The following is a 72,089-nucleotide window of genomic DNA, read 5'->3' on the forward strand; positions in this document are numbered from 1 at the left end:
TTACATACAGACACTGAGACACTTACATACAGACGCTTACATACAGACACTTACATACAGACACTGAGACACTTACATACAGACACTTACATACAGACACTTACATACAGACACTTACATACACTTACATACAGACACTGAGACACTTACATACAGACACTTACATACAGACACTGAGACACTTACATACAGATACTTATATAAAGACACTGAGACACTTACATAGACACTTACATACAGACGCTTACATACAGACACTTACATACAGACACTGAGATACTTACATACAGACACTTACATACAGACATTTACATACAGACACTGAGACACTTACATACAGACGCTTACATACAGACACTTACATACAGACACTGAGACACTTACATACAGACACTTACATACAGACACTTACATACAGACACTTACATACACTTACATACAGACACTGAGACATTTACATACAGACACTTACATACAGACACTTAAATACAGACACTTACATACAGACACTGAGACACTTACATACAGACACTTACATACAGACACTGAGACACTTACATACAGACACTTACATACAGACACTTACATATAGACACTTACATACAGACACTGAGACACTTACATACAGACACTTACATACAGACACTGAGACACTTACATACAGACACTTACATAAAGACACTGAGACACTTATATAGACACTTACATACAGACGCTTACATACAGACACTTACATACAGACACTGAGACACTTACATACAGACACTTCCTTACAGACATTTACATACAGACACTGAGACACTTACATACAGACACTTCCTTACAGACATTTACATACAGACACTGAGACACTTACATACAGACGCTTACATACAGACACTTACATACAGACATTTACATACAGACACTGAGACACTTACATACAGACGCTTACATACAGACACTTACATACAGACACTGAGACACTTACATACAGACACTTACATACAGACACTTACATACAGACAATTACATACAGACACTTACATACAGACACTTACATACAGACACTTACATACTGACACTGTGACACTGACATACAGACACTTACATACAGATACTTACATAGAGACAATTACATACAGAAACTTACATACAGACACTTACATACAAACACTTACATACAGACACTTACATACAGACACTTACATACAGACACTTACATACAGACCCTTACATACACACACTTAGACGCTTACATACAGACACTTACATACAGACTCTTACATAAAGACACTTACATACAGACACTTACATACAGACACTGAGACACTTACATAGACACTTACATACAGACGCTTACATACACTTACATACAGACACTGAGACACTTACATACAGACACTTACATACAGACGCTTACATACAGACACTTACATACAGACACTGAGACACTTACATACAGACACTTACATACAGACACTTACATACAGACAATTACATACAGACACTTACATACAGACACTTACATACAGACACTTACATACTGACACTGTGACACTGACATACAGACACTTACATACAGATACTTACATAGAGACAATTACATACAGAAACTTACATACAGACACTTACATACAAACACTTACATACAGACACTTACATACAGACACTTACATACAGACACTTACATACAGACCCTTACATACACACACTTAGACGCTTACATACAGACACTTACATACAGACTCTTACATAAAGACACTTACATACAGACACTTACATACAGACACTGAGACACTTACATAGACACTTACATACAGACGCTTACATACACTTACATACAGACACTGAGACACTTACATACAGACACTTACATACAGACACTTACATACAGACACTTACATACAGACACTGAGACACTTACATACAGACACTTACATACAGACACTGAGACACTTACATACAGATACTTATATAAAGACACTGAGACACTTACATAGACACTTACATACAGACGCTTACATACAGACACTTACATACAGACACTGAGATACTTACATACAGACACTTACATACAGACATTTACATACAGACACTGAGACACTTACATACAGACGCTTACATACAGACACTTACATACAGACACTGAGACACTTACATACAGACACTTACATACAGACACTGAGACACTTACATACAGACACTTACATACAGACACTGAGACACTTACATACAGATACTTATATAAAGACACTGAGACACTTACATAGACACTTACATACAGACGCTTACATACAGACACTTACATACAGACACTGAGATACTTACATACAGACACTTACATACAGACACTGAGACACTTACATAGACACTTACATACAGACGCTTACATACACTTACATACAGACACTGAGACACTTACATACAGACACTTACATACAGACACTTACATACAGACACTTACATACAGACACTGAGACACTTACATACAGACACTTACATACAGACACTGAGACACTTACATACAGATACTTATATAAAGACACTGAGACACTTACATAGACACTTACATACAGACGCTTACATACAGACACTTACATACAGACACTGAGATACTTACATACAGACACTTACATACAGACACTGAGATACTTACATACAGACACTTACATACAGACATTTACATACAGACACTGAGACACTTACATACAGACGCTTACATACAGACACTTACATACAGACACTGAGACACTTACATACAGACACTTACATACAGACACTTACATACAGACACTTACATACTGACACTGTGACACTGACATACAGACACTTACATACAGATACTTACATAGAGACAATTACATACAGAAACTTACATACAGACACTTACATACAAACACTTACATACAGACACTTACATACAGACACTGAGACACTTACATACAGACACTTACATACAGACACTGAGACACTTACATACAGATACTTATATAAAGACACTGAGACACTTACATAGACACTTACATACAGACACTGAGATACTTACATACAGACAATTACATACAGACACTGAGATACTTACATACAGACACTTACATACAGACATTTACATACAGACACTGAGACACTTACATACAGACGCTTACATACAGACACTTACATACAGACACTGAGACACTTACATACAGACACTTACATACAGACACTTACATACAGACACTTACATACTGACACTGTGACACTGACATACAGACACTTACATACAGATACCTACATAGAGACAATTACATACAGAAACTTACATACAGACACTTACATACAAACACTTACATACAGACACTTACATACAGACACTTACATACAGACACTTACATACAGACCCTTACATACACACACTTAGACGCTTACATACAGACACTTACATACAGACTCTTACATAAAGACACTTACATACAGACACTTACATACAGACACTGAGACACTTACATAGACACTTACATACAGACGCTTACATACACTTACATACAGACACTGAGACACTTACATACAGACACTTACATACAGACACTTACATACAGACACTTACATACAGACACTGAGACACTTACATACAGACACTTACATACAGACACTGAGACACTTACATACAGATACTTATATAAAGACACTGAGACACTTACATAGACACTTACATACAGACGCTTACATACAGACACTTACATACAGACACTGAGATACTTACATACAGACACTTACATACAGACATTTACATACAGACACTGAGACACTTACATACAGACGCTTACATACAGACACTTACATACAGACACTGAGACACTTACATACAGACACTTACATACAGACACTGAGACACTTACATACAGACACTTACATACAGACACTGAGACACTTACATACAGATACTTATATAAAGACACTGAGACACTTACATAGACACTTACATACAGACGCTTACATACAGACACTTACATACAGACACTGAGATACTTACATACAGACACTTACATACAGACACTTACATACAGACACTGAGACACTTACATAGACACTTACATACAGACGCTTACATACACTTACATACAGACACTGAGACACTTACATACAGACACTTACATACAGACAGTTACATACAGACACTTACATACAGACACTGAGACACTTACATACAGACACTTACATACAGACACTGAGACACTTACATACAGATACTTATATAAAGACACTGAGACACTTACATAGACACTTACATACAGACGCTTACATACAGACACTTACATACAGACACTGAGATACTTACATACAGACACTTACATACAGACATTTACATACAGACACTGAGACACTTACATACAGACGCTTACATACAGACACTTACATACAGACACTGAGACACTTACATACAGACACTTACATACACTTACATACAGACACTGAGAAACTTACATACAGACACTTACATACAGACACTTAAATACAGACACTTACATACAGACACTGAGACACTTACATACAGACACTTACATACAGACACTGAGACACTTACATACAGACACTTACATACAGACACTTACATACAGACACTTACATACAGACACTGAGACACTTACATACAGACACTTACATACAGACACTGAGACACTTACATACAGACACTTACATAAAGACACTGAGACACTTATATAGACACTTACATACAGACGCTTACATACAGACACTTACATACAGACACTGAGACACTTACATACAGACACTTCCTTACAGACATTTACATACAGACACTGAGACACTTACATACAGACGCTTACATACAGACACTTACATACAGACATTTACATACAGACACTGAGACACTTACATACAGACGCTTACATACAGACACTTACATACAGACACTGAGACACTTACATAGAGACACTTACATACAGACACTTACATACAGACAATTACATACAGACACTTACATACAGACACTTACATACAGACACTTACATACTGACACTGTGACACTGACATACAGACACTTACATACAGATACTTACATAGAGACAATTACATACAGAAACTTACATACAGACACTTACATACAAACACTTACATACAGACACTTACATACAGACACTTACATACAGACACTTACATACAGACCCTTACATACACACACTTAGATGCTTACATACAGACACTTACATACAGACTCTTACATAAAGACACTTACATACAGACACTTAGACACTTACATACAGACACTTACATACAGACACTGAGACACTTACATACAGACACTTACATACAGACACTGAGACACTTACATACAGATACTTATATAAAGACACTGAGACACTTACATAGACACTTACATACAGACGCTTACATACAGACACTTACATACAGACACTGAGATACTTACATACAGACACTTACATACAGACACTTACATACAGACACTGAGACACTTACATAGACACTTACATACAGACGCTTACATACACTTACATACAGACACTGAGACACTTACATACAGACACTTACATACAGACACTTACATACAGACACTTACATACAGACACTGAGACACTTACATACAGACACTTACATACAGACACTGAGACACTTACATACAGACGCTTACATACAGACACTTACATACAGACACTGAGACACTTACATACAGACACTTACATACAGACACTGAGACACTTACATACAGACACTTACATACAGATACTGAGACACTTACATACAGATACTTATATAAAGACACTGAGACACTTACATAGACACTTACATACAGACGCTTACATACAGACACTTACATACAGACACTGAGATACTTACATACAGACACTTACATACAGACACTTACATACAGACACTGAGACACTTACATAGACACTTACATACAGACGCTTACATACACTTACATACAGACACTGAGACACTTACATACAGACACTTACATACAGACACTTACATACAGACACTTACATACAGACACTGAGACACTTACATACAGACACTTACATACAGACACTGAGACACTTACATACAGATACTTATATAAAGACACTGAGACACTTACATAGACACTTACATACAGATGCTTACATACAGACACTTACATACAGACACTGAGATACTTACATACAGACACTTACATACAGACATTTACATACAGACACTGAGACACTTACATACAGACGCTTACATACAGACACTTACATACAGACACTGAGACACTTACATACAGACACTTACATACACTTACATACAGACACTGAGAAACTTACATACAGACACTTACATACAGACACTTAAATACAGACACTTACATACAGACACTGAGACACTTACATACAGACACTTACATACAGACACTGAGACACTTACATACAGACACTTACATACAGACACTTACATACAGACACTTACATACAGACACTGAGACACTTACATACAGACACTTACATACAGACACTGAGACACTTACATACAGACACTTACATAAAGACACTGAGACACTTATATAGACACTTACATACAGACGCTTACATACAGACACTTACATACAGACACTGAGACACTTACATACAGACACTTCCTTACAGACATTTACATACAGACACTGAGACACTTACATACAGACGCTTACATACAGACACTTACATACAGACATTTACATACAGACACTGAGACACTTACATACAGACGCTTACATACAGACACTTACATACAGACACTGAGACACTTACATAGAGACACTTACATACAGACACTTACATACAGACAATTACATACAGACACTTACATACAGACACTTACATACAGACACTTACATACTGACACTGTGACACTGACATACAGACACTTACATACAGATACTTACATAGAGACAATTACATACAGAAACTTACATACAGACACTTACATACAAACACTTACATACAGACACTTACATACAGACACTTACATACAGACACTTACATACAGACCCTTACATACACACACTTAGATGCTTACATACAGACACTTACATACAGACTCTTACATAAAGACACTTACATACAGACACTTAGACACTTACATACAGACACTTACATACAGACACTTACATACAGACCCTTACATACACACACTTAGACGCTTACATACAGACACTTACATACAGACTCTTACATAAAGACACTTACATACAGACACTTACATACAGACACTGAGACACTTACATAGACACTTACATACAGACGCTTACATACACTTACATACAGACACTGAGACACTTACATACAGACACTTACATACAGACACTTACATACAGACACTTACATACAGACACTGAGACACTTACATACAGACACTTACATACAGACACTGAGACACTTACATACAGATACTTATATAAAGACACTGAGACACTTACATAGACACTTACATACAGACGCTTACATACAGACACTTACATACAGACACTGAGATACTTACATACAGACACTTACATACAGACATTTACATACAGACACTGAGACACTTACATACAGACGCTTACATACAGACACTTACATACAGACACTGAGACACTTACATACAGACACTTACATACAGACACTGAGACACTTACATACAGACACTTACATACAGACACTGAGACACTTACATACAGATACTTATATAAAGACACTGAGACACTTACATAGACACTTACATACAGACGCTTACATACAGACACTTACATACAGACACTGAGATACTTACATACAGACACTTACATACAGACACTTACATACAGACACTGAGACACTTACATAGACACTTACATACAGACGCTTACATACACTTACATACAGACACTGAGACACTTACATACAGACACTTACATACAGACACTGAGACACTTACATACAGACACTTACATACAGACACTGAGACACTTACATACAGATACTTATATAAAGACACTGAGACACTTACATAGACACTTACATACAGACGCTTACATACAGACACTTACATACAGACACTGAGATACTTACATACAGACACTTACATACAGACACTTACATACAGACACTGAGACACTTACATAGACACTTACATACAGACGCTTACATACACTTACATACAGACACTGAGACACTTACATACAGACACTTACATACAGACACTTACATACAGACACTTACATACAGACACTGAGACACTTACATACAGACACTTACATACAGACACTGAGACACTTACATACAGATACTTATATAAAGACACTGAGACACTTACATAGACACTTACATACAGACGCTTACATACAGACACTTACATACAGACACTGAGATACTTACATACAGACACTTACATACAGACATTTACATACAGACACTGAGACACTTACATACAGACGCTTACATACAGACACTTACATACAGACACTGAGACACTTACATACAGACACTTACATACACTTACATACAGACACTGAGAAACTTACATACAGACACTTACATACAGACACTTAAATACAGACACTTACATACAGACACTGAGACACTTACATACAGACACTTACATACAGACACTGAGACACTTACATACAGACACTTACATACAGACACTTACATACAGACACTTACATACAGACACTGAGACACTTACATACAGACACTTACATACAGACACTGAGACACTTACATACAGACACTTACATAAAGACACTGAGACACTTATATAGACACTTACATACAGACGCTTACATACAGACACTTACATACAGACACTGAGACACTTACATACAGACACTTCCTTACAGACATTTACATACAGACACTGAGACACTTACATACAGACGCTTACATACAGACACTTACATACAGACATTTACATACAGACACTGAGACACTTACATACAGACGCTTACATACAGACACTTACATACAGACACTGAGACACTTACATAGAGACACTTACATACAGACACTTACATACAGACAATTACATACAGACACTTACATACAGACACTTACATACAGACACTTACATACTGACACTGTGACACTGACATACAGACACTTACATACAGATACTTACATAGAGACAATTACATACAGAAACTTACATACAGACACTTACATACAAACACTTACATACAGACACTTACATACAGACACTTACATACAGACACTTACATACAGACCCTTACATACACACACTTAGATGCTTACATACAGACACTTACATACAGACTCTTACATAAAGACACTTACATACAGACACTTAGACACTTACATACAGACACTTACATACAGACACTGAGACACTTACATACAGACACTTACATACAGACACTGAGACACTTACATACAGATACTTATATAAAGACACTGAGACACTTACATAGACACTTACATACAGACGCTTACATACAGACACTTACATACAGACACTGAGATACTTACATACAGACACTTACATACAGACACTTACATACAGACACTGAGACACTTACATAGACACTTACATACAGACGCTTACATACACTTACATACAGACACTGAGACACTTACATACAGACACTTACATACAGACACTTACATACAGACACTTACATACAGACACTGAGACACTTACATACAGACACTTACATACAGACACTGAGACACTTACATACAGACGCTTACATACAGACACTTACATACAGACACTGAGACACTTACATACAGACACTTACATACAGACACTGAGACACTTACATACAGACACTTACATACAGACACTGAGACACTTACATACAGATACTTATATAAAGACACTGAGACACTTACATAGACACTTACATACAGACGCTTACATACAGACACTTACATACAGACACTGAGATACTTACATACAGACACTTACATACAGACACTTACATACAGACACTGAGACACTTACATAGACACTTACATACAGACGCTTACATACACTTACATACAGACACTGAGACACTTACATACAGACACTTACATACAGACACTTACATACAGACACTTACATACAGACACTGAGACACTTACATACAGACACTTACATACAGACACTGAGACACTTACATACAGATACTTATATAAAGACACTGAGACACTTACATAGACACTTACATACAGACGCTTACATACAGACACTTACATACAGACACTGAGATACTTACATACAGACACTTACATACAGACATTTACATACAGACACTGAGACACTTACATACAGACGCTTACATACAGACACTTACATACAGACACTGAGACACTTACATACAGACACTTACATACACTTACATACAGACACTGAGAAACTTACATACAGACACTTACATACAGACACTTAAATACAGACACTTACATACAGACACTGAGACACTTACATACAGACACTTACATACAGACACTGAGACACTTACATACAGACACTTACATACAGACACTTACATACAGACACTTACATACAGACACTGAGACACTTACATACAGACACTTACATACAGACACTGAGACACTTACATACAGACACTTACATAAAGACACTGAGACACTTATATAGACACTTACATACAGACGCTTACATACAGACACTTACATACAGACACTGAGACACTTACATACAGACACTTCCTTACAGACATTTACATACAGACACTGAGACACTTACATACAGACGCTTACATACAGACACTTACATACAGACATTTACATACAGACACTGAGACACTTACATACAGACGCTTACATACAGACACTTACATACAGACACTGAGACACTTACATAGAGACACTTACATACAGACACTTACATACAGACAATTACATACAGACACTTACATACAGACACTTACATACAGACACTTACATACTGACACTGTGACACTGACATACAGACACTTACATACAGATACTTACATAGAGACAATTACATACAGAAACTTACATACAGACACTTACATACAAACACTTACATACAGACACTTACATACAGACACTTACATACAGACACTTACATACAGACCCTTACATACACACACTTAGATGCTTACATACAGACACTTACATACAGACTCTTACATAAAGACACTTACATACAGACACTTAGACACTTACATACAGACACTTACATACAGACACTTACATACAGACCCTTACATACACACACTTAGACGCTTACATACAGACACTTACATACAGACTCTTACATAAAGACACTTACATACAGACACTTACATACAGACACTGAGACACTTACATAGACACTTACATACAGACGCTTACATACACTTACATACAGACACTGAGACACTTACATACAGACACTTACATACAGACACTTACATACAGACACTTACATACAGACACTGAGACACTTACATACAGACACTTACATACAGACACTGAGACACTTACATACAGATACTTATATAAAGACACTGAGACACTTACATAGACACTTACATACAGACGCTTACATACAGACACTTACATACAGACACTGAGATACTTACATACAGACACTTACATACAGACATTTACATACAGACACTGAGACACTTACATACAGACGCTTACATACAGACACTTACATACAGACACTGAGACACTTACATACAGACACTTACATACAGACACTGAGACACTTACATACAGACACTTACATACAGACACTGAGACACTTACATACAGATACTTATATAAAGACACTGAGACACTTACATAGACACTTACATACAGACGCTTACATACAGACACTTACATACAGACACTGAGATACTTACATACAGACACTTACATACAGACACTTACATACAGACACTGAGACACTTACATAGACACTTACATACAGACGCTTACATACACTTACATACAGACACTGAGACACTTACATACAGACACTTACATACAGACACTTACATACAGACACTTACATACAGACACTGAGACACTTACATACAGACACTTACATACAGACACTGAGACACTTACATACAGATACTTATATAAAGACACTGAGACACTTACATAGACACTTACATACAGACGCTTACATACAGACACTTACATACAGACACTGAGATACTTACATACAGACACTTACATACAGACATTTACATACAGACACTGAGACACTTACATACAGACGCTTACATACAGACACTTACATACAGACACTGAGACACTTACATACAGACACTTACATACACTTACATACAGACACTGAGAAACTTACATACAGACACTTACATACAGACACTTAAATACAGACACTTACATACAGACACTGAGACACTTACATACAGACACTTACATACAGACACTGAGACACTTACATACAGACACTTACATAAAGACACTGAGACACTTATATAGACACTTACATACAGACGCTTACATACAGACACTTACATACAGACACTGAGACACTTACATACAGACACTTCCTTACAGACATTTACATACAGACACTGAGACACTTACATACAGACGCTTACATACAGACACTTACATACAGACATTTACATACAGACACTTACATACAGACGCTTACATACAGACACTTACATACAGACACTGAGACACTTACATAGAGACACTTACATACAGACACTTACATACAGACAATTACATACAGACACTTACATACAGACACTTACATACAGACACTTACATACTGACACTGTGACACTGACATACAGACACTTACATACAGATACTTACATAGAGACAATTACATACAGAAACTTACATACAGACACTTACATACAAACACTTACATACAGACACTTACATACAGACACTTACATACAGACACTTACATACAGACCCTTACATACACACACTTAGATGCTTACATACAGACACTTACATACAGACTCTTACATAAAGACACTTACATACAGACACTTAGACACTTACATACAGACACTTACATACAGACACTGAGACACTTACATACAGACACTTACATACAGACACTGAGACACTTACATACAGATACTTATATAAAGACACTGAGACACTTACATAGACACTTACATACAGACGCTTACATACAGACACTTACATACAGACACTGAGATACTTACATACAGACACTTACATACAGACACTTACATACAGACACTGAGACACTTACATAGACACTTACATACAGACGCTTACATACACTTACATACAGACACTGAGACACTTACATACAGACACTTACATACAGACACTTACATACAGACACTTACATACAGACACTGAGACACTTACATACAGACACTTACATACAGACACTGAGACACTTACATACAGACGCTTACATACAGACACTTACATACAGACACTGAGACACTTACATACAGACACTTACATACAGACACTGAGACACTTACATACAGACACTTACATACAGATACTGAGACACTTACATACAGATACTTATATAAAGACACTGAGACACTTACATAGACACTTACATACAGACGCTTACATACAGACACTTACATACAGACACTGAGATACTTACATACAGACACTTACATACAGACACTTACATACAGACACTGAGACACTTACATAGACACTTACATACAGACGCTTACATACACTTACATACAGACACTGAGACACTTACATACAGACACTTACATACAGACACTTACATACAGACACTTACATACAGACACTGAGACACTTACATACAGACACTTACATACAGACACTGAGACACTTACATACAGATACTTATATAAAGACACTGAGACACTTACATAGACACTTACATACAGACGCTTACATACAGACACTTACATACAGACACTGAGATACTTACATACAGACACTTACATACAGACATTTACATACAGACACTGAGACACTTACATACAGACGCTTACATACAGACACTTACATACAGACACTGAGACACTTACATACAGACACTTACATACACTTACATACAGACACTGAGAAACTTACATACAGACACTTACATACAGACACTTAAATACAGACACTTACATACAGACACTGAGACACTTACATACAGACACTTACATACAGACACTGAGACACTTACATACAGACACTTACATACAGACACTTACATACAGACACTTACATACAGACACTGAGACACTTACATACAGACACTTACATACAGACACTGAGACACTTACATACAGACACTTACATAAAGACACTGAGACACTTATATAGACACTTACATACAGACGCTTACATACAGACACTTACATACAGACACTGAGACACTTACATACAGACACTTCCTTACAGACATTTACATACAGACACTGAGACACTTACATACAGACGCTTACATACAGACACTTACATACAGACATTTACATACAGACACTGAGACACTTACATACAGACGCTTACATACAGACACTTACATACAGACACTGAGACACTTACATAGAGACACTTACATACAGACACTTACATACAGACAATTACATACAGACACTTACATACAGACACTTACATACAGACACTTACATACTGACACTGTGACACTGACATACAGACACTTACATACAGATACTTACATAGAGACAATTACATACAGAAACTTACATACAGACACTTACATACAAACACTTACATACAGACACTTACATACAGACACTTACATACAGACACTTACATACAGACCCTTACATACACACACTTAGATGCTTACATACAGACACTTACATACAGACTCTTACATAAAGACACTTACATACAGACACTTAGACACTTACATACAGACACTTACATACAGACACTTACATACAGACCCTTACATACACACACTTAGACGCTTACATACAGACACTTACATACAGACTCTTACATAAAGACACTTACATACAGACACTTACATACAGACACTGAGACACTTACATAGACACTTACATACAGACGCTTACATACACTTACATACAGACACTGAGACACTTACATACAGACACTTACATACAGACACTTACATACAGACACTTACATACAGACACTGAGACACTTACATACAGACACTTACATACAGACACTGAGACACTTACATACAGATACTTATATAAAGACACTGAGACACTTACATAGACACTTACATACAGACGCTTACATACAGACACTTACATACAGACACTGAGATACTTACATACAGACACTTACATACAGACATTTACATACAGACACTGAGACACTTACATACAGACGCTTACATACAGACACTTACATACAGACACTGAGACACTTACATACAGACACTTACATACAGACACTGAGACACTTACATACAGACACTTACATACAGACACTGAGACACTTACATACAGATACTTATATAAAGACACTGAGACACTTACATAGACACTTACATACAGACGCTTACATACAGACACTTACATACAGACACTGAGATACTTACATACAGACACTTACATACAGACACTTACATACAGACACTGAGACACTTACATAGACACTTACATACAGACGCTTACATACACTTACATACAGACACTGAGACACTTACATACAGACACTTACATACAGACACTGAGACACTTACATACAGACACTTACATACAGACACTGAGACACTTACATACAGATACTTATATAAAGACACTGAGACACTTACATAGACACTTACATACAGACGCTTACATACAGACACTTACATACAGACACTGAGATACTTACATACAGACACTTACATACAGACACTTACATACAGACACTGAGACACTTACATAGACACTTACATACAGACGCTTACATACACTTACATACAGACACTGAGACACTTACATACAGACACTTACATACAGACACTTACATACAGACACTTACATACAGACACTGAGACACTTACATACAGACACTTACATACAGACACTGAGACACTTACATACAGATACTTATATAAAGACACTGAGACACTTACATAGACACTTACATACAGACGCTTACATACAGACACTTACATACAGACACTGAGATACTTACATACAGACACTTACATACAGACATTTACATACAGACACTGAGACACTTACATACAGACGCTTACATACAGACACTTACATACAGACACTGAGACACTTACATACAGACACTTACATACACTTACATACAGACACTGAGAAACTTACATACAGACACTTACATACAGACACTTAAATACAGACACTTACATACAGACACTGAGACACTTACATACAGACACTTACATACAGACACTGAGACACTTACATACAGACACTTACATACAGACACTTACATACAGACACTTACATACAGACACTGAGACACTTACATACAGACACTTACATACAGACACTGAGACACTTACATACAGACACTTACATAAAGACACTGAGACACTTATATAGACACTTACATACAGACGCTTACATACAGACACTTACATACAGACACTGAGACACTTACATACAGACACTTCCTTACAGACATTTACATACAGACACTGAGACACTTACATACAGACGCTTACATACAGACACTTACATACAGACATTTACATACAGACACTGAGACACTTACATACAGACGCTTACATACAGACACTTACATACAGACACTGAGACACTTACATAGAGACACTTACATACAGACACTTACATACAGACAATTACATACAGACACTTACATACAGACACTTACATACAGACACTTACATACTGACACTGTGACACTGACATACAGACACTTACATACAGATACTTACATAGAGACAATTACATACAGAAACTTACATACAGACACTTACATACAAACACTTACATACAGACACTTACATACAGACACTTACATACAGACACTTACATACAGACCCTTACATACACACACTTAGATGCTTACATACAGACACTTACATACAGACTCTTACATAAAGACACTTACATACAGACACTTAGACACTTACATACAGACACTTACATACAGACACTGAGACACTTACATACAGACACTTACATACAGACACTGAGACACTTACATACAGATACTTATATAAAGACACTGAGACACTTACATAGACACTTACATACAGACGCTTACATACAGACACTTACATACAGACACTGAGATACTTACATACAGACACTTACATACAGACACTTACATACAGACACTGAGACACTTACATAGACACTTACATACAGACGCTTACATACACTTACATACAGACACTGAGACACTTACATACAGACACTTACATACAGACACTTACATACAGACACTTACATACAGACACTGAGACACTTACATACAGACACTTACATACAGACACTGAGACACTTACATACAGACGCTTACATACAGACACTTACATACAGACACTGAGACACTTACATACAGACACTTACATACAGACACTGAGACACTTACATACAGACACTTACATACAGACACTGAGACACTTACATACAGATACTTATATAAAGACACTGAGACACTTACATAGACACTTACATACAGACGCTTACATACAGACACTTACATACAGACACTGAGATACTTACATACAGACACTTACATACAGACACTTACATACAGACACTGAGACACTTACATAGACACTTACATACAGACGCTTACATACACTTACATACAGACACTGAGACACTTACATACAGACACTTACATACAGACACTTACATACAGACACTTACATACAGACACTGAGACACTTACATACAGACACTTACATACAGACACTGAGACACTTACATACAGATACTTATATAAAGACACTGAGACACTTACATAGACACTTACATACAGACGCTTACATACAGACACTTACATACAGACACTGAGATACTTACATACAGACACTTACATACAGACATTTACATACAGACACTGAGACACTTACATACAGACGCTTACATACAGACACTTACATACAGACACTGAGACACTTACATACAGACACTTACATACACTTACATACAGACACTGAGAAACTTACATACAGACACTTACATACAGACACTTAAATACAGACACTTACATACAGACACTGAGACACTTACATACAGACACTTACATACAGACACTGAGACACTTACATACAGACACTTACATACAGACACTTACATACAGACACTTACATACAGACACTGAGACACTTACATACAGACACTTACATACAGACACTGAGACACTTACATACAGACACTTACATAAAGACACTGAGACACTTATATAGACACTTACATACAGACGCTTACATACAGACACTTACATACAGACACTGAGACACTTACATACAGACACTTCCTTACAGACATTTACATACAGACACTGAGACACTTACATACAGACGCTTACATACAGACACTTACATACAGACATTTACATACAGACACTGAGACACTTACATACAGACGCTTACATACAGACACTTACATACAGACACTGAGACACTTACATAGAGACACTTACATACAGACACTTACATACAGACAATTACATACAGACACTTACATACAGACACTTACATACAGACACTTACATACTGACACTGTGACACTGACATACAGACACTTACATACAGATACTTACATAGAGACAATTACATACAGAAACTTACATACAGACACTTACATACAAACACTTACATACAGACACTTACATACAGACACTTACATACAGACACTTACATACAGACCCTTACATACACACACTTAGATGCTTACATACAGACACTTACATACAGACTCTTACATAAAGACACTTACATACAGACACTTAGACACTTACATACAGACACTTACATACAGACACTTACATACAGACCCTTACATACACACACTTAGACGCTTACATACAGACACTTACATACAGACTCTTACATAAAGACACTTACATACAGACACTTACATACAGACACTGAGACACTTACATAGACACTTACATACAGACGCTTACATACACTTACATACAGACACTGAGACACTTACATACAGACACTTACATACAGACACTTACATACAGACACTTACATACAGACACTGAGACACTTACATACAGACACTTACATACAGACACTGAGACACTTACATACAGATACTTATATAAAGACACTGAGACACTTACATAGACACTTACATACAGACGCTTACATACAGACACTTACATACAGACACTGAGATACTTACATACAGACACTTACATACAGACATTTACATACAGACACTGAGACACTTACATACAGACGCTTACATACAGACACTTACATACAGACACTGAGACACTTACATACAGACACTTACATACAGACACTGAGACACTTACATACAGACACTTACATACAGACACTGAGACACTTACATACAGATACTTATATAAAGACACTGAGACACTTACATAGACACTTACATACAGACGCTTACATACAGACACTTACATACAGACACTGAGATACTTACATACAGACACTTACATACAGACACTTACATACAGACACTGAGACACTTACATAGACACTTACATACAGACGCTTACATACACTTACATACAGACACTGAGACACTTACATACAGACACTTACATACAGACACTTACATACAGACACTTACATACAGACACTGAGACACTTACATACAGACACTTACATACAGACACTGAGACACTTACATACAGATACTTATATAAAGACACTGAGACACTTACATAGACACTTACATACAGACGCTTACATACAGACACTTACATACAGACACTGAGATACTTACATACAGACACTTACATACAGACATTTACATACAGACACTGAGACACTTACATACAGACGCTTACATACAGACACTTACATACAGACACTGAGACACTTACATACAGACACTTACATACAGACACTTACATACAGACACTTACATACACTTACATACAGACACTGAGAAACTTACATACAGACACTTACATACAGACACTTAAATACAGACACTTACATACAGACACTGAGACACTTACATACAGACACTTACATACAGACACTGAGACACTTACATACAGACACTTACATACAGACACTTACATACAGACACTTACATACAGACACTGAGACACTTACATACAGACACTTACATACAGACACTGAGACACTTACATACAGACACTTACATAAAGACACTGAGACACTTATATAGACACTTACATACAGACGCTTACATACAGACACTTACATACAGACACTGAGACACTTACATACAGACACTGAGACACTTACATACAGACACTTACATACAGACACTTACATACAGACAATTACATACAGACACTTACATACAGACACTTACATACAGACACTTACATACTGACACTGTGACACTGACATACAGACACTTACATACAGATACTTACATAGAGACAATTACATACAGAAACTTACATACAGACACTTACATACAAACACTTACATACAGACACTTACATACAGACACTTACATACAGACACTTACATACAGACACTTACATACACACACTTAGATGCTTACATACAGACACTTACATACAGACTCTTACATAAAGACACTTACATACAGACACTTAGACACTTACATACAGACACTTACATACAGACACTGAGACACTTACATACAGATACTTATATAAAGACACTGAGACACTTACATAGACACTTACATACAGATGCTTACATACAGACACTTACATACAGACACTGAGATACTTACATACAGACACTTACATACAGACATTTACATACAGACACTGAGACACTTACATACAGACGCTTACATACAGACACTTACATACAGACACTGAGACACTTACATACAGACACTTACATACAGACACTTACATACAGACACTTACATACAGACACTTACAAAGACAAAGATCCCCCATATAGCCTTAACAGACTGTAGGGGCAAGTGCTGTTAGCGAGCACCTATGAAGGCCGAAACGGTACTCGAGGGGGTGGGTGGCCAGCACCACGCCCTACCGCCTTTGTCTCCCCAGTGGCGATGTTTACTACACACCGCACCAGGTACTCATTTGAGGCTGAGTCGACCTAGGGGAGGCCCGGGACCGGTTCAGATAATCGTCACTGGTGTTGGCCGTGAGCGGGAATCGAACCCGGGTCGCCAGGTTCACAGCGCAGCGCGCTAACCGCTACACTACCGCTCCCCACATACAGACACTTACATACACTTACATACAGACACTGAGACACTTACATACAGACACTTACATACAGATGGGGATGGTGTTCTTGGGGTCATAGGCAGCATTCCTCCTCCTCCAAACACGGCGAGTTGAGTTGATGCCAAAGAGCTCCATTTTGGTCTCATCTGACCACAACACTTTCACCCAGTTGTCCTCTGAATGATTCAGATGTTCATTGGCAAACTTTCTTGAGCAGGGGGACCTTGCGGGTGCTGCAGGATTTCAGTCCTTCACGACATAGTGTGTTACCAATTGTTTTCTTAGTGACTATGGTCCCAGCTGCCTTGAGATCATTGACAATATCCTCCTGTGTAGTTCTGGGATGATTCCTCACCGTTCTCATGATCATTGCAACTCCACGAGGTGAGATCTTGCATGGAGCCCCAGGCCGAGGGAGATTGACAGATCTTTTGTGTTTCTTCAATTTGCGAATAATCACACCAACTGTTGTCACCTTCTCACCAAGCTGCTTGGCAATGGTCTTGTAGCCCATTCCAGCCTTGTGTAGGTCTGCAATCGTGTCCCTGACATCCTTGGAGAGCTCTTTGGTCTTGGCCATGGTGGAGAGTTTGGAATCTGATTGATTGATTGCTTCTGTGGACAGGTGTGCTCCAAATCTCAGCTCGTTACCTGTATAAAAGACACCTGGGAGCCAGAAATCTTTCTGCTTGAGAGGGGGTCAAATACTTATTTCCCTCATTAAAATGCAAATCAATTTCTAACATTTTTGACATGCGTTTTTCTGCATTTTGTTGTTGTTATTCTGTCTCTCACTGTTCAAATAAACCTAGCATTAAAATTATAGACTGATCATTTCTTTGTCAGTGGGCAAACGTACAAAATCAGCAGGGGATCAAATACTTTTTTTCCCTCGCTGTAGATGCCACCACCACCATCTGTTGCGCGCCGGTTGAACTTACGACTCTCGGTACGAGCAGCTGCAAGTGGACATACAGACCAGGTTTGTTCGCATCTCTGAAAGTTCGTAAGTCGAATGTTCATAAGTAAGGAAGTCCCTGTAGTAATGTTCGTACATAGAGTACATGCTGTGATGTCCGTAGGTAGGGGAATCCATGTCGTAGCGCTCTTAAGTATGGGAATCTCTGAAGTAATGTTCGTAAGTAGGGGCATCTCTATAGTAATGCTTGTAAACAGGGGCGTCTTGCGGTAATGTAAGGGAATCCCTGCAGCAGTGATAGTAAATAGAAGAATCCCTCTGGCGATGCTCATAAGAGAGTATCTGCGGTAATGATTGTAAGTAGGGGAGTCCTCGCAGTAACGTTCATAAGTAGGGGATTATCTGAAGTGATGTTTGTAAGTAGAGGAGTTCCCTGCCTTGGTGATTGGCTTCACTTCTCCTCCATCTTGCACCGCGAGTCAAACGGAAACCGCCAAAACAACCGATGCCGTCGCTGCGGCCGCTACCGTCACCGTGTACACATACGCCGAGTGAAGATGCTCCTGGCTCGCTGTTTCCTCTCCTTGGGCGGCTCCGCGGCCTCGGCTGCAACCTCCCCAGAGCCTCGGCGGGGACTGTCATCCGCAGGCCGCCTTCCGGCGTGCGTCCCCGGCTGGCTCGGGGGCGCGGGGGGGAGACCGGCCGGCACCGGCGGCGGCGGGCCCCGCGCCGCCCGGCACGACTCCTCCCAAAGCCGCCGGCGCTGCCGGCCGGCATCGGGCGAGCGCCACGAGCGGGAGGCGGCGGCGGCCTCCGCGTCGTCGAATTGTGAGAGAGCGCACCCCGCCGGGCCGACGGGAAGAAACGCGCCCCACGGGTTCCGCACGATTTGACGGACGCCGCCGACGAGAGGCCGCGCCGGCTCCGAGCTCGCGCCAGGGTGGACCGGCGGAGCTCCGCCTCGGCTCGCGAGCTCCGCGGTGGAGGCCCGGCCGGCGTCCCGTCGCGGCCCCCCAAGGTTCCGCCGAGGGGGAGGTCGGCCCGCCGCTCGCGTCCCCGCGCCCGAGGCGGCGGCCGCGAGACGACAAGCGCCGCCGACCCCGGCCCCGACCCCGGCCTCCTCCTCGGCGTGGGCCTCCCCCCCGCGGAAAGAGGTGCCCCGCCGAGCGTCCTCAAACGGCTCGCCCGGAGCGCCGGGGCCGCAGGGAGACGCGGCAGCGACCTCCCCGGGGCTATCGTCGTCGTCCCCGCCGCCGCCACGCCAGGCGTTTTCTATCAGCTTGAAAATAATGAGATCCGACTCTGTCCAGGAGGAGCCCCCTCGGGTCGCGTCGTCGATGGCCTCCGAGTGGAGACCTCCGAGTGTCGACGACGTCGAAGTGGAGGCGGTGGAGGAGGTCACGGCGGAGGCGACGTCAAAGATCCGTTCCCAGGGGTCCCCTCCGTCGGAACACGGCAAAGCCTCGTCTCCAATCGACTCCATGGGAGAGCACTTGTAGCCTACGTCCTCCACCTCGTCTAACTCATCACACGGGACACGCTCCCCCACCTCGTCTAACTCATCACACGGGACACGCTCCCCCACCTCGTCTAACTCATCACACGGGACACGCTCCCCCACCTTGTCAAACTCATCCCACAGGATACGCTGCACTTCATCTTCCACCTCGTCTAACTCATCCCACGGGACACGCTCCCCCACCTCGTCTAATTCATCACATGGGACACGCTCCCCCACCTCGTCTAACTCATCACACGGGACACGCTCCCCCACCTTGTCTAACTCATCACACAGGACACGCTCCTCCACCGTGTCAAACTCATCCCACGGGACACGCTCCCCCACCTTGTCAAACTCATCCCACAAGATACGCTGCACTTCATCTTCCACCTCGTCTAACTCATCCCACGGGACACGCTCCCCCACCTCGTCTAACTCATCACATGGGACAGGCTCCCCCACCTTGTCAAACGCATCCCACAGGACACGTTCCCCCACCTCGTCTAACTCATCACACAGGACACGCTGCACCTCATCGTCCAGCTTGTCGAACTCATCCCACGAGGCACACTCCAGCTTGTCTAACTCATCCCACGGGTCACGTTCCACCTGCTGTCCCTCCTCCTTTTCCTCCGCCTCTTCCTCCTCCACCTCCTCCTCTTTCTCCTCCACCACCACACAAAGCCCTTCCAAGGTAACGCTCCGCTGGGCTAAGTGGAGCTGGGTGTGAGCGCCGCCGCCGACGTGGTGAGTCTCCACGTCGTCTGGGAGATCCATTGCTTCAACATTCACGGCATTCTCTTTCCTGGGGGGGGGGGGTTTGTTTAAAATAAAATATAAGAGTTATTATCATACTCTTGGTAAAGTCATGTAGGTAAAAAATAAAACAACAAAAATCACGACGTTTCGGCCACAACACAAGCAGCCTTCATCAGGTGAAGGGACCAGACTTTCTCGAGGACAGCGCTGGAGTGAAACACAGCCACGCTCAGACCGTGACCTTTAAGCTGCGTGAGAGTAATTAAGGTGCCTTGTCATTATCTGTATCGTTATATCTTTATCACGATTATCCGTATTATCAGTATCTGTATCATTGTCATTATCTGTATCGTTATAATATCTTTATCACAATTATCCGTATTATCAGTATCCGTATCATTGTCATTATCTGTATCGTTATAATATTTTTATCACGATTGTCTGTATTATCAGTATCCGTATCATTGTCATTATCTATATCGTTATATCTTTATCACGATTGTCCGTATTATCAGTATCCGTATCAATGTCATTATCTGTATCGTTATAATATCTTTATCACGATTATCCGTATTATCAGTATCCATATCATTGTCATTATCTGTTTCGTTATAATATATTTATCACGATCATCCGTATTATCAGTATCCGTATCATTGCTATCATCATTACGATTATCATAAATTGTTAAAATTATCCTTGTTATCCTTATTGTTCATTATTGTTAATGTTATCATTGTTACCATTATTGTTCTTAATCTGTCATGATAATTATCATTATTAAACGAGGTCATTGCATATTCTTGGGTCTTTCGGTAAAGTCACTTAGATAGGTTCAAAGAAAATAACAAAAAACATTTTGTGTTAAAAAAAGATTTTTGTTATTTCAAAATCAGTGAAGTTGTTAACAACACCTTAGGTGGGTAAACAAATTAAAGATTCAAGATGAATCTTGGAAAACATAAACCAAATAATGATTATTAGAGTTAAGCCAAGGGTCACCCAGAGGAGATGGAGCGAGATGGGTTGATCACGGGACTGAGAGAAAATGATTCCATAGAGGAAGCCTATCGGCCGCCTTTTCTCCCAGCCACATGCGGTAGCAATAAAACGACAAAGGGAGAGAACACGACTCCCACCGAGATAGACAAAGGCGACACCCGACCGCGAAGGAAGGAGCCAGGCCTTGATGAGACATCTCATCACCACAATAAAATATAACAAACACACATACATCAGACGAAATAGGACAAAACTCAGCAACAAGAATAAGTCTTCTTTGGTTCTTTCGGTAAAGTCATGTAGAATGAGAATAAAATAATAAATAAATAAAATAACACAATAAAATTCTCACGACGTTTCGGCCACAACACAAGTGGCCTTCATCAGGTGAAGGGACGAGACTGTCTCGAGGACAGCGCTGGAGCGAACACAGCCAAGCTCAGACCGCGACCTTTAAGCTGTGTGAGAAGAAACAGAGCGCCTTGACAAAGGAATTAGCATTTGGTATTACCTTAGAGTCGCGGCATCTCTTCAGAAAGGTGAGAGACTCGATTAGTTGAGCCTTCTTATCCCGGAGTCTGTTGAATGATCTTAAGGTTATGTGGAATCCCTCCCCGTAGAGGCGGTTAAATTTCGATTTAAAGCCGCGACTCTAAGGTAATACCAAATGCTAATTCCTTTGTCAAGGCGCTCTGTTTCTTCTCACACAGCTTAAAGGTCGCGGTCTGAGCTTGGCTGTGTTCGCTCCAGCGCTGTCCTCCAGACAGTCTCGTCCCTTCACCTGATGAAGGCCACTTGTGTTGTGGCCGAAACGTCGTGAGAATTTTATTGTGTTATTTTATGTTATTAATTTATTATTTTATTCTCATTCTACGTGACTTTACCGAAAGAACCAAAGAAGATGAATCCTTGCAGTCACGAAAGCTTTAAAGAATAAGTTGACATTATAGGAATCTACACACTTGCTACGATAAAAAAACAGACTACAATCTACATAGTGGGTATTACTTCTCGTACATAATACTGATACTAACGTTATTCACCTTAAATTACACTACATCTTGCCATTCACGTGACTTTACAAAAACCAAAGAAATTAATTCCAGCAGTCAAGAAGCTTAACCGAAACTAAGTTATACCTCTAAAACTGAGGACACCAAAAAATTACTCTAGTATAACAGCACGGGTCCGCGGATACAGACGGGGGGACGAAATAAAAAAAAACCCTAAGAAATATGTGGTGATTACAATGTTAAATCACAAATCTTGGGAAACATTAACCAAATAATAATTATGCAGTATTAAACCGAGGGTTATCCAGAAAATATGAGGCGAAATAGGTCACACACTGTATCCCATAGGAAAAGACCCTCCCAACCGTCTTTGTCTTCCCACAGCACGGCATAGCAAAGAATGTAACGCCCAGAGCGAGGGAAATTACTCTTGTATTGCAGGGGGGCATCTGTGTTCCACAGATGAAAAGATGGCTTGGGGAGAGACACAGATGGCTTAATAAATGACACACACACGGACACACATACAACTCCCCCCCCCCCACAACACAGAGCGAGATCATAGGAAGTTCCGGTCCTTTGTGAGAAGGCGAGTAGAGAAAAATTTTGGCATAAAAAGAGAGACACGGGCCATACATTGCAACACAGCTACCAGCGGCAGAAGACGGCGATCATCAGCTACCGAAGATGACCAGCTACCGAAGATAACAGCCAGCCATCGACGCAGGAGATCACCGCCGACGCAGAAGAAGACTCCGCAACTCATCCAGGATGGTGAGGCTCGCCGAGTAGCGACATGCTACGCCGTGCGAATTCAGCGCCGTCCGAAGAAGTATCGCTCGAAAATCATTCTGCTCTGGGCGTCGACTCACAAGAGCCACTGCAGTTCGAGCTAAGCTGACGAGAATTCCAGCGTCATCCATCGACGAACAAAAGCATCGTTCGTCGCCAGAGAGCCGGAGCCGGCGCGCAGCAAGCAAGGGTGTCAGCTGCCAGCGGATGAGCTGTGGGTGCTACCTGACGACGGGATCATCGCGTCGTGCCGACTCTTCCGACTGGCTGCGGACCGAACTCCGGCCGCCCGTGTGAGAGAAGGAGAACCCAGCTATCCGTACGACACGCACGCCGCCACGCATTGCAACGCATCACCTGGCATCTGCTTGACGCAAATAATTGATCAACAACACATCCCCACTCAACCCATACCATGCTCACTCAACACATATACACGAATCATTACTAAGAAGACTCATGATAAGTGCGTCAAGTATCAACTGATAACGAAGAACACGGTTGCCATTGGGTTACGGGGAAACGGTCGTGTAGAAGTATTTTTAGTAGTTATGTTTCTTTTTGATTTGCATAAATATTATCAACGAATTCATTGATGAAAACTAAACGTTTAAAAACATAAGTTACGAATTCACACACTCACAGGGAGAACACTGCGTTGAAATCTTCCTTTGATCACAGAATCTGGCCCGTGAATGTATTGAAACCTCAGCCAATTAATGAGTATTTGCTGAAGCAGGCCTACTGCTGCACACCATGGTTTCAACATTTCGTTAACTTACGTAATCTTGCACATGGATTCATTGCCGTATACGTTTTGCCTTCGGGATAAGTTTCTTTATTGCCTTCGTGTGAATGTCGTTGCATGAATTTTTTAAGGACTTTTATTCCTTTTGATTTAAAGCTTTCGTGACTGCAGTAATTCATATTCTTAGCTCTTTCGGTAAAGTCACGTTGAAGGGAAACAATAAAATAATAAAATATATATAAAACAATAAAAATTCTCACGACGTTTGTGTTATGGTCGAAACGTCGTGAGAATTTTTATTGTTTTATATATTTTTTATTATTTTATTGTTGCCCTTCAACGTGACTTTACCGAAAGAGCTAAGAAGGACTTTTATTCCTATTTGCCGTATATGCTCGTGTTACTCTGATGAAGCAATCGTTTGTTCCGGTACCTAGTAAACAAACGTGATCATTGAGGGTTAAATGTATGAATCCATGAAGCCTTAGCCAATTGATGAGTATTTGCTGAAGCAGGCGTACTGCCACACACCCTTGTTCCAAGACATTTCGCAATTACGTAATCTTGCTCATGAATTAATTACCGTGTACTTTGCCTTCAGGACATGTTTCTTTATTGCCTTCGTATGAATATCGTTGCACGAATTTTTAAGGAGTTTTGTTCCCTATCGCCGTATATGGTCGTGTTACTCTGAGGAAGTAATCAATTGTTCTGGTACCCAGTTAACAAACGTGATTATTGAGGGTTAAATGTATGGATCAATGAGGGGAACATCTCGTGGAGTACTGTATTGACAATTTCAAGCATAAGAATTCGCATATTAGAGTGTTAAAGTTTTGTTTAGAAATTAAAATTGCTTAACACAGCAGTGTTTGAGTGTTTCTTTCCTAAGTTAATTCTTAATTATAAGAACTGTATCCTGCGGTGAGATTTGAATTTGGAGACCTGAGATAGCACACTAATACATAATCAGTAAATGTTAAAGCGAGAATAATTGTATCATAGTGATCGATAATACGAACCTAGACAACAAAGCCGAGCTCAATCTGGCATACTTACAGCACACCTGCATAACTTCATACAATTAATTGTATGCCGATTGATGATACGACCCTGGGCAACGAAGCTAAAAATCAGAAATCAGAAATCAGAATCAGAAAGGGTTTTATTCGCCATGTAAGTTCACACCGACACGGAATTTACTTTGGCAGGATGGTGCATACATTCAACATATAGGAATCTAAAATCTTAAATAAGTTTTAAACAAGTCTTACTATAATAAGGGTTAAAAGTCTAACATTAAGGGGCTGAAGTATATAAAATTAAATAAATATCGAATATAAAATAGCTTTAAGATATAATTTAAAAATACAAATAGGGAAACATAGTTAATATCAGCAACGTGTCGTTATGTAGATCAAATGTTAAAAACAGTGTTAGCCCTTGGCCTTGTTTAACAGGCCATCAGCAGATGGGAAGAAACTGTTTTTATGGCGTGAGGTTTTGGTCCTGATGGACCGAAGCCTTCTGCCGGAGGGGAGTAGCTGAAACAGAGAGTGTCCAGGGTGGGAGAAATCGGCCATAATCTTCCTCGCTCGCCTCATAGACCTTGTCGTGTGCAGGTCCTCGAGGGTCGGTAGATTGCAGGCAATTACCTTCTCAGCAGTGTGGATGATACGCTGCAGTCTGCTCTTGTCCTTGGCAGTGGCAGCAGCGTACCAGACGGTTATGGAGGAGGTGAGGATGGATTCAATGATCGCTGTATAGAATTGCACCATCATTGTCTTTGGCAGGTTGAATTTCTTCAGCTGCCGTAGAAAGTACATCCTCTGTTGAGCTTTCTTGGTGAGGGAGCTGATGTTCAATTCCCACTTGAGGTCCCGGGAGAGAATAGTGCCCAGGAAGCGGAAGGACTCTACAATTTTGACTGGGGAGTCTAACAGGGTGATGGGGGTGAGTGGTGCTGTATTCTTCCTGAAGTCCACAACCATCTCAACTGTCTTTAGAGCATTTAGCTCTAAGTTGTTCTGGCTACACCAGGTCACCAGATTGTCAGCTTCCCACCTATAGTCAGACTCATCCCCACCAGAGATCAGCCCAATGAGGGTGGTGTCATCCGCAAACTTCAATAGTTTGACGGACAGATGATTGGAGGTGCAGCTGTTGGTATACAGGGAGAAGAGCAGAGGGGAAAGGACGCAGCCCTGAGGAGTTCCGGTGCTGATGGACCTGGAGCCAGAGACTTGTGTTCCCAGCTTAACGCACTGCTTCCTGTCAGACAGGAAGTCTGTGATCCATTTACAGGTGGTGTATGGCACGTTCAGCTGGAAGAGCTTGTCCTGAAGCAGGGCAGGGATGATGGTGTTGAAGGCAGAGCTGAAGTCCACAAACAGGATCCTGGCGTAGGATGCTGGGGCGTCCAGATGCTGTAGGGTGAAGTGGAGGGCCATGTTAACTGCATCGTCCACAGACCTGTTGGCTCTGTAGGCAAACTGAAGGGGGTCCAGGAGAGGGTCTGTGATGGCTTTGAGGTGTGCCAGGACCAGGCGCTCAAAAGACTTCATTACCACAGATGTAAGGGCGACCGGTCTGTAATCATTTAGTCCTGTTGGCCTTAGCTTTTTGGGCACAGGGATGATGGTGGAGGACTTGAGACAGGCTGGTACATGGCATGTCTCCAGGGAGGTGTTAAAGATGTTGGTGAACACCGGAGACAGCTGGTCAGCGCAGTGCCTGAGGGTGGCTGGAGAGACAGAGTCCGGCCCGGCTGCTTTGCGTGGATTCTGCCTCTTGAAAAGTCTATTAACTTCTCCCTCCTGAAAGGAGATAGTCGTCTCTGTAGTATTGGTGGGGGATGGGGCCTCTTGGGTTGGAAGGGGTGGTTCAGGACAGTCCAATTGTCTTTCAAATCTACAGTAGAACTCGTTCAGGTCGTTGGCTAGGCGGGAGTCGTTAGTGGTGTGGGGGGCTCTGGGTTTGTAGTTGGTGATCTGCCTGAGCCCTCTCCAGACAGAAGCAGCGTCGTTTGTAGAGAACTGGTGTTTTAGTCTCTCTGAGTACAGTCGTTTAGCCTCTCTCACCGCTTTGCTAAACCTGTTCTTCGACTCCTTGAATCTGTCTCTATCTCCACTCCTAAACGCTTCCTCCTTCTCCAACCTCAACCTTCTGAGCTTTGCTGAGAACCAGGGCTTATTGTTGTTAAAGTTCACCCTGGTACGTGTTGGGATACAGCAGTCCTCACAGAAGCTGATGTAGGACGTCACAGCCTCTGTGAGTTCATCCAGACTATTGGTAGCAGTCGTGAACATATCCCAGCCAGTACAGTCTAAGCACGCCCGCAAATCTTCCACAGCCTCACTGGTCCACTGTTTAGATGTCCTCACAGCAGGTTTACAGAGTTTTAGTTTCTGCCTGTATGCAGGAATCAGGTGGACCATGGCATGGTCAGAGTGTCCTAGTGCTGCTCGGGGGACGGCGTGGTAGGCTCTACTGACTGTAGTGTAGCAGTGATCCAGAGTGTTCCCTTCTCTGGTTGGGCATTTAATTATCATAACTGTATACATTAGCATAATAGCATGCGTTCGCATAAATTAATACGGCACATCTCCACTTAGCATAATTTATGCACATAATTGAAACATTAACATAACTTTGGATAATTACGCATAAAATTAAATTAAATTTTATTTACATCAACATTTTCATACAATAATCCTCAAATTAGTAAAAAATGCACTTACAGTTTAAGGGTTGACTGAAGATTTGCCATCTAACGATCTCTGTATAATTAAATTATTAAACACCTTAGGTGGGTAAGTAAATTAAAGATTAAACCTTTAGGCCTAAGGCTTGAGGCCTACTAACCTGTTACTAGGCGAAGCCTTCGGCGTGAGAATCCTCTAATTAGTTAAAAATGCACTTACAGATTAAGGGGTGACTGAAGATTTGCCATCTCACGATCTCTGTAAAATTTAATTATTAAACACCTTAGGTGGGTAAGCAAATTAAAGATTTAACCTTTAGGCCTAAGGCTTGAGGCCTACTAACCTGTTACTAGGCGAAGCCTGAATCTTCAATTACGTTTAACTTATAGGTTAAGGATGTTTCATGAGAACATTTATTACCGGAGGAAATCCGATAATCTATGAAGCTCTTCACCCCCAGCACATACACAAAGACACATTTAAACGATTCTTACTTTTTTGGGTGACGATATTCCCCCACGTGCTAAGAGACTCTCTCGCTCCTCCCAAGGCTCTCAGCTCAACGTCGCCGTTCCCAAGACGCCGATTCTGCCGAGTCGAGCAGAGAACTTTAAACTCCTTCACCACGTCCGAGGGGATCAATAACCAACAACCCCCTCAACGTAAAACTTGTTTACAAAACATCGGGCGGTCACCCGTTGGTCAACCCATGTTGAATGGAGGTGGTGGGGGAGTGGGGGTGTAACCCCGTTACAATCATCCTTGTCAGTAATATTATGATTGTCATTGCTATTTTCATTGTTGTTACAATTATTATAACTATTTTTTATTGCACTTAAAGGTGACTGCCAACCTACCATGGAAGATATCTGAACGTGTCTGTCTCTCTCTCTCTCACGCAGATGACAGACACAACGCAGATGATCGCCACTGAACGCTGCCACCGACGTGAGCCGCAGCCACCGCCCGATGTCGACCACCACCCCCGGGTTGAAGTCTTCAAGTGGTTGTGCCCGTGGCCATGGCAACGGGGGCTGCTGGAGGCTCCACGAGGCTTGGAGGTCGTCGTCATGGAGATTTACAAACTCGTCATCATCATCGTCGTCGTCATGGAGATTAACACTCGTCATCATCATCATGGAGATTTACAAACTCGTCATCATCATCGTCGTCGTGGAGATTAACAAACTCATCATCATCGTCGTCATGGAGATTTACAAACTCGTCATCATCATCATCATCGTCGTCATGGAGATTAACAAACTCGTCATCATCATCGTCGTCATGGAGATTAACAAACTCATCATCATCATCATCGTCGTCATGGAGATTGACAAACTCATGATCGCCGTCGTCATGGAGATTAACAAACTCGTCATCATCATCATCGTCGTCATGGAGATTGACAAACTCATCATCGTCGTCGTCATGGAGATTAACAAACTCGTCATCATCATCATCGTCATGGAGATTAACAAACTCGTCATCATTATCATGGAGATTGACAAACTCATCGTCGTCATGGAGATTTACAAACTCATCATCATCATTATCGTCGTCATGGAGATTAACAAACTCATCGTCATGGAGATTGACAAACTCATCATCATCATCGTCTTTATGGAGATTTACAAACTCGTCATCATCATCATCGTCGTCATGGAGATTAACAAACTCGTCATCATCATCGTCGTCATGGAGATTGACAAACTCATCATCATCGTCATCATGGAGATTTACAAACTCATCATCATCATCGTCGTCATGGAGATTAACAAACTCATCATCATCATCATCGTCGTCATGGAGATTGACAAACTCATGATCGCCGTCGTCATGGAGATTAACAAACTCGTCATCATCATCATCATCGTCGTCATGGAGATTGACAAACTCATCATCGTCGTCGTCATGGAGATTAACAAACTCGTCATCATCATCATCGTCATGGAGATTAACAAACTCGTCATCATTATCATGGAGATTGACAAACTCATCGTCGTCATGGAGATTTACAAACTCGTCATCATCATTATCGTCGTCATGGAGATTAACAAACTCATCGTCATCGTCATGGAGATTGACAAACTCATCATCATCATCGTCTTTATGGAGATTTACAAACTCGTCATCATCATCGTCGTCATGGAGATTGACAAACTCATCGTCATCATCATCATCATGGAGATTTACAAACTCATCATCGTCATGGAGATTTACAAACTCAGCATCATTATCATGGAGATTTACAAACTCATCGTCATGGAGATTTACAAACTCATCATCATCGTCGTCTTTATGGAGATTTACAAACTCATCGTCATCGTCATGGAGATTTACAAACTCATCATCATCATCGTCTTTATGGAGATTTACAAACTCGTCATCATCATCGTCATCATGGAGATTGACAAACTCATCGTCATCATCATCATCATGGAGATTTACAAACTCATCATCGTCATGGAGATTTACAAACTCATCATCATCGTCGTCATGGAGATTTACAAACTCATCATCATCGTCGTCATGGAGATTTACAAACTCATCATCATCGTCGTCATGGAGATTGACAAACTCGTCATCATCATCGTCATGGAGATTTACAAACTCGTCATCATCATCATCGTCATGGAGATTAACAAACTCGTCATCATTATCATGGAGATTTACAAACTCATCGTCATCATGGAGATTTACAAACTCGTCATCATCATCGTCGTCATGGAGATTTACAAACTCAACATCATCATCGTCATGGAGATTTACAAACTCGTCATCATCATCGTCGTTATGGAGATTTACAAACTCATCATCATCGTCGTTATGGAGATTGACAAACTCGTCATCATCATCGTCGTTATGGAGATTGACAAACTCGTCATCATCATTGTCGTCATGGAGATTGACAAACTCGTCATCATCATCGTCGTCATGGAGATTGACAACCTCATCATCATCATCGTCGTCGTCATGGAGATTGATAAACTCATATTCTTAGCTCTTTCGGTAAAGTCACGTTGAAGGGAAACAAAAAAATAATAAAGTATATATTATATATATTTTATTATTGAAGGGAAACAATAAAATAATAATATATATAAAACAATAAAAATTATCACGTTTCGACCATAACACAAACGGTCGTCATCAGGTGTGTCGGTTTGCATTAATTTATTTATTTTAAACGGTGCATTTATTTATATTAAAAAAACGTCAGCGCCACGCGCAGCGATTTGGCAGTTTATTTAGAAGGACTAGTCCATCTATGTTCTGAAAAGAGGAGGGGGGAGACGAAAAATTAATGTATGCTGTCTGAAAGCCACTGTAAGCGTGAACAATCAATTAAGACCTGAAATGGTTTATCAAATCTTTCCAATGATTGCTAAGCCAGAATCTATCTTCTCGGTTGAAATTGTCTCTGTGCTTGTATATGTGGATAGCCTCATGAACGAATCTCTCATGGTAGCCAGATGGCTTACAAAGAACCTGTCTTGGAAAAGTCAATGTCATGTGAGCCTACTGAATTATAACAATGATCTGCCACGGCCGAGGTGTTGGTCCAACCGTGTTTAAGGTCTGCTTTGTGTTCACGAATGCGGTCCGAGACATGGCGTTTGGTTTCTCCAATGTAACTACTACCACAGAGGCAACTTGGTTTGTAGACACCAGGGTACTGTATGTCCGGAATCACATCTTTTACAGATGGAACCAGATCACGGATTTTATGTAATGTGTTGAAACGGACCTGGATCTTGTGTTTATTCAAGATTTTGGAGATCTTTTTTGTGATCCCCGCAATGTAGGGTAAAGTGATGGTTTTGAAAGGCTCCTCAAGAAGGTCCTTCTTCATGGTTTGAGTGATAGCTTTGCGGATTGTATAGTCGGGGTAACCATTAGCCTTAAGAGCTTGGTGTACGTGCTTGAGTTCACTGCCTATGTGTTCCTGGTCGGATATGCATTGGGCTCTATGATACTCTTGATGAGAGAATTCTTCTGTGATGGATGGTGGTGGGAATCCGGTTTCAGATAAGCATCCGTATGGGTAGCTTTCCTGTAGACAGAGTGGCTCATTGAACCATCAGGTCTCTTTTTAATTAGGACATCCAAAAAAGGTAGCTTGCCATCTTTTTCGACTTCCATGGTAAATCTGATGGCTGGGTGTATGGAATTGATGTGGTCGAAGAATTGGTCTAGAGCAGGCCGGCCATGTGGCCAGATGACAAAGGTGTCATCCACGTACCTCTTCCATAAGGTTGGGTGCAGAGTGACAGTCTGGATGGCGTCAGTCTCAAATTTCTCCATGAAAATGTTAGCTATAACCGGAGATAGGGGGGAGCCCATTGGGGTGCCCTCAGTTTGTTTGTAGAAAGTTCCATTCCAAGTGAAGTATGTATTGGTTAAACAGTGTCTCACCAGGGTGGGTACCTCAGTGTTTAGTCCTTGATGAACCAAGTCTTCAATGATTGCGATGGTGTCAGGTACAGGAACCTTGGTGAATAAGGAAACTACATCAAAACTGACAAGCAGGTCGTCTGGGGACAGGGAAATACCCTTGATTGTCGATACCAGGTGAGTAGAATTTTGTACCGCAGAGGTCGTTTTTCCAGTGAAAGGACGCAGGATTTCAGACATCGTGATAATTTTTTATTGTTTTATATATTTTTTATTATTTTATTGTTTCCCTTAAATGTGACTTTACCGAAAGAGCTAAGAATATAAACATGTAGCTGTGATAACCAAACACATCTCCTGCAAAGAACTTAAAATTATGCTCGTGACAGATTCTATTAATCTTAATCATGGCATCCTGACGGCACCCGGTCAGGCATATCTGCACGGTCAGAAACAAAAACCAAGACAAATGTTCAATTACAGTACATCTAGCATATGATACAAGAACCATCTTGGTTGGGTAAGTCATACCAAATGTAATTTCTATATTCTTTGGGTCTTTCGGTAAAGCCACGTAGATAGAAAAAATAATGAAAATAAAAACAATATCACGTTTCCATCGCAACACAAGCGATCGTCTTGTGTTGCGAGTAAATTCCTTTTATTATACATGTAACATTTAGGAATTAGTTGTATAATAAAAAATGTCAAAAAAGAGATGTTAAAAACATATTATACGCACGTTTACTATAACATTATCTTCAAGTCTGCTTATAAAACAGCTTTTGTTATAAAAGTGGAAGGTTTTAATCAACAGTGTATACATGCTGCTGCCATCCTGTGGCTTACATTAACATGGATGCATGTTCTATACTAAACACACTTCTTATTCCTCCTATTCTTACCTGATATTATATTTGGTAAATGAAATTGGCCTCCGAGGCATTTACAGCGCTAATTATCTGAATATTTCTCAATTTATTGATGCAATGCACACGTAACAAGAGGATTACAGCTGTAAAACATTAAGATAGCATGGCTAGCGATAAAGCATCTCCCCAGCAATATTCCCCATCAATAAAACAAATTACGAGTTTGGTTGTTTAAACATTGCTTTTCAAGTTTATTAGGCTAATGGGGATTTAATCTTACCTTTTTGGGGAGCAAATCAGACCGTTGTCTTATATTTGTACATCACTTTATTAATTCACCACTGGATGAGGGCTTTCCACCATGTAAGTTGTGAGGATTATGGTGAGAGCAGGAGCATTAAGATGATAGAGCTGCCCACCATGAAGCATAACAGCAGCCTGCACTAAGCCGGTTTGTATGGTGGTCACCGATCGACGCACGATCCAGACTCAACCGTGCTGAGCTTCCGAGATCGCGTGAGATCGGACACATTCCTGGTGACTTGGTTAATTAACATTTAACCCAGTTGCACTCGATTTTTTGGGGGGATTTTTTCATGCTTTGTTTTACGTAACCCCCCACCCCCCCTTCTCTACTTTTCTAGAAGAATTTTTTTTTCAATTTTTTTGTTTTTTCTTCACGGCGCGCTCGTCAGTAAGGCCCCCCCCGTGCCTTGAGGCCCCCCCGTGCCTTGAGCCCCCCCCCCGTGCCGCGAGGCCCCCCCGTGCCTCGAGGCCCCCTCGTGCCTCAGGGCCCCCCCGTGCCTCGAGGCCCCCCCGTGCCTCGAGGCCCCCCCGTGCCTTGAACCGCAGCGCCTCCATCAGCTCGGAGCCGCGGAGCGTCCTGGCCGAGCGGGGATCGCACCGCAGCGTGGCGCGCAGCGCCAGCCACGCCGGGGCCTGGACGAGGCGGTGCGGACGCGGCCGGCGGCTTGAGTGGAGGAGGCTCATGGCGATGGGGGAGCGGTGCCGCCCCTGCTTGCCGCTGCTGCTTGCTGCCGCCGTGATCGCCGTGAGGGTAAGAACGGCGAAGCATAGTTCATAGTTCATAGTTTTATTTATGTTGGTATTGTCCTGTGAGCCATTCGGCTCTTGAATCGGGTGCAACCGCAACAAACAAAAAACATGAACAAGAAAACATCTTAAAGTGACTTTGTGACTGTGCAAACAGAAAAATCCAGGAAAAAAAACATCAAAATATTCCTGAAATTGCACCGTACACCAACGCTGTGTGCAAAAATCCCAGTGGGATGCAAGTCAAATAACAACAACAACAACCACAAGACAACTAAGATTAAGGCCATCAGTCTAACTCCGTACTACAATAAACAAAAACATGGCCAAAACAAAAAAAACGTTTTCGAAATCACCAAAATAAAAGCCATGAATGCAATGTGGCTCCCTCCACTTGCCGGATTTCAGCCCCCTCACGCCTCGCTCCTCGCCTCACCTCCTCTCTCTCCTTGCCTCACCTCCTCTCTCTCGCCTCACCTCCTCTCTCTCGCCTCACCTCCTCTCTCGCTTCACCTCCTCTCTATCGCCTCACCTCCTCTTTCTCGCCTCACCTCCTCTTCCTCGCCTCACCTCCTCTCCCTCGCCTCACCTCCTCTCGCTCGCCTCACCTCCTCTCTCTCGCCTCAACTCCGCACCTCAAATCACCTTCTTCTCGTCACCTCACATCACCAAACTCCCCACCCCCACACAAGTAGGCACGTGACTGCCCCTCCCCCCCATCACGAGACCCGCCCACCCCCACCCGTAGGCACGTGACTGCCCCTCCCCCCATCACGAGACCCGCCGTCCCTTGGTGTGGACCAATCAGTTTCAAGGACAATGCATATATTATCATAGTATGTTTTTTGTTTGCATTTTGACTGCAGGTATTGTGGTTAATGCAGACATGAATCCTTGTAAAAAGGTTTCAGTTTTGTTGCCAGAAAAAAGGGGAAAAACCCTATTATTATATTTTGGTACTGGCAAAGGAGGTCTAAGGATGTAGATGCTCTACACACATGTTGAGCGCTCGGTTTACCGAACTGTTTAATCTCATCCACGCTCTGCATGCGCTAACCACAACAACTCCCTCTTTGCTTCTTTCTTCTTCCCTCGCTTGGAGAAGTCTCGTGGTATCAACGGCTGCCGCCACGATGACATCTTGTGTTTTGACACGATTGTGATTGGAGGGCGATGTTTAAGTGCTTACTCTTTTTTTTACATCTCAGGTGGCATGCGGTGAGAAATCCTACGGTGATTCCAAAAGTCGCATGTTTTTTTCTCCAAGCTCCACTAGGTGAGACAAATCGGTGCTTTAAACAACGGGCCCCAAACATCAGTGCAGTATTATCGTATTTAACGTTCTTATACAGTACCTGCCCCAGCGGTAGTGGGTTTTTTCCCCCGCTTGTTGTAAAGGTCCCGGGGTTAGAATCTAGCGGACTGCCCTGGATATTACTGCCGGGCAATGAACTGCTAAGTACGACACGCCGTCTGCTTCGAAGAGGATGCTAAAAGAGCCCGTGGCATTGTTTTAAGATGAGTTGGCCATTGCTTGCCGGAGTCAAATTTGCAAATGACAGTCCTGCACTATTGTACGCCGTATATTGAAAGGTTGAATTTCCTACGGGGGTAAGAAGTGAAACACTTTGTGACGGTGCTGTCGTACGAGTGCGTAACAGGGAGTTCATTGAGTCTTCAAACAGTGATTGTACTCGGTTGTCAAGAAATTGCCATCCGCCACAGTCGGTTCGTGACCTTGTGCAATGTGTGTCAATAGTGAGGAAGGGAATCAAGGCATAGTTTATACATTCCAAATGTTAGGATTTATCGTATTCTAGATCGGGTTATTGTCCTTCTTTCTATCGTCGTGAAGCATGTTTAAAGAATCCGTCCGCGTTGGTGTCCTATAAAAAAAATATTTAGGAAATTGCACGTGAGAGAAAATGGATCAGAACAACCCGCCCTCCCATATTAAACATGAGCAACCCTCACAAGTCCAGTCATGAAGCTGGGTGTAATTACCAGCGAAGCATCACAGTATGCAATTTGTAAATGTTGAGCATTTATCAATGGTATGGGTTTCTTGGGTTAGATCGCAAAAATGTAAATGTGTCGTTAAACCCGCCACCACCCGACACAGCCAACTAGTAAGGTTTGTCACGTAAACAGAACGTGCCAATTCGTTACTAGTACAGCACGCCGGTGTGTTGCAGAGCAAATCCACAACATTAACAATCTGAGTACGACGTTTCGCCAGTGTTCGCGACCAGCATCATCAGGCGACAGCCAGATTTGTTCTGTCCTCCTGTCTCCACAAATCTGGCTATCGCCTGATGATGCTGGTTGTAATTACTGGCGAAACGTCGTACTCAGTTTGTAAATGTTATGGGTTTACTCCACAACACACCCGGTGTGCTGTGCAGGTAACGAGTTGGCATGTTCTGTTCAGATGTCATAGTTTTCATAGTTTCATAATTTCATTATTTGGTATAGCCCTGTGAGCCATTCGGCTCTTGAATCGGGTGCAACCGCAACAAACAAAAAACATGAACAAGAAAACATCTTGAAGTGACTTTGTGCATGTGCAAACAGAAAATCCAGGAAAAAACATCAAAATATTCCTGAAATAGCACTGCACACCAACGCTGTGTGCAAAAATCCCAGTGGGATGCAAGTCAAACAAAAACAAGAAAACTTAGATTAGGGCATCAGTCTAACTCCGTACTACAATAAACAAAAACATTACCAAACCCAAAAACTTTTAGAAATCACCAAAATAAAGCCATAAATGCAATGTAACAGTGATCATAGGAACTGTGACCGAATTTTTAACAATAAACTACATAAATAACATGTAACACCAAACCCTAGAGCCACAGCTATGTCGGGTGGTGGCGGGTTTAACCACACATTTATATTTGCGCGATATAACCCCCCCTCCAAAAAAACCTTACTAGTACAGCACGTTGATGTAACGGAGAGCAAATCCACAACATTTTTAATCTGAGCACGACGTTTCGCCAGTGATTACAACCAGCATCATCAGGCGGACGGCCAGATCTGTGCATTTACTCTGCAACACACCGGTGGGCTTAAGTATGAACTAATTGGCACGTCTTATTTACGTGACAAACCTTACTAATTGGCTGTGTTGGGTGGTGGTGGGATAACGACACATTTATGCGATCTAACCCAAACAAAAACCTTTCTACTGTATTCATAGCAATTGGCGCCCCCTATTGGAGTGATGTATTTTTTGACCGATGTTTTCCTGGGTTAATAAGTATAGTGACTATAGTCTATATGGTGAATAATATGGCCTACTGTGAGGGTTTTTTTAAAATTGACGCACTAATTGTAATGCTGGTCGTTGTTGTTCGACATTTTAGCGTACAACAAACGGAGAACGCTGAGGATGCTATGAAGAACTTTCTGAAAATATTTAGAGGGATTTTCTGAGTTGGTAAATTGATTTTGAAACGTCTGACCGAGGTGTTCTAGCAAAATTGCGTCACTTATATTCTTTACGGATGGTCTTCATCATAACAGCAATTTCCTTGCCTGCAACACAACTTGTATAAGTTAATGTTTTTTTTTTATAATGTAGTTTATCTAATAAAAACATTTCACGGTTGGTGTTGCATATCTAATCCTCTGATCGTATTACCAGTTTCAGTAAATGGTCAAGAGATGTAATGTTCCACAGTTGTGAAAATAAAGTCAAAGTTTCAAAATACTTTTGAGCGCCGAACGACGCCTCTGAAAGGTTTTTAGCCAGCGGAAGGACAAAGAAAATCCTTCTGTGATAGCGGAGGCGGCGGGGAGGGGGGACTGTGGACACAGCTCCTGTATGGGATGGAGAGTTTCTCCAGCGACCTAGGGCAGGGGTCGGGAACCTTTTTGGCTGAGAGAGCCATGAAAGCCACATATTTTAAAATAAATTTCCGTGAGAGCCATATAATATTTTTTTAACACTGAATACAACTAAAGAAATGTCAGCTAAGATTTATTTGCGAGCCAGATGCAGTCATCAAAAGAGCCACATCTGGCTCGCGAGCCATAGGTTGCCGACCCCTGACCTAGGGGAAGAGGAGACGAGGCCACATGGTGGGAGACTGTGACGCAGATCTGAGAGAGGTCGCTGTTGTGCAGCAGCAGCGGTAGCAGCTGCGGGGATTGACGGGAGGGTAGAACGCGTTGGAACCTGTGCCAGGCTAGGTGCAGGAGGTCACGGGACAGACCCAGCAGGTGACATTAGTTGACTCACCGAGATGACTGGCAGATGCACCACTGTGCCAGGCTAGGTGCAGGAGGTCGTGGGACAGGGCCAGCAAGTCACATTAGTTGACTCACCGAGATGACTGGCAGATGCACCACTGTGCCAGGCTAGGTGCAGGAGGTCACAGGACAGGCCCAGCAGGTGGCATTAGTTGACTGACCGAGATGACTGGCAGATGCACCACTGTGCCAGGCTAGGTGCAGGAGGTCACGGGATAGACCCAGCAGGTGACATTAGTTGACTCACCGAGATGACTGGCAGATGCACCACTGTGCCAGACTAGGTGCAGGAGGTCACGGGACAGACCCAGCAGGTGACATTAGTTGATTCTTTAGCACCCATGCAGAACTGCCATAAAGTGGCGGTGACGTGACCACAGCGCTTGTGCCAGGTTAGGTGCACTTAAAGTGCACACTTTGAGGCCACGTGAAGTATCGAAGGCTCTCTGCGAGCCGGTCACGGGACAGACTGACCGAGATGACTGGCTGTTTCACCACCTGTGCTCCCCATTGTGCCAACTCGCTGTATTTTATCCGCCCAGTGCAACGCTCGTTGTTGTGAGCGTCGCTTCTCCAACCACTGCTGTTGTTGGGAGGGCGACTGCCTCTACTGCCCAGTAGCGTTCTTCAGGAAACTCCTCCACAGAGGCCAAGCTTGACACCGCTGGTCGGCAAGTCCACTCAGCTCCAAATACTCCTGTGCCGCATCAGTCCATCCCTTCTCATAGTTTCATAGTTTCATTTATATGGTATAGCCCTGTGAGCCATTCGGCTCTTGAATCGGGTGCAACGCAAACAAACAAAAAAACATGAACAAGAAAACATCTTAAAGTGACTTTGTGCATGTGCAAACAGAAAATCCAGGAAAAAAACATCAAAATATTCCTGAAATAGCACCGTACACCAACGCTGTGTGCAAAAATCCCATTGGGATGCAAGTCAAACAACAACAAGAAAACTAAGATTAAGGCCATCAATTCTAGATTTAAAGCTTTCGTGACTGCAAGGATCCATACTCTTTGGTTCTATTCGGTAAAGTCACGTAGGTAAATTGTTGTTTTATTATTTACCTACGTGACTTTACCGAATAGAACCAAAGAGTATTAAGGCCATCAGTCTAACTCCCTACTACAATAAACAAAAACATGGTCAAACCAAAAAACTTTTAGAAATCACCAAAATAAAGCCATAAATGCAATGTAACAGTGATCATAGGAACTGTGACCGAATTTTTTACAATAAACTACATAAACAACCATGTAACACCAAACCCTAGAGCCACAGCTGGCTGCATGAGTTACTCCACAAACAACAGGAGCATCGGTCGGAGTATCAAATTTTTCAATGCACCTTTAAGATCAGCATGCTAAATCACAAAACAGATAATACTTTGCAGCGGTCATCCGGAGCGAAACATTTTATTTTATTTTAGGCCACTGAATAGCAGTGGCAAGCTAGGGGTGTACAACTCCTCTAGAGCAGTTTTGAGTGAATATCTCATAGGTAGCGATTCAAGTTGCAGTTTATTGGCAATAGCATTCCAGACCCTGGGGGCATCAATAGCAAAGGCCCTTCCTCCGGGTTTTTGTACGGGCAATAGGGAATGTGAAGCCGGTAGATGAGCAAAGACCCGAGGTCAACATTTGTTCAAATGTGTTCTTTGAAACAGAGAGGAGATCCAGCAGCAGGCAGTCTGCGGGTTGTTTGGTTCTCCAGCTCATGGTGCGAACCCCTCGCCCACAACAGGGGGGGAAGGGAGGGGAATGAGAAGGGAGGAACCGGAAGTGAGGGGGGGCGGGGTCTGAAGTGAGGGGCGAGGGGGGGGCGGAGGTGAGGGAGGTGACGGGGGAGAGGAGGGCCGGAAGCGAGGGGGGGAGGGTGGGAAGGGCGGAAGCGAGGGGGGAGGGGCATAAGTGAGGGGAGGGCCCGGGGGGAGGGTCCAAAGAGAGGACGAAAGAGGGGCCGGATGTGGAGGGGGGCCGGATGTGGGGGAGGGGCGGATGTGGAGGGGGGCCGGATGTGGGGGAGGGGCGGATGTGGAGGGGGTGAAGTGAGGGGGAAGGGCTGGAAGTGAGGGGGAGGGGCTGGAAGGTGGCGTCCTAGCCAGGTGCTGTCCCTGTCTCTCATCTCTCTGTGTCATCTCCCAGCTGCTCGGGACGTCTCCTGGGCTCCCGGGCGCTCCAACAGAGGTCTGACTCCACCACTCCACCACCCTCCTCCTCCTTCCCTCTCTCTCTGCGCTGTCTCCCACGCAGCCGCTGCCGTCTTTGTCTCCCCTTGCTGCTGTGGCCACGGCCCCGAGATCTGTGTGTGTCTGTGTGTGTGTCTGTGTGTGTGTGTCTGTGTCTGTCTGTGTGTCTGTGTGTGTGTCTGTGTGTGTGTCTGTGTGTGTGTCTGTGTTTGTGTCAGTGTGTGTGTCTGTGTGTCTGTGTGTGTCTGTGTGTGTGTCTGTGTGTGTCTGTCTGTGTGTGTCTGTGTGTGTGTGTCTGTGTGTGTATCTGTGTGTGTGTGTCTGTGTGTGTGTCTGTGTTTGTGTCAGTGTGTGTGTCTGTGTGTGTCTGTGTGTGTGTCTGTGTGTGTGTCTGTCTGTGTGTGTCTGTGTGTCTGTGTGTGTATCTGTGTGTGTGTGTCTGTGTGTGTGTCTGTGTTTGTGTCAGTGTGTGTGTCTGTGTGTCTGTGTGTGTCTGTGTGTGTCTGTGTGTGTGTGTGTCTGTGTGTGTTTGTCTGTGTGTGTCTGTGTGTGTGTGTCTGTGTGTGTATCTGTGTGTGTGTGTCTGTGTGTGTGTCTGTGTGTGTGTCTGTGTTTGTGTCAGTGTGTGTGTCTGTGTGTCTGTGTGTGTCTGTCTGTGTGTGTCTGTGTGTGTGTCTGTGTGTGTATCTGTGTGTGTGTGTCTGTGTGTGTGTCTGTGTGTGTGTGTCTGTGTTTGTGTCAGTGTGTGTGTCTGTGTGTGTGTCTGTGTGTGTCTGTGTGTGTGTGTCTGTGTGTGTGTCTGTGTTTGTGTCAGTGTGTGTGTCTGTGTGTCTGTGTGTGTGTCTGTGTGTGTCTGTCTGTGTGTGTCTGTGTGTGTGTGTCTGTGTGTGTATCTGTGTGTGTGTGTCTGTGTGTGTGTCTGTGTGTGTGTCTGTGTTTGTGTCAGTGTGTGTGTGTCTGTGTGTCTGTGTGTGTCTGTGTGTGTGTCTGTGTGTGTCTGTCTGTGTGTGTCTGTGTGTGTGTGTGTTTGTGTCAGTGTGTGTGTCTTTGTGTGTGTCTGTGTGTCTGTGTGTGTCTGTCTGTGTGTGTCTGTGTGTGTGTGTCTGTGTGTGTATCTGTGTGTGTGTGTCTGTGTGTGTGTCTGTGTGTGTGTCTGTGTTTGTGTCAGTGTGTGTGTCTGTGTGTCTGTGTGTGTCTGTGTGTGTGTCTGTGTGTGTCTGTCTGTGTGTGTCTGTGTGTGTGTGTGTTTGTGTCAGTGTGTGTGTCTGTGTGTGTGTCTGTGTGTGTGTCTGTGTGTGTGTGTCTGTGTGTGTCTGTCTGTGTGTGTCTGTGTGTGTGTGTGTCTGTGTGTGTTTGTGTCAGTGTGTGTCTGTGTGTGTGTCTGTGTGTTTGTGTCTGTGTGTGTGTCTGTGTGTGTGTTTGTGTCAGTGTGTGTGTGTCTGTGTGTGTGTCTGTGTGTGTCTGTGTGTGTGTGTCTGTGTGTTTGTGTCTGTGTGTGTGTTTGTGTCAGTGTGTGTGTGTCTGTGTGTGTGTCTGTGTGTGTCTGTGTGTGTGTGTCTGTGTGTGTGTCTGTGTGTGTCTGTGTGTGTGTGTGTCTGTGTGTGTGTGTGTCTGTCTCTGTGTGTGTCTGTGTGTGTATGTGTGTGTGTGTCTGTGTGTGTGTCTGTGTGTGTGTCTGTGTTTGTCAGTGTGTGTGTCTGTGTGTGTGTGTCTGTGTGTCTGTGTGTGTGTCTGTGTGTGTGTCTGTGTGTGTGTCTGTGTGTGTGTGTGTCTGTGTGTGTGTCTGTGTGTGTGTCTGTGTGTGTGTCTGTGTGTCTGTGTGTGTGTCTGTGTGTGTGTGTGTCTGTGTGTGTGTGTCTGTCAAAACAACCCCCTACCTCCTCGCGGGGCCGGACGGGCAACTCTGTCGTGGACAGTGCTGTGGGGGGAGATCCAATTTTGATTGGCTCCTCCCCTCATGGCATATGTGTCCACCACAGGGGCTAAACGGGGGCTCTGGACGGGTGCGAGGGGCTGGTAAGCCCTCCATCTTCAATTAATTACCACGAAACCACGAATTAAACTGAAATATGTAACTAATAAGCTTGTGCCGGAGGCCCCGGGGGGCCAGGCGTCTATGACGTCTCCTGGCCAAACCCCATTTGGCGGAGCCAGGAGATTGAATACCTACCCTCGGGGCTACTCCAGAAACAACGAAAAGCCACTACGGGTGGCCACGTGGAATGTTCGAATGCTCACTGCAGAGGAGAGGCTGCCACTCCTCTGTCGGGAGCTGGACCGGTACCGGCTGGATCTATGCGGCATTCAGGAGGTCCGGTGGTGGGTGTACACCCAGGACCCCATTCCAACATAAAGTGGCCTGGTCTCAGTTATCTGATGAAAGTTGCAAGCAAGAATTTCATCATCGCTTGCGGCTGGGATTGGCATCGTCCCCGACTCCTCCTGATGTCGAGGGTAAATGGGCGAGGTTTAGGACTGTGACTCATGCAGCTGCAATGGCTGCTTTGGGTACGCGGTCCAGACCTCCCCAGAGACCCTGGCTGACAGAGGAGGTGTTCAGGATGGTTCAGAAAAAGCGACAGGCCCACTGTCATCGGCTACAGAATCCCACGTCAGAGAATGAGGAGGCTTACCGCAGCCTTCGCTCGGAGGTTCGGAGAGCCGTGAGGCGCTGCAAGGATGGGTGGTGGTCGCGGGTTGCTGAGGAGATGGAGTCTGCTTCAGTGGCCCGTGATCACAAATCTCTATTTAACTCCATCAAAAAAGTAACCTGCAGCGCCACACCTATTACCATCATTAGGGGAAAAAACGGTGATCCAATCTCCGACCCCCAGGAACAGGTTCGCAGATTTGCTGAGCATTTCTGTGAGGTCCTGGGGGAGGGAAAATCCCTCAGCCAGGAAAACATCGTGGCACAAAGTGAGGATGACCCTGCTGAGGCTGCGGTGCCTCAAATATTGGAAGAAGTCACCCCCTGTGAGTGGCTGGCTGAGGTGCCATCTGCTGAGGAAGTATTGAAGGCGATCCGGAGTCTGAGACCAGGAAAAGCAGCGGGAAGAGATGATCTCCCAAGCGAAATGCTGAGGGAGGGTGGCGTTTGTGCACAGACTGCCCTATATGACATCATAACAACAGTCTGGACCACTGGACGGGTTCCGCAGGATTGGAAGGATGCCCTGGTGGTCCCCCTTTTTAAGAAGGGGGACCGCACTGACTGTAACAACTACAGGGGCATCTCACTCCTCAGTGTGCCGGGAAAGGTCCTGGCAAGGATTATTCAGCATCGCCTTGCCAGGCACGCTGAGGAGAGGCTTGCGGAGCCCCAATGCGTTTTCAGGAAAGGGCGGTCCTGCACAGATGCCATATTTTCTGTCCGTCTGCTACAGCAGAGGTGTAGGGAATTCCAACAAGACCTACATCTCTGCTTTATTGACCTGGTCAAGGCCTATGATACCATCAGTAGGCCTGGGCTCTGGGTCGTTCTTCGTGCTTTTGGAGTACCTGACCCTCTGCTCACGATCATTAAGGACCTTCATGATGGTGAGCGGGCCCGGGTAAAACTACGTGGGCGGGAGTCAGAGCCATTCCCTGTACACCTTGGGGTGCGACAGGGATGTCCTCTGGCTCCCACATTATTTAACATCTATTTTGACCACGTAGTTCGTGAAGCCTTCAATAGCTGTACCGGGGGAATCTCCATATGGTACAGATATAATGGGAGGCTGATCGATGCCCGGGTGCGGTCAAGGGATGGCTCCCTATTGCTCAACCACGTTATGTATGCTGATGATTTGGTAATAGCTGCTCAGTCAGAGGAGGAGTTGGAGACGCTGCAGCTGAGACTGGAGCGTGCCACTAAGAGGTGGGGCCTTACCATCAGCCCCACCAAAACTAAGCACCTGCCTGGGTATTTTGTACCATCGGACACTCCACCCCCACAACTCCCAATCGGTGATGGGGCAGTTGTGGAGAGAGTGGAGAGTTTCCCATACCTGGGCAGTGTGCTTATGACTGGCTCCAGTTTAACAGCAGAGGTCTCACTCCGAATCAGTCGAGCGGCAATTTCTTTTCATCGGTTGCGTAACGCTGTGTGGAAGCTACCTGGTCTGTCGCTCCGCACTAAGCTTCAGGTCTTCTCGGCCATGGTCATTCCCTCCCTTCTCTACGCTTGCGAAACGTGGACCCCCCTAATGGAACATCTTCGCCGGTTAGAAACATTTACGCTGGCCTGCCTACGATCCATCCTGGGTTTAACCAGACTGGATTGTGTGAGGAGCTCACAAATCCTTGAAAGATCTGGGCAGGGTCCCATCGGTGAGCTCCTCCGGCAGGCAAGGCTGCGATGGCTGGGTCATGTAGCCCGCATGCCCAGCCACCGCATGCCGAAACAGCTTTTGTTTGGCCGGATTGAGGGGGCTAAGCGGGCGCGGCACGGGCTAGAGAAGAGATGGAGTGATGTGGTACGGGAGGACGTGGAGCTGAGTGGACTTGCCAATGACTGGTACCAGCGGTGTCAAGATCGGCCTCTGTGAAGGAGGCTCGTGAAGGATGCTACTGGGCAGTTGGAGGCAGTCGCCCTCCAACAACAACGGAGGGCGGAGGAGCGACGCTCACAACAACGAGCGGAGCGCCGGGTGGCTAAAGCACAGCAGGTTGGCACAGTAGGGGGCACAGGTGGTGCATCAGCCAGTCATCTCAGTCAGTCGACCCGTGGCACCTGGGTCTGCCCAGTAACCTCCTGCCAGTGGGCGTACGACACTTCACGTGGCCTCACGGTGCACATAGCCTGGCACAAGCGTCGTGGTGACGTCACCGCCACTTAGTGGCGAATGGCGGTTGTTGTTGTCTGTGTGTGTGTCTGTGTGTGTCTGTGTGTGTGTCTGTCTCTGTGTGTGTCTGTGTGTGTCTGTGTGTGTGTGTCTGTGTGTGTGTCTGTGTGTGTGTCTGTGTGTGTGTCTGTGTGTGTGTCCGGTGGACCGGTTCTGGCTCCTGCCACCATGAGGGGTGGACAGTCCTCTACTCGGGGCAGCAGACTGCCAAACAACAGGGTGTGGCTCTTCTTTTGAACAAAAGAATGAAGGGGGCGTGGGAGCGTGGCGGTGAGGTGTGGGAAGCTGTAAGCCCCAGGCTACTTTGGGCTCACCTTCCCATCAACCGGAGGCGAGGAATGGTGGTCGTGGTTACTTATGCCCCCACCGAAGATGAACATCCATGGAGGGATGCAGGCAAAGCCGATGAGTCAGATACCTTCTATGACCTCCTGTCACAGGTGCTGGCTAAATTGGCCCCTCGGAAAAGAGTCATCATGTTGGGTGACTTCAATGCCCGAGTTGGTCATGATGCTGGCACCTGGTCTGGAGTGATTGGAGGGCATGGGCCAGATCAGCTCAATAACAACGGTAGGAGGCTGCTAGATTTTGTGCAGCCCATGGGCTTGTAATTACCAACACGCTGTTCTGGCATCGGCACATCCACACAACATCATGGATGCATGCCGGGTCCACGCAAGAACATCTGCTGGACTACATAGTGACGGACCAGCGGATGCGAGCCCATGTCCTTGACACCAGGACCTACCGTGGAGCTGATCTGCCCTCTGACCAGCGACTTGTCATCTGTAAGATGCGCCTGCCATTCTTCCACTCCGGTGGTGGGTGTACACCCAGGACCCCATTCCAACCTAAAGTTTCCTGGTCTCAGTTATCTGATGAAAGTTGCAAGCGAGAATTTCATCATCGCTTGCGGCTAGGATTGGCATCGTCCCCGACTCCTCCTGATGTCGAGGGTAAATGGGCGAGGTTTAGGACTGTGACTCATGCAGCTGCAATGGCTGCTTTGGGTATGCGGTCCAGACCTCCCCAGAGACCCTGGCTGACAGAGGAGGTGTTCAGGATGGTTGAGAAAAAGCGACAGGCCCACTGTCATCGGCTACAGAATCCCACGTCAGAGAATGAGGAGGCTTACCGCAGCCTTCGCTCGGAGGTTCGGAGGGCCGTGAGGCGCTGCAAGGATGGGTGGTGGTCGCGGGTTGCTGAGGAGATAGATGCTGCCTCAGTGGCCCGTGATCACAAATCTCTATTTAACTCCATCAAAAAGTAACCTGCAGCGCCACACCTATTACAATCATTAGGGGAAAAAACGGTGATCCAATCTCCGACCCCCAGGAACAGGTTTGCAGATTTGCTGAGCATTTCTGTGAGGTCCTGGGGGAGGGAAAATCCCTCAGCCAGGAAAACATCGTGGCACAAAGTGAGGATGACCCTGCTGAGGCTGCGGTGCCTCAAATATTGGAAGAAGTCACCCCCTGTGAGTGGCTGGCTGAGGTGCCATCTGTTGAGGAAGTATTGAAGGCGATCAGGAGTCTGAGACCAGGAAAGGCAGCGGGCAGAGATGATCTCCCAAGCGAAATGCTGAGGGAGGGTGGCGTTTGTGCACAGACTGCCCTATATGACATCATAACAACAGTCTGGACCACTGGACGGGTTCCGCAGGATTGGAAGGATGCCCTGGTGGTCCCCCTTTTTATGAAGGGGGACCGCACAGACTGTAACAACTACAGGGGCATCTCACTCCTCAGTGTGCCGGGAAAGGTCCTGGCAAGGATTATTCAGCATCGCCTTGCCAGGCACGCTGAGGAGAGGCTTGCGGAGCCCCAATGCGTTTTCAGGAAAGGGCGGTCCTGCACAGATGCCATATTTTCTGTCCGTCTGCTACAGCAGAGGTGTAGGGAATTCCAACAAGACCTACATCTCTGCTTTATTGACCTGGTCAAGGCATATGATACCATTAATAGGCCAGGGCTCTGGGTTGTTCTTCGTGCTTTTGGAGTACCTGACCCTCTGCTCACGATCATTAAGGACCTTCATGATGGTGAGCGGGCCCAGGTAAAACTATGTGGTCGGGAGTCAGAGCCATTCCCTGTACACCTTGGGGTGCGACAGGGATGTCCTCTGGCTCCCACATTATTTAACATCTATTTTGACCACGTAGTTCGTGAAGCCTTCAATAGCTGTACCGGGGGAATCTCCATATGGTACAGATATAATGGGAGGCTGATCGATGCCCGGGTGCGGTCAAGGGATGGCTCCCTATTGCTCAACCACGTTATGTATGCTGATGATTTGGTAATAGCTGCTCATTCAGAGGAGGAGTTGTCGAAGCTGCTGCTGAGACTGGAGCGTGCCACTAAGAGGTGGGGCCTTACCATCAGCCCCACCAAAACTAAGCACCTGCCTGGGTATTTTGTACCATCGGACACTACACCCCCACAACTCCCAATCGGTGATGGGGCAGTTGTGGAGCGAGTGGAGAGTTTCCCATGCCTGGGCAGTGTGCTTATGACCAGCTCCAGTTTAACAGCAGAGGTCTCACTCCGAATCAGTCGAGCGGCAATATCTTTTCATCGGTTGCGTAACGCTGTGTGGAAGCTACCTGGTCTGTGGCTCCGCACTAAGCTTCAGGTCTTCTCGACCACAGTCATTCCCTCACTTCTCTACGCTTGCGAAACGTGGACCCCCCTAATGGAACATCTTCACCGGTTAGAAACATTTAGGCTGGCCTGCCTACGATCCATCCTGGGTTTAACCAGACTGGATTGTGTGAGGAGCTCACAAATCCTTGAAAGATCTGGGCAAGGTCCCATCGGTGAGCTCCTCCGGCAGGCACGGCTGCGTTGGCTGGGTCATGTAGCCCGCATGCCCAGCCACCGCATGCCGAAACAGCTTTTGTTCGGCCGGATCGAGGGGGCTAAACGGGCGCGGCATGGGCTAGAGAAGAGATGGAGTGATGTGGTACAGGAGGACGTGGAGCTGAGTGGACTTGCCGATGACTGGTACCAGCGGTGTCAAGATCGGCCTCTGTGGAGGAGGCTCGTGAAGGACGCTACTGGGCAGTTGGAGGCAGTCGCCCTCCAACAACAACGGAGGGCGGAGGAGCGAAGCTCACAACAACGAGCGGAGCGCCGGGTGGCTAAAACACAGCAGGTTGGCACAGTAGGGGGCACAGGTGGTGCATCAGCCAGTCATCTCAGTCAGTCGACCCGTGGCACCTGGGTCTGCCCCGTGACCTCCTGCTAGCGGGCGTTCGACACTTCACGTGGCCTCAGGGTGCACATAGCCTGGTACAAGCGTCGTGGTGACATCACCGCCACTTAGTGGCGAATGGCGGTTGTTGTTGTGTGCAAGCGGATGCCTAAACAGCTAGAGAAGAGATGGAGTACACAGCAGGCGTCAGGTTCGGGATCGAATCCACGACCTCCTGTATACCAGGCGAGGGAGTCAACATTTTATTGATTGGCTGTGTCGGGTGGAGGAGGGCCCGAACGCACACACACGCGCGCGTCCACAAGAGATCTTGATCCCAAAAAAAACAAATTACGAATCGTCTTCTCGGGCGGCATCTTTGCTCCCTTATACACCGCAATCGATTAGGGCGGCATCTTTGCTCCCTTATACACCGCAATTGATGATGCTATCCAGGAGGGCACGGGACGGATGCGCGTTTGTTTTTTCTCGAGTGCCACCGAGAACTCGTCTCTCGGCAGCGCGCGAGGAACCAACGCAACTGCCGTGGCCTTCTTAGGAAATGCGTCCTCATGGACATGACCTCCGAACAAGTGACCGATTGACATTTTACAACGAAAATAGATGAACGCAGTTCGAACAGAGGGCAGTAGTGATAATAACGATGTGATTCAGTTCACCCGGGGGGGAATTCCTCGCCGAGTCTCAAGGCTCTTATTCAAGAAGGGGTTTGTGAGATTTTTGCACACAGAGTTGTAATAAGTTTTTTTCTTTTCTGGAAGATTTGCTGTTTTATCACAGGATGTTTCCGTTACGCGTCGTCGCTTTAAGATGTTTCTCTGTTCATATTTTGTTTGTTGCGGTTGCACCCGAACTCAAGAGCCGCATGACTCACAGGGCTATACACCTAATAAATGAAACTTGAAACTTGATTGGACTTGCCGATGGCCGCTACCAGCGCTGTAGATGTAGATGCCACTGGTTCTTCACGTTCTGTAGACGTAGATGCCACTGGTTCTTCACGTTCTGTAGATGTAGATGCCACTGGTTCTTCACGTTTTGTCGATGTAGATGCCACAGGTTCTTCACTTTCTGTAGATGTAGATGCCACTGGTTCTTCACGTTCTGGAGATGTAGATGCCATTGGTTCTTCACGTTCTGTAGACGTAGATGCCACTCGTTCTTCACGTTCTGTAGATGTAGATGCCACTGGTTCTTCACGTTCTGTCGATGTAGATGCCACTGGTTCTTCACGTTCTGCAGATGTAGATGCCACTGGTTCTTCATGTTCTGTCGATGTAGATGCCACTGGTTCTTCACGTTCTGCAGATGTAGATGCCACTGGTTCTTCACGTTCTGTAGATGTAGATGCCACTGGTTCTTCACGTTCTGCAGATGTAGATGCCACTGGTTCTTCACGTTCTACAGATGTAGATGCCACTGGTTCTTCACATTCTGCAGATGTAGATGCCACTGGTTCTTCACGTTCTGCAGATGTAGATGCCACTGGTTCTTCATGTTCTGTCGATGTAGATGCCACTGGTTCTTCACGTTCTGCAGATGTAGATGCCACTGGTTCTTCACGTTCTGTAGATGTAGATGCCACTGGTTCTTCACGTTCTGTCGATGTAGATGCCACTGGTTCTTCACGTTCTGCAGATGTAGATGCCACTGGTTCTTCATGTTCTGTCGATGTAGATGCCACTGGTTCTTCACGTTCTGCAGATGTAGATGCCACTGGTTCTTCACGTTCTGTAGATGTAGATGCCACTGGTTCTTCACGTTCTGCAGATGTAGATGCCACTGGTTCTTCACGTTCTACAGATGTAGATGCCACTGGTTCTTCACATTCTGCAGATGTAGATGCCACTGGTTCTTCACGTTCTGCAGATGTAGATGCCACCGGTTCTTCATGTTCTGCAGATGTAGATGCCACTGGTTCTTCACATTCTGCCAATGTAGATGCCACCACTGCCATTTATTGTGCGTGGAGGTTGAACTTACGACTCTCATTCCAAACGGGCAACTGGACAAACGGGATAGGTTTTTTTATTATCTCTAAAAGTCCTGAAGTTGAATGTTTGTAAGTAGAGTAGTGCCTGTACAAACACGGGTGAACGTTTCCCCGCAGCGGCGTCGCTGAATTAGACCGGCGGCCACGATGAGCTGGGGCTACCTCACACATCTGCTGGAGGAGGTTCATCGGCACTCCACCTTCCTGAGCAAGCTGTGGATCACCACCTTCGTCATCTTTCGCGTCGTTCTCACGACGGTCGCCGGCGAGTCCATCTACTACGACGAGCAGGGCCGCTTCTCGTGCAACACGGCGCAGCCCGGTTGCGAGAACGTCTGCTACGACAGCTTCGCCCCGCTCTCCCACGTCCGCTTCTGGGTGTTCCAGATCATCGCGGTCGCCACGCCCACCATCCTGTACCTCGGCTTCGCAGTGCATCGCATCACCAGGTACCGAGGTTCTCGGAGGGAGTTTTCACAGTTGGGGGGGGGGGGGGGGGGGGGCTACGGTGGAAATTTGAATGGCTGCCCGCAGTTGGAAATGTTTTAATTTGTTTTTTAATTAGGTTGCGCCGTCGATTTGGTCACGAGTTTGAACGGTGAAAGTGCCGGCAAGGTTTCTCCTTGACTTAGGAACGGAGTTCCGTTCCCGAGCCCCCCCGTCGGTATGTCCGAACGGCTAGTTCAGTTCGGGAGGGCGAATGTGCGCTGTGCTTAAACACGCACACGGTCAGCGTCGTAAAATATTCTGCGATTCAACAGCAAAAAGGGAAGCATTGTTAAACTCTTCAACAATAAGAAATATAATACATTTGCATGCGATATTATAATTGCATATGTATAAAAGGCAAAGTTGTGAGTATGTGTCTGTTCAAAATGTTTAGCGTACTTCCCGACATGCAACAAACTTGAAATTTGCCATGTGGGTACTTTCCATACTGTACACCATGCAAACATAAAAATACACTTATTTTTTTTGGGGGGGGGGTGGGGAAATGACGATGAAGTGTGGCGAGAATCGATATCTGGTGAGCTTTGTGGTATCGATTAAACAGGAATAGGCTGATTCTAAAGAAATCTACAACCTTCGATTCCTTTGCGCGATCTAAAGAATCGAATCTTGGCGCACGAGCGTACGTTTTTTTACGCCGCGCGTTGGGTTTCATTTTAGTTTTTACGAATGAGGCAATGATCAAAGTTTTTTTTTTCCATTTGTATATGTTATGGTTTTAAGTTTTGAGAAGTTTTTCAATATATGTTTTTCCCCGGGCAACGCCGGGTGCTTCCCGCTTAGTAGTAAATAAAGCGTCAAATTTTAAAGGAAGGTAAATATTTTCACTTACCTCGAGTCCCGACGGTGGCTCGCTCGTAGCGAGGGGTGAAACTTCGACGCCGCCGCCGCTCTCTGTCGTGGTAGGATCGAGTACATGCGAGACGAACAAACTAAGCGAGCCAAGCGAACCGGCGGCCCCGACCGCGTGATTGAAGGCACGGAGAAAGAGGAGGAGGTGGAAGAGGAGGTGGAGGAGGAGGGTGAAGAAGACGGCGAGGGGAAGCAGCACAACGAGCGGTGGAGGATCAAGACGGACGGCCTGATGGTGGCCTACACCCTCCAGCTGCTGGCCCGCACGCTGGCCGAGGTCGGCTTCCTGGTGGGGCAGTACCTGATGTACGGCTTGGAGGTGGCCCCGCGCTTCGAGTGCGTCCGTCACCCCTGCCCGCACCGGGTCGATTGCTTTGTGTCGCGCCCCACGGAGAAGACCGTCTTCCTTCTAGTCATGTACGCGGTCGCCGGTCTCAGCCTCCTGCTCGAACTGTCTGAGATTGCCTACCTGGGGCTGGGCACCATCCACGACTCGCTGAGCGGGTGGCGCCCGCGCCGGCTACGGAGCAGGTGGGGGGCCTCGACGGCGCGGTTGGCCACGGTCGGCTATGCGGGGGGAGGGGTGGGGGGCGGAAAAAGTTCGGCGCGCGGACGGAGGTTGTCGGCTTCGGCGTTGGATCGCGAGAAACGAAAGCGTCGTCTCGTCAAAGCCGCCAACTTGTAGTAGCGGCGTTGCGTCACGGAAACGAAACGTGCCGGGTCGCTACCGGCTCGACACTCGCCGGCTGCGTGTCAGAGAGTGACCCCCAACTACGCCTACAATTCGAGTTTCCGTGACGTTTCGCCGATGATGACAACAGCAAAAAAACATCATGGGACCTCCCTTGCCAGTAACAAGATATAAGAATTTGTTTTACCCTTTTTTAGCAGTAAAACAGCTGTGTGAACGTGATAACACCAAACGTAAACCTCTTGCAAGGAATCATCTCACTGCATTGGCCACACACACGGTACTTGTAATGAACATGCAAACAGAAACACGCTCTGGTAGTCTATGATGATGATGATGCATTGTCTTTGAAACTGATTGTTCCACACCAGAGACAGCTTTCTTTAGAGCCTCGTGTGTCTCACCCCGAGCTGTCAATGTCTTCGTAGTGGCATTGTCCTCTCATCTAACACTGTTTGAGACTAGGCTCTAAACAAAGCTGTCTCTTATTTTTGGTTCTTTCGCTAAAGTCACGTGGAAGGGAAATAATATTGGTTCCGTCAGCTCCCCAACCGCTATATATATAGATGATGTGTGTAGTTTATAGTGTAGTGTATAGTGTAGTGTATGTGTTGATAGCTATGTATATAGATGTTGTGTGTAGTTTATAGTGTAGTGTATAGTGTAGTGTATGTGTTGATAGCTATGTATATAGATGTTGTGTATAGTTTATAGTGTAGTGTATGTGTTGATATCTATGTATATAGATGTTGTGTATAGTTTATAGTGTAGTGTATAGTGTAGTGTATGTGTTGATAGCTATGTATATAGATGTGTGTAGTTTATAGTGTAGTGTATAATGTAGTGTATGTGTTGATAGCTATGTATATAGATGTGTATAGTTTATAGTGTAGTGTATGTGTTGATAGCTATGGATATAGATGTTGTGTGTAGTGTATAGTGTAGTGTATGTGTTGATAGCTATGTATATATGTTGTGTGTAGTTTATAGTGTAGTGTATAGTGTAGTGTATGTGTTGATAGCTATATATATAGATGTTGTGTGTAGTGTATAGTGTAGTGTATAATGTAGTATATGTGTTGATAGCTATGTATATAGATGTTGTGTATAGTTTATAGTGTAGTGTTTAGTGTAGTGTATGTGTTGATAGCTATGTATATAGATGTTGTGTGTGTAGTGTATAGTGTAGTGTATAGTGTAGTGTATGTGTTGATAGCTATGTATATAGATGTTGTGTGTGTAGTGTATAGTGTAGTGTATAGTGTAGTGTATGTGTTGATAGCTATGTGTATATATGTTGTGTATAGTTTATAGTGTAGTGTATAGTGTAGTGTATGTGTTGATAGCTATGTATATAGATGTGTGTAGTTTATAGTGTAGTGTATAATGTAGTGTATGTGTTGATAGCTATGTATATAGATGTGTATAGTTTATAGTGTAGTGTATAGTGTAGTGTATGTGTTGATAGCTATGTATATAGATGTTGTGTGTAGTGTATAGTGTAGTGTATAATGTAGTGTATGTGTTGATAGCTATGTATATATATGTTGTGTGTAGTTTATAGTGTAGTGTATAGTGTAGTGTATGTGTTGATAGCTATGTATATAGATGTTGTGTGTGTAGTGTATAGTGTAGTGTATGTGTTGATAGCTATGTATATAGATATTGTGTGTATAGTGTATAGTGTAGTGTATGTGTTGATAGCTATGTATATAGATGTTGTGTGTGTAGTGCATAGTGAAGTGTATAGTGTAGTGTATGTGTTGATAGCTATGTATATAGATGTTTTGTGTGTAGTTTATAGTGTAGTGTATAGTGTAGTGTATGTGTTGATAGCTATGTATATAGATGTTTTGTGTGTAATTTATAGTGTAGTGTATGTGTTGATAGCTATATATATATAGATGTTGTGTGTAGTGTATAGTGTAGTGTATAGTGTAGTGTATGTGTTGATAGCTATGTATATAGATGTTTTGTGTGTAGTTTATAGTGTATAGTGTAGTGTATGTGTTGATAGCTATGTATATAGATGTTTTGTGTGTACTTTATAGTGTAGTGTATAGTGTAGTGTATGTGTTGATAGCTATGTATATAGATGTTGTGTGTAGTGTATAGTGTAGTGTATAATGTAGTGTATGTGTTGATAGCTATGTATATAGATGTTGTGTGTGTAGTGTATAGTGTAGTGTATGTGTTGACAGCTATGTATATAGATGTTGTGTGTATAGTGTAGTGTATAGTGTAGTGTATGTTTGATAGCTATGTATATAGATGTTGTGTGTGTAGTGTATAGCTACCATTCGGTTGTGGGGGCCTCCTCTGACGGGAACCGCACCGGGTGACTTTCGTGAGCGCTCGCAACGTTCATACATTACGGCGTTAACAATTATTCATAATCAAGGTTTTTGGGTTTAGATTGCACTATCTACTGCACTATCTAATGCACTATACACTACACTATACACTACACTATACACTGCACTATACACTACTATACACTACACTATACACTGCACTATACACTACACTATACACTGCACTATACACTATATACACTACACTATATACTACACTATCCACTACACTATACACTACACTATACACTACACTAATATACACTATACACTGCTATACACTACACTATACACTACACTACTATACACTATACACTACACTACTATACACTACACTACTATACACTATACTATACACTACACTACTATACACTACACTACTATACACTACACTACTATACACTACACTATCCACTGCACCATACACTATACTATACACTACACTATACATGCAATATAACCCAAAAAAAACCCTCTATCATGGACAGTGTATATATATTTTTGTTAATGAAAATACTCTTCTTGAAATTTGACTCGTTTCTAGGGTGGCAGATGCCGTCGAGCCGGAATCGACGGCGGGTCCCAGAGCGATGTCACCGTCAGAATTGTGGCAGCTCCTTGACGAGGTGCAGAAACTTCAGACGGAGCTGGGGGTGACGCCGAGACCCCACCAGGAGCCCCCCGAGCAAGACGCTGGCGAAGCGTCCGGCAAGTCTTGGGTTTAGCGTGCTAGTATTACTCTCGGGCGTCGTTATCGCTCAATCGCTTTTCGCCATCCCACGTTCCATTTACTCGGCCCCCCCAACGCGCCGCTGCCGTTTGGATCGTCTCGACTTTGAAGGTATTCGTGACATTCTTCCGTCGAGATTCAATCGGAGGCGACCGTCTGCGCTTTTAAGATTCGAGCGGCAGAGCGCGGGCACCCCGCTAACCCGCTCGCGATGGCACGGGGGGTACGCCAGCACCCAGCCTCGTGGCTCGGGGGATTCGGCGCTGGGTTTGTAACCCAGAGCGTTGAGAGTTCAAATCTCCTTAGAACGCGTTTTGTGTGGCATTGTGGCTTTCGCATTCGGCCAACGTATAAATGCACGAGTCGGGGGGGGGGAATGTTTGCGTGAGTGTTTAATCAATATGGAGGTGTGTTTTGATTAAAGCAACCCAAATATTTTTGTTACTTTAGCTTACTTCTTAATTTGTGTGAGTTTCTGTTTTCGTTGTTTTGTTAAACTTCCTCGTTCATCGGTGGATAAGAGGGCCTGAGTTTAGCGGGCACGTCGTTATTATACCGTAACAGCCTGCTCCGATTTATATTTTGTCAAACCAAAAGGCGTTTAAGATGCTGGCTATGCGGTTTGTGAACAGCTGTGGCCAAATCTGAACGGCAGGTGACACAGTGTTGTATGTATTGTTTTTCAGAAAAATATTCAATAAAATTGGGAAATGTAAATTATTATTGTGTATTTCATGTTAATTGATGCTAATTGAGTACGTTTAATATGATCAATCGCACACACCCACTAAACACACGCACACCCCCACTAAACACAGACACGTAGGTAAAATAAAATAAATGAAAACGAAATTAAATCACGACGTTTTGGAGGCAACACAAGCTTCCGTCTTCAGATGGAAACCGTCAGCAAAATTGCTTTGATAGCAGGCTACAGTCTACATTAGTGGTTTATTATTTTATGATAGACAACAACAACCGCCATTGGTCACTAAGTGGTGGTGACGTCACCACGACGCTTGTGCCAGGCTATGTGCACCTTGAGGCCAAGTGAAGTGTCGAACGCCCGCTGGCACGGGGCAGACCCAGGTGCCACTGGTCGACTGAGATGACTGAAATGACTGGCTGATGCACCACCTGTGCCCCCTACTGTGCCAACTTGCTGTGCTTTAGACAGACACACAGACAGACAGGACAGGCGGACAGACACAGACAAGAGGAACACAGAGACAGAGAAAGATAGACAGACAGAGACACAGGCAGAGAGAGACATAGAGGCAAACAGAGATACAGACGTACAGAGAGATGTTGAATCGAACACCCTTAACTCGCTCCATTGAAAGAGATTCCTCGATCTTTGCCCATCCCCGAAAGTCGTTCTAGTTTCTATTTATTTCATTGTGTGTGGTGTGTACGTGTAAGCAATGTGGGATATCGATGTACACGGATATGAACAATATCAGCAGACAAGACGTCTTTCATACTCTTTGGTTCTTTCAGTAAAGTCACGTAGGTAGAAAAAATAAAATAATAATAAAAGAAATCACGATGTTTCGATCACAACACGAGCAGTCATCCTCAGGCGAAACATCCAGACATTGTTGCGGCAGAAGTCACGTGAGTTACAGAACGTGACAAAGGTGCTCCCCCCCCCCCCCCCCCCCGTGGCTCGCCCCGCTCAGCTGAGCATTGTTTTAATGCGGTGGGCTCACGTGAAATGTATTTCTGTAAAAGGAAGGTACTTTGAAAACCCACTGGCTTTACTCTTTTACAGTGAGGGAAAAAAGTATTTCATCCCCTGCTCATTTTGTACGTTTGCCCACTGACAAAGAAATGATCAGTATATGATTTTAATGGTAGGTTTATTTGAACAGTGAGAGACAGAATAACAACAACAAAATCTGGAAAAAGGCATGTCAAAAATGTTATAATTTGATTTGCATTTTAATGAGGGAAATAAGTATTTGACCCCTCTGCAAAACATGACTTAGTACTTGGTGGCAAAACCGTTGTTAGCAATTACAGAGGTCAGACGTTTATTGTAGTTGGCCACCAGGTTTACACACATCTCAGGAGGGATTTTGTCCCACTCCTCTTTGCAGATCTCCAAGTCCTTAAGGTTTCGAGGCTGACGTATGGCAACTCAATCTTCAGCTCCCTCCACAGATTTTCTATGGGATGAAGGTCTGGAGACTGGCTAGGCCACTCCAGAACCTTAATGTGCTTCTTCTTGAGCCACTCCTTTGTTGCCTTGGCCGTGTGTTTTGGGTCATTGTCATGCTGGAATACCCATCCACGACCCATTTTAAATGCCCTGGCTGAGGGAAGGAGGCTCTCACCCAAGATTTGACGGTACATGGCCCCGTCCATCGTCCCTTTGATGTGGTGAAGTTGTCCTGTCCCCTTAGCAGAAAAACACCCCCAAAGCATAATGTTTCCACCTCCATGTTTGACGGTGGGGATGGTGTTCTTCTTGGGGTCATAGCATTCCTCCTGCTCCAGACACGGCGAGTTGAGTTGATGCCAAAGAGCTCCATTTTGGTCTCATCTGACCACAACACTTTCACCCAGTTGTCCTCTGAATCATTGAGATGTTCATTGGCAAACTTCAGACGGGCATGTATATGTGCTTTCTTGAGCAGGGGGACCTTGCGGGCGCTGCAGGATTTCAGTCCTTCACGGCATAGTGTGTTACCAATTGTTTTCTTGGTGAATATGGTCCCAGCTGCTTTGAGATCATTGACAAGATCCTCCCGTGTAGTTCTGGGCTGATTCCTCAGCGTTCTAATGATCATTGCAACTCCACGAGGTGAGATCTTGCATGGAGCCCCAGGCCGAGGGAGATTGACAGTTCTTTTGTGTTTCTTCCATTTGCGAATAATCGCACCAACTGTTGTCACCTTCTCACCAAGCTGCTTGGCAATGGTCTTCTAGCCCATTCCAGCCTTGTGTAGGTCTACAATCTTGTCCCTGACATCCTTGGAGAGCTCTTTGGTCTTGGCTATGGTGGAGAGTTTGGAATCTGATTGATTGATTTCTTCTGTGGAAAGATGTCTTTTATGTCTACAGGTAACAAGCTGAGATTAGGAGCACCCCCTTTAAGAGTGTGCTCCTAATCTCAGCTCGTTACCTGTATAAAAGACACCTGGGAGCCAGAAATCTTTCTGATTGAGAGGGGGTCAAATACTTATTTCCCTCATTAAAATGCAAATCAATTTATAACATTTTTGACATGTGTTTTTCTGGATTTTGTTGTTGTTATTCTGTCTCTCACTGTTCAAATAAACCTACCATTAAAATTATAGACTGATCATTTATTTGTCAGTGGGCAAACGTACAAAATCAGTAGGGGATCAAATTCTTTTTTCCCTCACTGTATATAAGTGTTGTGTCCTTAACTAACCACACGGAGACATCTGGTTGAGGCAACGCAATTATTATAACTCTTTCGAACTCGGCTCTACACACTACTGAAACACGAAGGGGTACGTCCCCTTCCACCCGATCGCCTACGGGAGTGACAGCCTCCCTTCTATCGCAGCCTGCACAATCCGGGCTCTGCTACCCACGGGTCCCTTAGCCCGGCGTTAAGGGAAGACTGGACGACCCGTCCTAGCCAGGGTACGGGAGCTCACCTCTGGTCTGCTACAACCCGGCTCTGGCTAGAGCCTGGGGAGGGTCCCAGGGTGTCCGAGCCACCTCTGGTCCGCTACAACCCGGCTCTAACAAAAGCCTCGGTTGAGGGTCCCCGGGTGCCGGTCCAGTCTTCAGGTCTTCGGATGTCTTCAGGCTTGAGTTAGTGAACACTGCCTCGGCCCGTCCAGAGGGCCGGCCTTTTATCCTCAGGTCGGGGTCACCCCACCCCTCCTGACCCCCCCCCCCTCCCAGAACCTTCTGAAAGGTTTTAAGGGGCCTTAGGGACGGGTGGGGGGTCAGGGGTATCAGTCTCCGATCACGGGGGGGTGGGGCGGGGGTTTAACCTTTGGTCGACCCCTACGCACCGCGCTCTCTCTCGGCTGCCCCGTTGACCTGTGAATGTGGTGGCAGGTCAGCTTACAGTGCCTTGTTATGGCGCTTATGCACAACTTCGTGACGAACACTGCACGTTCCGTCATTTTCATGCATGGGGTGCTGCAAACCTACGCGCCCCCTGCATGAACGACAGAGGCGCAGGGACAGACGTTCGATCGTGTTGAAATCGATCTGCAGATGACAGTCTTCTCGCACGGCAAGCTTTGTGTCGCCTCATCTCGATCCGGCGATCCCAACCAGGTGAAAGTCCGCATCGAACGGAACCCCTGGCAAAGCCATCTACTTAACGACGAGAGAAAATTCACACGAAATATCGTTTTCAATGAATAAGCTGTTAATGAAGAAATACAATTATTTAATTCAAAACATAATACAATTCAAAGTTGTTTCATTTTCAAACTTCAAAACGGAGCATTGGGAGCTTGCGTGGATGCGTCGTTCTTGTGCAATTTTTTTCGTGACTTTCCTGGCCCAAGGCCGCAAATGGTTGTGAGGGGCGCCGCAGGCGGTCAGCCTTGCTTCAACCCTTGGTTGTGAACATCCAGACGTTAATCAGCAAGGAGCATTTCTAGTCCTAGTTCGACAAAATCTACGTCAACACGTAATACAAAACTACAATTTGTGTTGTAGAGAATGAATCTCCTCTACGTGTAACCTTTGAGAGGTATGCCATGTAACTGATTAATGATCCGAGTGTGCTCCCTATTTCAAAGACAATGAGTTGCTCCAGAGGGAGAAGCTTCCTGAAAACACAAAATACCCTTTGACCTGTATGACAAGAACAATGAGTCTCACCTGAGTTATCTGTACAGGTTACTTCCAAAACACACACTTTGTCCTAACATCACTTATTCAATGTTTAACCCTTATAGACAAAATGGTACATGTATGCACACAATCAGACAAGTATTATTGACAGGCATATTAACAAAATTCAATTACTGCACTGAAACATACTGCATCAGGTTACATCGCATTAACAAGAAGCTATTTTAGTATGTACAACATACTATTGCGCCATTCAAAACGAGTAGGCCATTGCATACTGGCGTCTGGGTCAAAATTTATCAAATTCTAAACATTACCTACAAACTCCACAACTAAGATGCCACATCAACCATCGCCTCCTACTGACAGGCTCTTGTGCACATGCAGGCCGGAGCAGGGCCACCACCTTGTGCCACACAGGGGCAGCTGCTACTTGGGGATGCTCTTCGAGTGTTTGAGACGAGATACGACACAAAACTCCGAATTGCCGAGGCGATTAAGCAAGCACCATATAAATGGAATTATTAGAACCTAGTGAATGCTTGGGAGCTTATTCGACTCTCGCTCCTGGTTAGAGATCTACCCAACCCACAGGTCCACAAAGACTGGCCGCTCTTACCCTGCAGGTTGAACCTAGGAATTGAGTGTTCAACTTCATTCTTGTCATTAAAGGCCTGTGATGAAGGTGCATCTATTGGAGCGACATCGTTTCAAGCCTACACATCTACCGGGTCTCCATTTGAGTTGTATTGTCTCGGAGGAAGTCCACCCACACCTCCACTTCCACAAACTGCTGGGAGTTGCCTCGCTCTGCCTCACAGTCAGAATTCACCTCCTGCTTCACGTTGCCTCCATCGATGTGAAGGTCCCATTTTGGAGCTGAATCTTCATCTTCACATTTTACCCTCACTTCTTCGCTCTTCACTTCTTCACATTTCACCTTGACCTCTTCAGATTTCACCTCGATACCTTTAAAAGTGTCCAAGCTGGGATTTTCTTCCGGTTGTTTCATGAGGGATGGGCTCATTGCGTCACTTTGACTTTCACAAGCTGATTTCAGACTCCACTCCTTGTGGATCTTCTGATGCTTTTGTGTTCTCTGGTGTACTTTAAGATTTGATGAACGTGCAAACGCCTTCCCACACACACTGCACTTGAAGGGTTTCTCTCCCGTGTGTGTTCTCTGGTGTTCTACAAGAAGAGATGAACGTGCAAACGCCTTCCCACACACACTGCACTTGAAGGGTTTCTCTCCCGTGTGTGTTCTCTGGTGTGCTACAAGAGTAGATAACTGTGCAAACGCCTTCCCACACACACTGCACTTGAAGGGTTTCTCTCCCGTGTGTGTTCTCTGGTGTTCTACAAGAACAGATGAACGTGCATATGCCTTCCCACACACACTCCACTTGAAGGGTTTCTCTCCCGTGTGTGTTCTCTGGTGTATTACAAGAACAGATAACTGTGCAAACGCCTTCCCACACACACTGCACTTGAAGGGTTTCTCTCCCGTGTGTGTTCTCTGGTGTTCTACAAGAGTAGATGAACGTGCAAACGCCTTCCCACACACATTGCACTTGAAGGGTTTCTCTCCTGTGTGAGTTCTCTCGTGTCGTGTCAAATTTCCAGTACGATCCGTGCTGTATGCACACCAGTCACAATGTTGCCTTGTAGTAACGAGCTGCGCCGAGCGCCTTTGCTCCATCAGACCAATTCTGCAGAGGAAGCGTCAGAGGAAGCGTCAGCTGCAGACATAAAAATATAATATCTACACCATCTACACGTCAGTATCGATACACAGAGGAAAGCATATATACACAGTAAAACGTGACTTACACGTCTATACTTATTCATATATTCATGATATAGTGGAAAAGTGTCCCAAATTCAACACACGGGCTGTTATGGCACACAATGAGAGGGAAAATGGTTACAAACATGCCTGGAAGCCCTCGTATCTTCAAAATGAATGTTAACCAAAAACTCCGAGCACACAATTTCAGCTGTCTGGCTTCAAAAGGAATATTTATGAAAGCTAACTTCAGCTGACATAGCAAAGGGTGTTTAAAATAATACTATTTGTGTTATGCAGAAATGCATAAATTAATGTTCAATCGCAACTTAGAGGTGTGAAGCCAGGCTCAGATGTCCTTGAATGCTGGGATGAACAGATCCGACTTCAGCTGCACGTGTGTGCTGTGTTAACTTCCTGACTCCATTCTTACAAAGAGTTGCAGAGGAAAACAAAACTAAACTACTGTTTTGATATAACCTCCGTGCTCAATAGAGTTAATAGACTTTACTGAAAACACAAACTTGACACTGTCACACACTCAGAGGTGGAGCCAGGATTTTCAGGTAGGGGGGCAACCCCTCCAGCAATGAAATGACAGGAGTTGTTAGTAAGTAAGGAGTTGTTAGTAAGGAGTTGTTAGTAAGTGAGGAGTTGTTAGTAAGGAGTTGTTAGTAAGTGAGGAGTTGTTAGTAAGGAGTTGTTAGTAAGTAAGGAGTTGTTAGTAAGTAAGGAGTTGTTAGTATGTAATGACTTGTCCCTTACTTTTTATTCGACGCGTGTGATCGGCATTGCGCTCGCTGAAGGTGTTTGCCTTCAGGGAAGTCGTGTACTCTGTATACGCAACTGCGCAAAATTCTGTGAGTCACTTACAACTGCTTTGCCGTTACTTATTGCCAATTATGGACTTGGACTGTTGTCCTCTCATAGAGTCCCTGGCACGTAATAATATGCCACACGGTGGCAGTGGGGGTCGCAAAATGCTGATTTATCTATATATATGAAAGGGAAATGTGTGGATACTTGTGTCTGTTCGAAATGTTTAGCATACTTCCCAACGTGCCACACACTTGAAATTTGGCATGTGGGTATGTTCCATACTGTACACAATGTAAAAAAAATAAAAAAAAAAGTCTTTAGTATTTTTTTTTGGGGGGGGGGGGAATGACCATGAAGTGTCTGGCGTCAACCCGCAACACCTCTGAGTTAAGCGCTCTGCAATGCTTAGAGCTGTTAACAGACGTGCCGGGAGATTTTAGGTGGCGCTTCGCTCCTGGCCGATGAAGCCATTGGCTTCTCGGAGTTCAATACATATCCTCCGTGCGAAGAACGGGTAGAACTGCTATCTTAAATATGAAGCAGAACATTCCATCTGTTTGTTTGTGCGAAGCAGCAAAAACCTCTCCAGCGCCGAGCTCTGGCGTCGTGAAAATTTGCACAGCTGACGCTGTCTGGAATTTCTAAATGAACGTGACTATTTTCAGCTCGCCACGTCATTATTCCCTTCCCGGGTGGCCAAAATCGACCTTACGTATAAGTGGCGTAAGAGGTTGAATTTCCTTGAGTGAAAACATCCGATTTAGGTAAATTGATTTGTTTCGGCTTTTTTCTTTCTTGCAAGCATCAATTTTTTCCAGGGTTTTTCAGTGAAATGGAAGGGAATGTGAAGTTAATCCAAGACAATAATCCAAGTCCCGGGCGAAGCTGGGTAGTGAAGCTTATTACTAATAAACCCCAATGATCCTATCAAAATTAGGGATTTCGATCGGATCGTTGGGGGGGGCACGTGCCACCCCACCCCCCACTGGCTCCACCACTGTCACACACTGGCATGGTTCACAGGTGGTGGTGTGTCCAGACCCACGCCTTGCCACCTTCACCTGCTCAGTATTAATGCTTCCTCACTCCACCAAGTAGTTAATTGAGGATCAATCAACACAACCGAGGCTGCGTGTCTCTCTCCCCGTGGTCGTGTGGATTTCCTTCCCGAACCCCCGGTCTCCCCTCTACATGTAGAGAATGAACACCGCCACGCATCTAGAGCAGTGGTTCTTAACCTTGTTGGAGGTACCGAACCCCACCAGTTTCATATGCGCATTCACCGAACCCCTCTTTAGTGAAAAATAAAATGTGATTTTTTTCAAATTCAAGACATAGATATGTTTTTTACTGGTACACAAAATGAGCCGTGCATGAACATTACCTTGTTCAAAGAATAAAACCAACACAATGCATAAACTCACAACAAATTACATACCTAGAAATCAAAGTGACTTCTGCTGTTGCCTTTGAGAGATCAGTTCAGATATGCGTGGCTTCACCTTGGCAAGTGCCACTCTCATGTCATTTTCACAGCAAAGTCTGTTCCTTTTCTTCGTTTTTATGTCCAGCATCCTCGAAAAGGATTGCTCACAAAGATATGTTGTAACAAATGGTATAAAAAAATCCAGGGCTTTCTTAGCAATAACTGGATACTTGTTCATTTGTCGACACCAAAACGTTGAGAGCGTTGTTGTTCTGAAGAGTTGCTGTTGAACCTGGCTCTGCTGAATTTCAATGATTTCGTCGAGGAATTCATCATTGACATCTGCTGTTTCAACAGCAAACCTGAACGGCTGTCTAACCCATGCTGGATATGACTCTCTTGTAGGGAAATATCGGTCGAGAGACTTTGCAAGCTCATCTAAGTGCGTGGCAATTGTTTGCTTCAGTTCCGTGGATACAGAAATATCTCCGATTCCAGACACATCTTCGATCTTACTTGCACAGTCGTCCAGAAGCGGGAAGTTTGCGAAGTTATTGTTCTCTGTTCGTCGTTTCCATAACGGTAGCTTTTTTTGAAAAGCCTTCAGGTGTTCTTCCGCTTCCATGATATTGACTCCACCACCCTGCATCTGCTGATTGAGATGATTGAGAGCTGCGAATATATCAGCCATGTACGCTAAAATGAGAATGAACTCAGGATTTTTGAAGCAATTTGCATGGCAGTGTTGGTGCTCTTGCAAAAACAGGGCTAATTCCACACGCATGGCAAAAACACAATTCAGCACCTGTCCCCGGGATAACCACCGAATATTAGAATGGAGCAGAAGTACCTCAAATTCAGAGCCCATTTCTTTACACAGCTCACTGAAGATGCGGTGCCTCAGAGCACTTTTTCGCACATAGTTCACACATTCCACCACAGTTTTTAATACTTCTGCCATTTTTGGAGGTAAGGTTTTTGTTGCCAACGCATGCCTGTGCAGAATACAATGCGTCACAATGATGTGTGGTGCATCGGCCTTTACTAGCGCACCAAAACCAGACTTTCTTCCCAGCATGACTGGAGCTCCGTCCGTACAAACTGCAGAAACCATATCCCATGAAAGATTGTTGTCTCTGAAGAAGTCATCCACAAGCTTCTTCACATCGGCTGCCTTCGTTGTTGTTGTAAGAGGCTTACAAAATAAAAAAACTCTTCTTTTATCATGTCGTCTTTCACATAGCATACAAAAACAGCAAGCTGGCTTAGATCAGAAACGTCTGTGGTTTCGTCGAGTTGAAGGCTGAATTTTGCCGGGCTTGAAATCAGATCCGCGACTACTTGAGCCAAGATGTCTTTACTCATGTCTTCTATTCTGTCACTGACGGTGTCATTTGAAAGGGGAATTTGGGATAATTTACCTTCGGCCGCTGTTCCGAGTATCAGATTCGCCATCTTTAATGCAGCTGGTTTCACAAGTGTTTCACCAATGGTGTGTGGCTTGCCCTGCTTTGCGATCAGGTAAGCAACTTCGTACGATGCTGTCAGGATCGGTTTGTTAACAGGTACAAATCCAAGAGCAGGCAGAGTGGCCCTTTCATCGAATCTGGCTCTCTTCACCCTGAATTCAGCAAGTGTTGTGTTCTTGTATTCCCCGTCTCCATGCAGCTTCAAGAAGTGTTCCTTTAGTTTTGCCGGTGCAAGACTAGAGTTGCTCAACTTGGCGTTGCAAATCATGCAGATAGGACGCTCACTCCCATCACGTTCCGTGATACATGAGAATCCATGTTGTACATATTCGTCCGACCACTTTCTTCTTTTGCCCGACATAGTTAGTATGGATAAAATATTAAAGAAATCACACGACGTACGACAACAACAGTCACACGTTGACTACTGAGTACGCACTAAATTCCCCGCAGCGCTGATTGGCCAAGCAGTGTAGCATGATCATCTGCAGCCAGTGATGGCCAAGCGGGCCGTGTGTGTCATCACAAATTTACACAATAATTCAAGTGTGTCCGGACCTCCGTGGCGGGGGCTCTGCCGAACCCCTGAGATCGACTCACCGAACCCCTGGGGTTCGATCGAACCCAGGTTAAGAACCACTGATCTAGAGTGAACACCACCCCGCGTCTAGAGTGAACACCACCACGCGTCTAGAGTGAACACCACCACGCGTCTAGAGTGAACACCACCACGTGTCTAGAGTGAACACCACCAAGCGTCTAGAGTGAACACCACCAAGCGTCTAGAGTGAACACCACCACGTGTCTAGAGTGAACACCGCGACGCGTCTAGAGTGAACACCACCACGCGTCTAGAGTGAACACCACTACGTGTCTAGAGTGAACACCACTACGCGTCTAGAGGGAACACCGCCACGCGTCTAGAGTGAACACCACCACGCGTCTAGAGTGAACACCACCAAGCATCTAGAGTGAACACCGCCACGCGTCTAGGGTGAACACCGCCACGTGTCTAGAGTGAACACCGCCACGCATCTAGAGTGAACACCGCCACGTGTCTAGAGTGAACACCACCACGCGTCTAGAGTGAACACTGCCACGCATCTAGAGTGAACACCACTAAGCGTCTAGAGTGAACACCGCCACGCGTCTAGAGTGAACACTGCCACGCGTTTAGAGTGAACACCACCACGCGTCTAGAGTGAACACCACCACGTGTCTAGAGTGAACACCACCACGTGTCTAGAGTGAACACCGCCACGTGTCTAGAGTGAACACCACCACGCGTCTAGAGTGAACACCGCCAAGCGTCTAGAGTGAACACCAACACGCGTCTAGAGTGAACACCGCCACGTGTCTAGAGTGAACACCGCCACGCATCTAGAGTGAACACCACTAAGCGTCTAGAGTGAACACCGCCACGCGTCTAGAGTGAACACTGTCACGCGTTTAGAGTGAACACCACCACGCGTCTAGAGTGAACACCACCACACGTCTAGAGTGAACACCACCAAGTGTCTAGAGTGAACACCACCACACGTCTAGAGTGAACACCAACACGCGTCTAGAGTGAACACCACCACGCGTCTAGAGTGAACACCGCCACGTGTCTAGAGTGAACACCACCACGCGTCTAGAGTGAACACCACTAAGCGTCTAGAGTGAACACCACTAAGCGTCTAGAGTGAACACCACTAAGCGTCTAGAGTGAACACCGCCACGTGTCTAGAGTGAACACCACCACGCTGTTGACAAGCCCCACCTTACACCATTGTAAACCTCATTTGCCAGTAACAAAATATGATAATTGTCATTTTTACCCTTTAATCTGGCAACAAAACTGACACCTTTTTTACAAGGAGTCATGTTCACATTCACCACAATACCTGCGGTCGGAACGCAAACACAAAACAACAACTCTGATAATGTATGTGGCACTGTCCTTGAAATTGATTGGTCCACACCCGAGACAGCTTTCTTTTTGGCGTCTTCTGGTCCAACACCAACGTGAGACGAGGCTCTAAAGAAAGTTGTCTTGGGTGTGGACCAATCAATTTCAAGCTTCCTGTTGCCTCGCGACAGCAGGAAGTAGTATGACGTCACTTCCCTCCCACGAGCGGCTCTCTAACTAAATAAATTATGTTAATGAGGCAGGCCCATATGTCGAGGGATGGGGGCGTGGGCGCTGAA

General features: G+C 44.3%; 1 protein-coding gene across 1 annotated transcript; it reads left to right on the forward strand.

Moving 5' to 3' along the window:
• The first annotated feature begins 44,313 nt into the window (after positions 1-44,313).
• Positions 44,314-60,316, forward strand: LOC142915704 (gap junction gamma-1 protein-like). The gene is made up of 4 exons (XM_076061400.1): positions 44,314-44,422; positions 54,577-54,908; positions 55,876-56,352; positions 59,411-60,316. Exons 2-4 carry the CDS (start codon positions 54,607-54,609, stop codon positions 59,589-59,591), a joined length of 960 nt encoding a protein of 319 aa, XP_075917515.1. The 5' UTR covers positions 44,314-44,422; positions 54,577-54,606; the 3' UTR covers positions 59,592-60,316.
• The last annotated feature ends 11,773 nt before the right edge of the window (positions 60,317-72,089 follow it).

The sequence above is a fragment of the Petromyzon marinus genome, unplaced genomic scaffold (assembly GCF_048934315.1).
Source record: "Petromyzon marinus isolate PM22_M1 ecotype Great Lakes invasive population unplaced genomic scaffold, UKy_Petmar_22M1.pri1.0 PM_G_Scaffold_34, whole genome shotgun sequence".
Classification (NCBI taxonomy): domain Eukaryota; kingdom Metazoa; phylum Chordata; class Hyperoartia; order Petromyzontiformes; family Petromyzontidae; genus Petromyzon; species Petromyzon marinus.

Excerpts from the sequence above, each read along its gene's own strand:
- LOC142915704 (XM_076061400.1), top strand. The coding sequence starts at position 54,607 with ATGAGCTGGGGCTACCTCACACATCTGCTGGAGGAGGTTCATCGGCAC. Across the intron at positions 54,909-55,875 it reads GCAGTGCATCGCATCACCAG|GATCGAGTACATGCGAGACG; the intron begins GTACCGAGGTTC and ends CTGTCGTGGTAG. Across the intron at positions 56,353-59,410 it reads CCGCGCCGGCTACGGAGCAG|GGTGGCAGATGCCGTCGAGC; the intron begins GTGGGGGGCCTC and ends ACTCGTTTCTAG.